Source organism: Pongo pygmaeus, chromosome 13, assembly GCF_028885625.2.
Source record: "Pongo pygmaeus isolate AG05252 chromosome 13, NHGRI_mPonPyg2-v2.0_pri, whole genome shotgun sequence".
Classification (NCBI taxonomy): Eukaryota; Metazoa; Chordata; class Mammalia; order Primates; family Hominidae; genus Pongo; species Pongo pygmaeus.
Window position 1 is genome coordinate 56,583,760 of NC_072386.2, and position 72,089 is coordinate 56,655,848.

At 40.6% G+C, this 72,089-nt stretch overlaps 1 long non-coding RNA gene and 2 pseudogenes across 1 annotated transcript; 1 reads left to right on the plus strand and 2 right to left on the minus strand.

The window, feature by feature from the left end:
- Positions 1–9,345: 9,345 nt before the first annotated feature.
- On the plus strand, positions 9,346–44,319 carry LOC134737897 (uncharacterized). Its single transcript, XR_010123309.1, has 4 exons — positions 9,346–9,482; positions 11,526–11,650; positions 42,769–42,865; positions 44,117–44,319. It is a non-coding gene; the product is annotated as an uncharacterized LOC134737897 (long non-coding RNA).
- LOC129044540 (ATP synthase subunit a-like) lies at positions 23,345–24,809 on the minus strand (annotated as a pseudogene).
- Positions 25,088–27,780, minus strand: LOC129044539 (cytochrome c oxidase subunit 2-like; annotated as a pseudogene).
- Positions 44,320–72,089: the final 27,770 nt, after the last annotated feature.

Here is a 72,089-nt window from a genome sequence, read left to right on the forward strand (position 1 = left end):
TACCATTACGTAATGCCCTTCTTTGTCTTTTTTGATCTTTGTTGGTTTAAAGTCTGTTTTATGAGAGACTAGGATTGCAACCTCTGCTTTGTTTTGCTTTCCATTTGCTTGGTAAATATTACTCTGTTCCTTTATTTCAAGCCTATGTGTTTCTTTGCACGTGAGATGGGTCTCCTGAATACAGCACACCAATGGGTCTTGACTGTTTGTCCAATTTGCCAGTCTGTGTCTTTTAATTGGGTCATTTAGCCCATTTACATTTAAGGTTAATATTGTTATGTGTGAATTTGATCCTGTCATCATGATGCTAGCTGGTTATTTTGCACTTTAGTTGATGCAGTTTCTTCATAGTGTCATTGATCTTTATATTTGGTATGTTTTTGCAGTGGCTGGTACCAGTTTTTCCTTTAAATATTTAGTGCTTCCTTCAGGAGCTCTTGTAAGGCAGGCCTGGTGTTGCCAAATTTCTCAGCATTTGCTTGTCTGTAGAGGATTTTATTTATCTTCATTTATGAAATTCTGGGTTGAACAATCTTTTCTTTAAGAATGTTGAATATTGGCCCCACTCTCTTCTGGCTTGAAGGGTTTCTGCCGAGAGATCTGCTAATAATCTAATGGGCTTCCCTTTGTGGGTAACCTGACCTATCTTTCTGGCTGTTCTTAATATTTTTTCCTTCATTTCAACCTTGGTGAATCTGACGATTATATGTCTTGGGGTTGCTCTTCTCAAGGAATATCTTAGTGGTGTTCTCTGTATTTCCTGAATTTGAGTGTTGGTCTGTCTTGTTAGGTTGGGGAAGTTCTCCTGGATAATATCCTGAAGTGTGTTTTCCAACTGGGTTCCATTCTCCCCGTCACCTTCAGGTACACCAATCAATCATAGGTTTGGTCTTTTCACATAGTCCCATATTTCTTGGAGGCTTTGTTCGTTCCTTTTCATTCTCTTTAATCTTGTCTTCATGCTTTATTTCATTAAGTCGATCTTCAATCTCTGATATCCTTTCTTCCATTTGATCAATTTGGCTCTTGGTACTTGTGTATGTTTCACAAAGTTCTCATGCTGTGTTTTTCAGCTCCATCAGGTCATTTATGTTCTTCTCTAAACTGGATATTCTAGTTAGCAGTTCCTGTAACCTTTTATCAAGGTTCTTAGCTTCTTTGCATTTGGTTAGAAAATGCTCCTTTAGCTCAGAGGGGTTTGTTATTACTCACCTTCTGAAGTCCACTTCTGTCAATTCATCAAACTCATTCCTTGTCCAGTTTTGTGCCTTTGCTGGCGAGGAGTTGCAATCATTTGGAGAAGAGGCATTCTGGTTTTTGGAATTTTCAGCATTTTTATGCTGGTTTTTCCTCACCTTTATGGATTTATCTACCTTTGATCTTTGATGTTGATGACCTTTGGATGGGGTTTTTGCGTGGGTGTCCTCTTTGTTAATGTTGATGTTATTACTTTATGTTTGTTAGTTTTCCTTCTAACAGTCAGGCCCCTCTTCTGCAGGTCTGCTAGAGTTTGCTGGAGGTCCACTCCAGACCCTGTTTGCCTGAGTATCACCAGCGGAGGCTGCAGAACAGCAAAGATTGCTGCCTGCTCCTTCCTCTGGAAGCTTTGTCCCAGAGGGGCACCTGCCAGATGCCAGCCAGAGCTCTCCTGTATGAGGTGTCTGTCAACCCCTGCTGGGAGTTATCTCCCAGTCAGGAGGCACGAGGGTCAGCAACCTACTTGAGGAGGCAGTTTGTCCCTTAGCAGAGCTCAAGAGCTGTGCTGGGGGATCCATTGTTCTCTTCAGAGCCGACAGACAGGAATGTTTAAGTCTGCTGAAGCTGCACCCACAGCTGCTCCATCACCCAGGTGCTCTGTCCCAGGGAGATGGGAGTTTATCTATAAGCCCCTGACTGGGACTGCTGCCTTTCTTTCAGAGATGCCCTGCCCAGTGAGGAGGAATCTAGAGAGGCAGTCTGGCCACAGCCACTTTGCCGTGCTGCAGTGGGTTCCACCCAGTCCAAACTTCCCGGTAGATTCCTTTACACCGTCAGGGAAAAACCACCTTCTCTTCTCAAACCTCAGTAATGGTGGATGCTCCTCCCCACAACAACCTCCAGCATCCCAGGTCAACTTCAGACTGCTGTGCTGGCAGTGAGAATTTCAAGCCAGTGGATCTTAGCCTGCTGGGCTCTGTGGGGGTGGGATCCAATGAGCAAGACCACTTGGCTCCCTGGCTTCAGCCCCGTTTCCAGGGGAGTGAACAGTTCTCTCTCGCTGGGGTTCCAGTTGCCACTGGGGTATGAAAATAAATAAACTCCTGCAACTAGCTTGGTGTCTGCCCAAACAGCCACCCAGTTTTGTGCCTGAAACCCAGGGCCCTGGTTTTGTAGGCACACAATCTGCGGGTTGCAAAAACCATAGGAAAAGCGTAGTATCTGGGCTGGATAACACAGTCCCTCACAGCTTCCCTTGGCTAGGGGAGGGAGGTCCCCGGCCCCTTGCACTTCCTGGGTGAGGTGATGCCCCACCCTGCTTCTGCTAGCCCTCCATGGGCTGCACCCACTGTCTAACCAATACCAGTGAGATGAACCAGGTACCTCAGTTGGAAATGCAGAAATCTCCTGCCTTCTGCGTTGGTCTTTCTGGGAGCTGCAGACTGGAGCTCTTCCTATTCACCCATCTTGCCAGATTCACTGCAAAGCACTTTTGCCTCCTACTATTATTAAGGAGCCTGAAATTAAATGTTAAAATATTTTTAAAGTACAGTACATTTTAATGGTATCCTAATTTTTATGAGGGACTCAAAGGTGAATCCAAATTTCACAATTAGAACATTCATTTTTATTCTGAAAGGAAAGCAAATAAATAGGAATTCAATTTTAGAAAAAGGTGTAGTCAGATCTCATAAATATAATCAAATGTAGCCATTAGATTTTGCATGCCAACAATACCGAAGATCATTAGAAAAGAGTAAAACTTCTCCTTTGCTTTAAGTTTTTCACTTTGTTTTTATGAATCATGTCATGCCTACCTACAAATCTATAAAACGAAAAGAAAAGGAACTGGCTTTCCTCCCATCTGGTTCAGTAAATCCCCTATAAGACAGTCCCCTACTGGATGGGTCTCTCCTCTCTTCCACCAACCCCTTGCTTTTCTGAATTTCCTACTTTAATTTTTGACAGATGCAAACCTGAAGTTCAGGGAGCTATAATCACATTACCTTGTCTCAAGAGATAACTTCCATTGTTTCAAGTGAGAAGTGTTTACACTTGTACCATGACATAAGCAAATCTGTGACATGGCAACCCAAACTATAAGGTGTATAAATTGGAGATGATGATTTTCATCCCACAGTGATTCATAATAAGACTCTCTTTAATAACACCTGAAATTAATATATGTAAAATGTAATTAAACGAACAAGAATTCTGTTTTCATAAAACTTTTAGGACCTCAAGTAATATATCAAGTGAAGTAACATGGTTTGTATTATCATATATACTAATTTGTCCCAACACTGATTGAGAGCCCATAGTGTGCCAAGAACTGTTCGGCACTACGTACACAGGTGAATAAGATGCAGACTTTAGCATAAGAATACTTCATGCAATCACATCTCATAAATAAGTACAACAGAAGTGACGGGAATGAACACTTGTTTGTGGAAAGAAAATACCTTGACAAAAATCCCTAGGGTTTGCTGATGGCTGCATGAGAGTCAGCCTAGTTTTTATCTTTCTCTCCCACTCTCCTGCTTTACTGCACCAAAAGATTCTGAGTCACTGTCCACCTGCATACATAACAGAGAGCCATCTCTGTAGCAGGATTTGGGATTATTGATTCTGAATGATCCAGGAATGTCAAGGAGCTACAAAGCTGAAGAATCTCCAGTTTAGGTGAAGGTAATTATAAATCAGCATATTTTCATTTGTACAGTTCTATAGCTGGACTAGATCCACTTCTATGTGTTACTTTTATCAGGCAAACATTTTCAGGTCATCAATATTTCTCATTCAATTACTCCATCCTTCGTATTCCAAATGTATCCACATTAAAATTAATATTAAATTGATTACCTTGTATGCCTTATCAATTAATAAAAGATATGTTTGTTATTGTTGTGTTGGCTGCAGGCATCAGAAATTAATTCTGATTAATTTAAGCAAAGAGTAGTAATTTGCTGGAACTAAAGGAATTATTGAACAGGGAAGTCTTGAGAAAATAGACACCAAGACATCCCTAAAGTCTCCATGACTGTGCTGTCTCTAAAGAGCTAATTTACTCTTAACTTGGCTTCAAGGAGCCCTAGGTACCTGACCACTTCAGTCCCTGTCTCAGATTTCCAGGTGCAAGAACCCAGTTTGACCAATTTGGATCAAGTGCCTACCCCTAGAATAAGAGCAGGATCAGTGTTCATCATGCCTTTTCAGAGAGGAGTGAATGCTTGTGAACCTAGAAGTTATCTTTTGCATTAAAGTATGTTTTTAAAATATTAAATATTAAGTATCTTTTTTTTCTTTGAGACAGGATCTCACTCTGTCACCTAGGCTGGAGTGCAGTGACATGATCACGGCTCACTGCGGCCTTGACCTCCCAGGCACAAGCAATCCTCCTATCTCAGCCTCCCAAGCAGCTGGGACTACAGGCACACATCACCATGCTGGCTATTTTTTAAAATGTTTTTGTAGAGACTGGGTCTTACTATGTTACCCAAGCTGTTTAGCTCTGTTTAAGGAGTTAAGTTTCTTAGTTTACCACATTGATTCTTTTCTGAGACTTATTCTGGATATAAAAAAACACAACTTACAACCACAATGAGGTTTCATCTCACGCTCTCAGAACGGCTATGTCAAAAAGACAAATAGGCTGGGCATGGTGGCTCATGCCTGTAATCCCAGCACTTTGGGAGGCCGAGGTGGGCGGATCACCTGAGGTTAGGAGTTCAAGACCAGCCTGACCAACATGGAGAAACCCCATCTCTACTAAAAATACAAAATTAGCCAGGCATGGTGGCACATGCCTGTAATCCCAGCTACTTGGGAGGCTGAGGCAGGAGAATTGCTTGAACTCAGGAGGCAGAGTTTGCCGTGAGCCAAGATTGCATCATTGAACTCCAGCCTGGGCAACAAGAGCGAAACTCTGCCTCAAAAAAACAAAACAAAACAAATAATAAGTGTTGGTGAGGATGTAGAGAAAAGGGAACCCTTTTACACTGTTGGCTGAAATGTAAAATAGTATAGCCATTATGCAAAACCATACAGAGGATCCTCAGAAAACTAAGAATGTAACTACTGTATGGTCCAGCAATCCCACTTTTGTGTGCTTACCCAAAAGATTTGAAATCAGTTTGTCAAAGAGATGTCTGCACTCCCATGTTCATTGCAGCATTATTCACAGTAGCCAAGTTATGGGATAACTAAGTGTTCATTAACAGATACACTGATAAAGAAAATGTGGTATATATCCACAATGGAATGCTATTCAACCTTTAAAAAGAAGGAAATTCTGTCATTTACAACATGGATGGAATGGGAGAACATTTTGTTAAGTGAAATAAACAGACACAGAAAGGCAAATACTGCATGTTCTCACTTATCTGTGGAATCTAAAACAATTGAAGTCATAGAAACAGAGTACAATGGTGGTTATAGAGGCTGGGGAATGGGATTGTGGAGAGGGTCAAAGGGTACAAAATCTCAGACAGGAGGAATATAGCTTTTACTTTTTCAGTTCTATTGCACAGCATGGTGAATATAGTTAATAATAGAGTATGGTACATTTTCAAATGGCTAAGATGGTAAATTTCAAATGTTCTCACCACAAAAAAATAATAAATATTTGAGATGGTGGATATGTTAACTAGCCTGATTTAATTATTCCACATTATATTAATAAGTTCCAACATCATTTTGTACCCCATAAATTCATACCATTATAAATTGTCAATTTGCAAAAAAAAATTTTCATTGCAGTATTTACCCAAAGGAATATAAATTGTTCTACCATAAAGCCCCACACATGCATATGTTCATCACAGCACTATTCACAACAGCAAAGACATGGAATCAGCCTAAACTACCTTCAGTGGTAAACAGGATTTTTAAAAAATATGGTACATATACACCATGGAATACTACTCAGCCACAAGAAAGAACGAGATCATGTTCTTTGCAACAACGTGGATGGAGCTGGAAGCTTTTATCCTAAACAAACTAACATGGGAACAGAAAACCAAATACTGCATGCTCTCATTTATAAGAGGGAGCTAAACACTGAGTACACATGGACACAAAGGCAGGAACACCAGATATCAGGGCTTAGTTGAGGGTGGAGGGTGGGAGAAGGGTGAGGATAGAAAAGCTACCTATCAGGAACTATGTGTATCACCTGGGCAATGAAATAATCTGGACACCAAACCCCCATGACACACAATTTACCTCTATAACAAATCTGCCTGAATCTAAAATAAATGTTTAACTTTTTTTTTTTTTTTTTTGAGACAGAGTCTCACTCTGTCGCCAGGCTGGAGTGGAGTGGCGCGATCTCGGCTCACTGCAACCTCCACCTCCCGGGTTCAAGCGATTCTCCTGCCTCAGCTTTCCGATTAGCTGGGACTACAGGCGCATGCCACAACGCCTAGCTAATTTTTGTACTTTTAGTAGAGACAGGGTTTCATCACGTTGGCCAGGATGGTCTCTATCTCCTGACCTCGTGATCCACCCACCTCGGCCTCCCAAAGTGCTGGGGCTACACACGTGAGCCACCACGCCAGGCCAGAAAAACGTTTTAAAAACCCACAGCTATGGGGACTGCTTGGGAGGAAGGTGAGAGGTGCAAAGGTGTGAAAGCAGATGAGCATAGCCAACAACGGGACAGTCTACACTCATCTGAACACTGAGATACTTTGTGATTTATTCTCCAGCCTATGGACACAGAGACTGAAAAGTAAAAGTCACTTAGAGTAATAAACAGATCGGAATTCCAGAGTCAACAGGACAGAATGAGTTTACTCCAAAAGCCCTAACTAGAGCATTCTGTTCCATTAAATTCCCAGCAGAGTGATCCCTCCGAATCCATGCCTCATGCTATTTCCAGTATTGTCTGACGAGGAGACGGTACTTTTCTTTGTGACTGATTAAAAACAAACACAAACAAATAAAATCTTTATTTCAAAAAACAGGATAAGGAGGAAGCAGGGACTCTGGATTGACATATGAAGACTGTCTAAATACAGAAATTTACTTCTTCAAGCAGCAAAAGAGTCTCCTGTTTCTGTTGGAAAGGTTGCTTGATGAGCTAGGTTTTGAATTACATGAAAAGACTTATACACAGAGAAAGCTTTGAGTCTAATGAGAAATGTCAAATGGAAAATGTAACTAAAAGAGTCTTACTCAAAAAATCCCTGCTGATGAAACCTGAAATCAATATTGATGAATTTGGCTTCCCCAATTTTTGCTGAGTGGAATGAACTGGGTTGGTAGGAGAAGTTATTTTAGCTGCATTTTCTCGGCATGCCAATAGAGTTTTTTCCAGCATTCTTCCAGCCACACATGTGGCATACATTTATTATTTACAATACATACACAGGAAGCGCTTGATTGGTGAGATAACCTCTTTTTCAGAAAGATCTTTTCCAAATGGGCCTTTATGCTATATGTGTTAAATGAAGTACCATAAAGTCAATAAGATATACTTTTTCACCCCTAGGTTTTATTCCTGATAAAAATATTACAAGGGTGATTTTTTGCAGACAGTATGTGATGTAAAATATGGTCACAGATAAATATACATTGTGCGTCTTTTTTTTTTTTTGCTTTACATGTTAATATGTAAATATTACATATTTACATATTGCTTTCCATGCTAATATGTTATATACAGTGTGTATAGAGACATGTAAATATGGGGGGGAGACAGCGAACGAGGGGGAGAGATTGAGATTGAGATTATTTCTGGATAAAATGCACTCATATAGAGTAGATAACTATATTCATGGAGATTTTAATCCATACTTAGATATTTATATTGTACTATTATATTGAATGAGAACTATGAAAAACATTTGAAGTGGCATCTGTGGAGTTTTGTAAATGTTTTAAATTTAATTTTGAAACATTAGTATTGCCATAATAGGAATGTTCCCATTTAGTGTTGGAAAGTAAATTTTGCCTTTAAAGGAGGGAATAGCATTTAGGACAATGTCGAATTTACATCGTTTGGTTAGATATGGTTTTGAATCTGACCATGTCCAAATATAGTTCTGTTTTGCTTTAAGACTTTTTAAGATATATATATAATATATAATATTACATATATTATATATAATATTACATATATAGAGAAAGAGAGAGAGAGCTGGGAATTTTCACTTTAAAAAAAAAAACCTGTTTCCTTCTCAAATCTTTATATTACAGTCTTCCTTCTAATAGTATTCTCCAGGAGTACATTTCATGGGAAATTATATTTACAAAAATATAATATGCATATACTTGTATATACGTGTGTATATGAATATATATTTATTCATTTGTGATATATACTCATTTATACATAAATATGTATGGGATATTATATATATGAACATGTTCTATATATAAACATCAGGGATTATATATGATTGGACATAATATTTAACATTCATAACTACTATCAGCCGTTATTACAGATTACTTACATGTATTTATTTATGCTGCATGACTTTCATAAAATAAGCACTATTTTATTATTCTTATTTTACAAATGATAAAATAGAGGCACAGATAGGTTTTACAGCTTGCCTTAGTTCTCCCTCTAGATGGCTGAGCCAGGATTAATACCCAGGGAACCACATGCAGAGACTGAATGCTCATCCACCTGCTGTAGAGCAAGGGTCAGCAAAGTTGTTCTGTAAAGGCCCAGATAATATGCACTTTAGGCTTTGTGGGCAACAGATAATTTCTGCTGCATAGTTGTCATTTTTTTTTTTTTTTACATTTTAAAATGTCACCTATGGACTATTACAAAAACAGGCCATGGAACACATTTGGCCCATAGATGATTATTGCCAAAATATCTCACACAATAATTTTTAAAATGTATATGTAATACATGTAGACAAAGTGGCATTATTTTTTTGACAGCATAGTTTCTTCCAAAGACCCTCCAGCCACCTTTTCTTGGGATTAAACACTAGGGAACTGACTTCCCCATTCTTTAACTACCCACATGGTTGGGCTCCTAACATTCCAGTTCTTCTAATGTGACCCCGCCCATCCAGCCTCAGCTCATTGGTCCAGGGTGATCACGTGGCCCAACCTGGGTCAGAGAATTGGGAATTCTTATGTTGAGGGATATTTTCCATCCATACTGGTGGAGGTTCTTGTGTTGAATGAAACCGGAGGCTTCTCAATTGCCATGGTTTCCACCACAGGAACTGGAGAAACAGGAAAAGCCAGTCTGCAAAGAGAACAAACGCGGAGAGGGAAGAGCAGAGATGACAGATGGAGAAAGAAGCCTGACAGTGAGTCCTTCCTTCAGTTTACTGCTGATACCCAGCTGCATGCTCATTTTTGGATTTCCTGAGAAAACTCATATTTCCTGGTAATACATTTCCTTTTTCTCCCCAGCTATCTGGCATTAGTCTGTTGATTACAACCAAAACTAATACTTTTTACACATTCTTATCATATTTAATTAGCTAACATATTTTAGACAGGGAAATTTGTTCTAAGGGAATTGGCTCAATAAGAGTTTAAGGAGGTGCATGCTTTAAGATTACTCAAGATGTTTTTAGTTCATGCAGCTCCATTTAAACATTTAAGATACCTCTTTAAAGTAAGGCACCAATGAAACTAAACACTTTAACCAAATGTTGTAGTTCACCAACAGCCCTCATCTTTCCCATCACTTCCCACAGCAGTGGCAGTCACTCAAAGACCAGAACTTGATGTACAGGGAAGTTCAACAAATGTTAAAATTCCTACCATGTTTTCAACACTTTTCTCACCTTAGGCTGACACCCATTACCTGGAGCAGTGCCTGGGCCAGAGTAGTAACCCGACACATATTGAGTTTTTTAAAAAGGTAAACTGAGGCACAATAAAAATTTTTTTAAAGAGAGTTATTTGAGCAAATGACAATTCATTCATCAGGCAGCTTCAGACCAGAAGTGGTTTGGGAGATCCACCAAGAGAACACAGTGGGAGGCTTTCACAGAGGTAAAGCAAAGAATGTATTTGATTGGTTATAGTTATATAGTTGTCTTGTTTGGTCTCTCCCACTGGAAATTTCCTAGTGATGTAATTATAAGTTAGTTGGCAGCCTCTGATTGGTTGAGCTTACGTTTCTTTAATATAGGCACTTATGAGAAATAACTCGTTTTGTTTCTGTTTGCAAATCAAGCAAGGTTGAGCTTACTCTGGGATTCTTCAAGCCTGGTCTCCGTTTTAATTTACTTTAACAAGTTGAAAGAATCAATAAATGTGTATTTTAATAATTTTTAAATGTTTAACCACACTCAAAAGATGCCTGTTTATTTGAAAGGGATTTTAAGTTTAGGTAACTAGTCATTAAAAAGTGATGTATTTAAACTTAAAACTTTGCAAAAAGAAAATAAAATCCTAGGTGGAAGTAAGGAAAAGGGGGAAATCAGGCTGAAGCGAATCTTTTTAAGATGCTATGCTTAAGTGAAAATGTAATGAATGAGGCAACCAATGAAAAGGGTTTTGTTTTTATGTTTTTGGTGCTGTTTAAAGTAAATTCAGTTGCAACAATGCATATAGAATTTTCAAATGCTTTGGAAACATTCATGTGTGGAATTAATGGGAGCTATTTCTTCATCCTCTCTTCTCCTGGAAGCCATATAAAATCGTCACACTTTCAGGGCAAATGGCAAAAATGTCTCCTTTTTTAAATGTGTTTTGAAGAAAAGCCAAGGAATTGGCCATCGTGGTGAGATCAGTCTCAGCAGCTGCTTTCGTGAGTTTAGCTCCACCAGACAAATGAATTGACTTACACAGATGAAATGCTGTATGGCAAAGTGATTTCTTTCTTTAAACAATTCATAGGTGTGGAGATTTTCTAAGTGAATAATCACATGGACTTTTTGGAGTTTTGCCATGTATCACCTTCCAAAGAGGCCAGCTTCATTATGAGTCCTATCGAGTCCTCTACACTGAACCAATGAAATTGATGATAATTTGCCATCAAACATCAGTTGGATACAACACATTTACTATTACATATTCCTACTTGCTTGCGGATTTTTTGTTTCAAGTACAAAACACCAGAAGATGTATTCTGCCATTTCCACAGCTAGTCTTCTTTCATTTCCTCCCACCACTCAAGTGCCTTCAATTTCTCTTTAACTCTACCCCCTTCAAGTCAGGAGGTCATTGGGAAACAGTCCCATTTGAAAAGTAAGAATCTATATTTAAAACACAGAAATCCACTCTTCAGGGTTTGAAGGTATTTTTATTTGAGCACTCAGTCTGTAATGACCATTGAACATCAGTTGCCAAACTACTTCTCTTGGGATCCTTTTTGTTTCTTTCTTATTACACAGAATAACAGCTCTTTGGTGCTCATTTCCTGAAGAAGATTACTTTTCAGTATCAGACTTCGCCAACAAGACTTTTCCCAGCCAAGGACTGCACATTTACATCATAGTTAAACTGGGTGACTTTCCAGGTAATACTGACTATGGAAGAAAACAAACAAACAAAGTCTTTGGTGAGCTTTTCCACTGCATATTTATTGCTCCTCATAAATAAGTATTTCACTGGACATTCTCATCTAAGAGAGAGAAATTTAGCCAAGAGTGGTGATGCAACTCCCAGCCAGGACTTAGGGACTCGCCAAAACTGGGGGAAACATCCATGACTTAGAGTGAATTCATGCCAGTTAGTAAGGGACATGGAGTGTTCCAAAAGCTTTCAAGATATCCCACTTCATTGCAGGTGATTGCTTAATATACAGAGTCACTCAGGCATGGTCCACAACCAGATACAAATCAACACACATGGAGAGACTATGTTATTAAGGTAAGAAAGGAGAAGGCAATACTAGACTTGGGGTCACCATCTGACTTTGAATCTGGACGATTAAGACTTGCTAGCTACTTGTATTGATAAGATATTTGACCTCAGTGAGGGTCAGTTTTCCTTATCTGTTAATTGAGCATCATATCTAGTTCACAATCTTACTTTAAGAGCTAAATAAAACAATCTGTGTGGAAATGTCGAGCCAGTACAACAAGCACACAATAATGAATCAAATTTTTCTCTAACAGCATCCAGAGGGCAAAATAACAGCTGGCATGGCCACTGTAACTAAGCTCATAGAAAAATGCAAATCCACATGTTTTCCAGAGTGGGCACTTTTCCTGTAGCTGAGAATTTATAGAATTTCTGTGTCGCTAATTAATGCAATAAGGGGATAGAGGACTCCTAGAATGCATGTACGGTACACTTAAAATCCAACAACAATGTTAGGAAAAGGCCCTGCTGTAAAAACATTGAAATTAATTAAACTTCCTGCAGGACTAGAAGTGTAGGCATCTCTTATATTTTCCAGTTTAAAGATTGCTTATCTGGTGTAGTTTGGGTTCCTCAGGAAACAGACTTTGGAATGAAGATTTGCATGAAGGGAATTAATTGGGGAATAACTTCAGTGAGGAAGCAGGGAAATCAGAATTGGATAAAGGAAGAGTTAAACTGTAGAGTAGTAGTAACAGCCTCAGCCAATTCCACAGAAGGTTCTAAAGCTGGAATGGCCCATCAATGGTGTTCCAAATTGAAGCAATGGAGGCCAGACATTTGTCCCCATCCCTTGGCCAGTCATTGAGTGCAACCTGCATCGAGAGAGAGGTGTAAACCTGGGAGAGGCAGCTTTACTCAGCTGAGGGCATTTCTCCAAAACGAGCTCAGCCACAAAGGGTCAGCAGCCATCACTTGTGGCAGCTGGGGAAATAAGTACCTCATTCCTAAAGTCAAACCTGGGTACATCACAGATTTACTAGGGACCACACCTTGTCACTCAAAACCAATAGCTTCCTATAGTGAGTCTACTCCATCAGAAAACAACTCCCATGGGATCTTTCTGGTTTGTGTCTATTCCTGTGGACACTTTCAGGTGGGCAGTTATTGAGACAAATTAGAAGTTCTGCAATTGTAGATGGTCATGGGGTGTACACCTGGTACTCACTGTATCCTTTCTGCACCATCCATTCTAGATTCCCCTTACCTTCTGCTAGCACCTCTGCAGGGTTTGATGGTTTACCAATCGGAGACACAGGCCCTCATCCCTAAGGGGTCTGAACCCCTGGTCCACATGTCCTTTTCAGGCTGTAGCTGCTGCACTTGTCCATTTGCTATTAAAATTGTGTAGGAGAGAACTAAGAAACATCCCATTAGAGCACCTGGATGCCAAAGGCACTCTGACGTGCCTCCATTGTATAAGAGCAGCCCTGTCTTATCCTAAGGTTCAGGATCAATTACTCTTGCTAGGATGATGACTCATTTTCTCACCTTCTGATCTCTTAGCACAAGGAGCCCAAAGTGACTGGGTGGCAGCCTAGTTTAAAATCTAGTAGGATCCTTGTCGTGTCCTCAGTGCACATATTCTGCCTTTGAGAGCCTCTAAGATCAAACTGAAGAGATTAGAGTTGCAAAACCATGAAGCATAAATTCCCCTAGGTGAATCTCAAATAAGACAGGCTACCTTTAACATGCAATCCTTGCTTGGTTCCTAGACCCTAGAGCCTTGTAAATTAATATGGGGCATATTCCAACTTGTAGGATGGTATTCCTTCCCTGCAGGGTACCACCTCCAAACTGGCACCTCAACTATACCTTCGAAAGGGTGATTCTGCTTCTCTAGCAGGTTGATGGCTTATGAGTGGTATGGCATATGATAGGACCAGTGGACCCTGTAGTCATGTGCCACTGCCTCTTTTGATATGAGTGAGCCTCATGTCTGAGGCAATATTATGTGATACCTTGTTTCAGTGAATAAAACACTATATAAGGCATCAGATAGTGATGGTGTTCATGGTCCTTTCATTAAGAAAGGCAGTCTCCAAACCTAAAATTATGTCAATTCCTTCCCCCTCTGAGTGAAAGAGGTCCACAGTGGTGGCTGCTTGGTTTTGAAACATAGTGCTGTATCAGGTACTCAGGTTGGACAGGTTGGTAGTTTGGACATTCGGCAACAGTAATAGCTAGAACAACATTGGTGAGTGGGAGCCCATGCTGTTGGACCCTTCAGGACTTCCCATCCCTGTCATCATGGATACTCTATTTGAGTCCATTGTGCCAGTGATGGAGTGGCCAGTGACAGTCTGGCTGACATCAGCTATTTGACTCATTCTGCATAGTGCCTCTTCCTCAAAGGATACTCTTGGTGGTAAATAACAAGTGATGCAAAGACCTTCAAATTTCATGCCCATTCTCATAGGTCATTCACATGCCTGTTATTCCCCAAACCTCCTTGACTCTAATATTCTTCCAAGCTCTTTGGAAACCACCAACCATCTGCCACTACCCATAAATCCATATATATTCTTACGTTAGGTCACATCTTTCTTCACACTATTTGGATGCCAGATGCACCTGCCAATCCTCTGCCCACTGGGAGGATTTCTCTTACTGCTTTCTCTCTAGGACACAGATAAATAGGGCTGCCGTCCAACCATAAACTATTCTCAGCTCCTATATATGGAGCCACCCCATGCATGAACCAAACTCAGGCTCTTGTCTTTCCTGTCAGCTAGATATTGGGACCCTCCCCACACAGATAGGATCTGAGATAGAGAAGCGGGGGCAGTGGTAGGTTACATGGCAGTCTGGGTATGTGATTCAGCAACTTCACTCCCGACCATGTTCATGATATCTTGGATGTACAACTTTTACCTTATAATAGATTACTGTTGGGCCTGCCTGACCCTAAGACATGGTGGGTCTGAGAACCGAGCTCATGGTGGCCACATCATGACTCATGTTCAGGTGGTCCATCTCTACGGACACTGATAGAGTGTCCAGTAGTATACAGGAGCTGTTTTTCAAAAGTTTATTGTATTCTGCTACAGATGGAATTGAATGAGTTCCTGCAGCTTTCTATAAACTCCGCATGGCCTCTTTTTTCCTACACAATTACCTTTAATACCACAGGATGTAGCAGGTTGTATGACCTAAAGGCACTCTCAGCTTACTGCATAACTCTTTCTGGTCTTGGCCCCACTTAAAGCTGGCAGTCAGTTGGTGAACTGGTCAGAGTAGTATTCTCAAATGTGACATATACTACACCCAAAACCCAACCAGACTTACCAGACGTTATGCTTCCTTCTTCGTGATGCAAGGAGAAAGATGCAATATTTTTTCCTTTTATTGAAGTGGATGCCCTGGCATGTACCAGATCATGAGACCCCTGAAATTTCACTAATATTGCAGGACCTCGAATCGTTTCTCCAATTCTTTCACCTCCAACATATTTTCCACATTTTTCTCATTTGGTCCAATTAACAGGATGTCTTCGATACTGTGGACCAATGTGAGGTTCTATGGAATAAGCAAACGGTGTTGTTCCTTTAGACCGTATTATGACAGAGGGTTGGAGAGTGAAGATAGCCTTGGGACAAGATGATAGATGTATATTATTGACTATTCCATGTGAATGCAAACTGCATCTGGCCTTCCTTCTTCATAGGGATATAAAAGGAACTATTTGCCAAATCAATCGACACATACAATGTACATGAGGTCATATTAATTGTAAAGATTACCTCATTTGACAAAGCCTATGCAATCAGGCCTACTACTTGGTTAAGTTTGTGGAAATCCATTACCATACTCGAGGGTCATTTGTTTATCAAGTGCCAGAGTAGTTAGTTAATCAGGAATATTATGGAGACCACCAGCTCTACATTAGTTAAGGCTTGAAGGGTGGCTCTAATCTCTGTAATTCTGCTGCAAAGTGCTATTATTTTTGTTGTTCTCCTAGACAGCAGGCATAGGGCAGATTTAGAGGCCTCCAGTTAGTCTTCCTCATTATGAAATCTCTTACCACATAGCCCATGGAACTAATATGGGAGGTCTTTCAATTACCAAAGGTATCTATTCCAATTATACAATCAGGGATGAAAAAAATGACCACTGGATGGGTCCCTGGGCCCAGTGGACCTAACATGAGCAAAACCTGGCCAGTATCTCACTTATAACCTGGCCCCCATATATACTACTTTAATAGCAGGGCAGTAATAATGCTTCGGGGCCCTGGAAATCAATGTCAGGTTGGAATCTGTGTCCAACAGTCCTCAAAATATTTGATTCACACCCTGTTCCCAGTGTAAGGTTTCCCAAGTAAATGACCACAGGTCCCTTTGCCAAATGAGTGGGAGCATAATTAATGTATATACTTGTCTTTGTAAGTCTTTCTTCCTGAATACTTAGTCTTATCTTGAATCTTTAGATGTCAGGTGTGAAGAGTAGCTCAGGTTTTTTATTTTTTATTTTTGGTTTTTTAAAAGATGGGGTCTCACTGTATTTCTGAGGCTGGTCCCAAACTCCAGGGCTTTCAAGCAATCCTCCTGCCTCAGCCTCCTAAGTAGTAGGAATACAGGTGTGAGCTACTGCTCCAGTCTAGCTCAGGTCTTGAAGCAGGGCTAGAAACTGCAACTTTCTACTGAGGAAGCTGCCCTCAAATTTCTAATCATCTATTCTTAATTTTATTTAAGTAATACTATCCTTGGCCTCCCATCTGTCTTACCTCAGGGACTCCGTATTCTATTAACCATCTCCCTAGCTTTCTGTGAATCAGGCACACCTGCTGCCATTTCAATCTTGCTGTAAATTATAAGAAGTGCTCCTACCTTGCTCTGATGGGCAAGTGCCACCACTTGGCCTATATATCAGGCTCTTATCAACCCAATTTATTAGAGCCCTATTCTATAACAGTGTCCCTTCTATCAGCCCTGGCCCCAGAGGATAGCCACCACTGAGCCTCTCAACAATGCCAGCACCCCTCTCACCAGTGCATTATCACTTTGGTAAGTACAGTGTCCTTTAAACTCTCACACTGAATATAGTTGACTGATGGGTTCTTCAGACTTATATAGTATTCCCACCATAGCATGATCTCTTCTCTGAGCATTTTAATTTCTCTGTCCACCATCTGTCATGGCAGTTCTGGCACCTCTGCTTTACTTAGTGTGGACCATCACCTCCTCCAATCTTTAAGAGCAATTCTAGCTGCATGTTAGCATCATATTCTTACGTCCTTCCCAGGTGCTAAATCCTCTATTATAGGAGAATGCTCCCATGTTAATAAACTTCTTTATATTCTCCTATATTCCCCCCTGCCCAACACATACGCACTTGATTCAGCACCCATAGGAGCCATACTTTCCCAGCTCCTGCTGGTATAAGTTAGGTTAGTCTTGCAGCTTCTTAGAGGTATAATTCCTTTCCTCTCTTAGCATAAAAGCACTTTCCCCGCTGGGTTATGTTGTAATATGACCCTAATCATTGGTCTGATGGCCAGGAAGGTGGTGAGGGTAGATCCTAAAAGGGCTACAAGTTGTCATCCAAGACAAATACTTCTGAATCTTCTGCAAAAAGGAGGGAGAGCTAGCCTATAACAGAGAGGAGCAGGCCGTCTGCAGGCCCAGAGGGCTCAGGGAGAAAGCAAAGCACACAAAATTTTGTAGTGTATTGTCACCACGCTGAATCTCAAGGTCTCACTTTTTCCAAAGAGGGTCCTAATCTTGGCAGAGCAGACTTACTGGCGTGGAGACTTTGGCCTTCCCTGGTGCTCTGCTACCCTTAACAATCTAGAACAAAGCCCTAGGTCATCCACTGTTTTTGTTCTCTAACTGCAAGAGATGAGTCTCTTTATATGCTACCATGGGCTCTCTGGCTTTTACACTTAGGCCTAAATTGGTAATTAGTCACCCTCAGCCTCTCATTGTCTTTTTCCAGTATTTCCATAGGCACTAGCAAGAACTATCCAGTTTTATAGTTCTTATAAATACTACATGACCCTCTCAAAAGCTTGAAATACTGCAATCAGCAGTGTAGTCCTTTCCACCTGTGTCTCATCCAAGTTCAACACCAATGAAAGTTTTAACAATTGCTCTGCAACCACATGCCAGGAGTTGGCAATCCTCCATCTACCACCACTAAATGGAGATTCGTTCACAGCCAGCTGACAGAATCCAGCTCCAAAATTCCATTTTGAAATCTGCTTCTGAGGTTGGTTCCTGGTACAAACTGTCACAGGTCAGAAACAAACTCTAATATGAAGATTTGCATGCAGTAAATTTACTGGGGAGTTGTTTTGGGCACGACACCTGTGTGGGACCAAGGACAATAGGATTGAGTACAGAAAGAAGTTGAACTGTGATACGTTTGCAGCTACTGCCTCAGCTGGTCTTATGGGAAGATCTAAAGCTGAAATGGTTCTTCAAAGATGTCCCTAATTGAAGCATGGGGCTATGCCCTCCTAAACCCATTTAGACCAGCTATTAGATGTGGGCTTCCCTCAGGAAAGGATGTAACCTTGTATGAGACAGCTCCCTTTGGCCGAGGGCAATTCCCAGAGAGGAAATTGGACATGAGTCTTTGGCAGCCTAAATTTCTGGGAGTTGGAAGAAGGAGTGTCTCTGTTTTGAAAAGGTATCTGGATTTATACCACAGCATACATTACATTATCCAAGAAAGTAAAGTTCCTAGAATTTAACAGGAATTATAATCTGATGAGTTATAAAATGTTATTCAGGAGGTAAAGGACTTGCAGAAGATTTAATGAAGTAATAAATAATGAAAGGAAAAAGAAGAAAGAAGTGTGAATTTTTCAATGTGCTTCAAGCACTGTAGCAGTAAATGGGTGCCTTGAACCACAAAAGCTAACTTTTATTCAACAAGTACTCTTCTAGAGCTTTACAAATACTAAGTCATTTAATTTATATATAACCTTATGAGGTCTTTACTATTGTCCTTATTTTTATATGATAAAACCAAGATCTGGAGAGATTGAATTATTTGCCAAGCTACACTACCCAGTAAGTAGCAGAGCTGGTATTTGAATCCCAGTAATTTGTGTTCTTAACCACTATAGGAAGCTGCTTCCCTTAATGTATCAGGTCTTGTTTTACGTACTTTTCCTACATGAATCATTTATCCATTAACCAGCTGGTTCTGTTATTAACCTCACTTTACAGAGAAAGAAACTAATGCCAAACATTTATTAATATTTTGTTCAGTAAGATACCTCCTGTTCATCACTTAACTTATGAAATAATCACATTTAGAACGAAGAATTCTGCCTCTATCACTTGCTAGCTGTGTGACCTTAGAAAAGTTATTTAACCTTTCCGTGCCTGTTTCCTCTATGTAAAATACAGACTTACCCATTGGTTGTTGATATGTGAAACTCTCCTCTACCCATAGTAAGGACTCCAGAACTGTTGACCTTCATCAGCATCAACATCATTATCTATATCATCACCACTTCTTTACTGTAATGATGTTAGAGACATTCAAACCAGAGCAACTCCATCTTGAATAGGGGCTTGGTAAAATAAGTATGAGACCTACTGGGCTGCATTCCCAGGAAGTTAAGGCATTCTTAGTCACAGGATGAGATAGGATGTCAGCACAAGATACAGGTCACAAAGACCTTGCTGATAAAACTGCATGCAGTAAAGAAGCTGGCCAAATCCTACCAAAACCAAGATGATGATGAAAGTGACCTCTGATCATCCTCACTGCTCATTATACACTAATTATAATGCATTAGCATGCTAAAAAGACACTCCCACCAGTGCCATGACAGTTAACAAATGCCAGGGCAACATCAGGAAGTTACTATATATGGTCTAAAAAGGGGGAGGAACCCTTAGTTCTGGGAATTGCCCACCCTTTTCCTGGGAAACTCATGAATAATCTACCCTTTATTTAGCATATAATCAAGAAGTAGCAACAAGTATAAGCAGCTGAGCAGCCCATGCCACTGCTCTGCCTGTAGAATAGTCATTCTCTATTCCTTAACTTTCTTAGTAAACTTCTTTTCACTTTACTTTATGGACTTGCCCTGAATTCTTTCTTGCATGAAGTCCAAGAACCCCCTCTTGGGGTCTGGATAGGGACGCCTTTCCGGTAACAATGAGAATCCATCAAATGTTCAACTAAGAATTCCTGTTCATTTGACAGTTGTATTTCTTAGTGTATATGAGTTATTTGTTATTCTGCTTTATTCATTAGAGTCTTATAAGGCCAATTACTTGTTAATAAGTCTCAATACCCCACGGTGAGCTCATAAAATGTTTTACTAAACTCACAAACAGTGAGGGAAGATTTAGCCTTATATTGCAGAAAATGGTTCTAGGGGAACAAGTGCTCCTGCTTCCACTAAATTCCATGCACGTTCAAAATTAAGTAGTCTCATATTCCTGTACACCTGGAAACCACAGTGGTTTTCATGGGTCAGGACTAAAGGTAAGGAGACTGGGTCATCACAGTAGACTTTGTCATGTGACTAATATATTCCGTTCAGTCAAGAGAGCTGAATTTTTTTTTAAAGCATATAAGGTCAAGTGAGGCTTTTCCATTTATCAACCCACCTAAGAAAGCCATCTTACCATGTTAAGTTAAAGGACAGTGGCACACAGTAAAAATAATCATGGAAGCATGATAAGGAACACTCCCAGAATTGACTTTTTTCCATCATTTCCAAAGCCTGGTAATTTTGTGTAACATTAGCATAAGTTACTCTCTTAAAAAATTGTTTTTCAATATCTTAGTTCTTTTGGTCTGCTATTGCAAATTACCATAGACTGGGTAGCTTGTAAATGACAGAAATTTGTTTCTCAGTCTGGAGGCTGGGAAGTCCAAGATCAAGACAGATTTGATGCCTGGTGAGGACCTGTTCCTTACTTCATAGATGGTGCTTGCTTGCTTCATTCTCATCTGGTGGAAGAGGCAAATAAGCTCTCAGGGCCTCTTTTAAAGGACCTTCACTGATCCCATTTATGAGGGCACCTCATGACTTAGTCACCTCTGAAAGCCTCACCTATTAATACTATCAATTTGGAATTCAGGTTATGAATTTTGGGCAGACTTAGCATTCAGACCACAGCACTCAAGAAACAGGTCTGGAGGGAGGAGCCAAGATGGCAGAATAGGAACAGCTCCGGTCTACAGCTCCCAGCATCAGCGACGCAGAAGACGGGTGATTTCTGCATTTCCATCTGAGGTACCGTGTTCATCTCACTAGGGAGTGCCAGACAGTGGGCGCAGGTCAGTGGGTGAGTGCACCGTGTGCCAGCCGAAGCAGGGGCAAGGCATTGCCTCACTCGGGAAGCGCAAGGGGTCAGGGAGTTCCCTTTCCAGGGGTGACAGACGGCACCTGGAAAATCGGGCCACTCCCACCTGAATTCTGTGCTTTTCCGACGGGCTTAGGAAACGGTGCACCAGGAGATTATATCCCGCACCTGGCTCAGAGGGTCCTACGCCCACGGAGTCTCGCTTATTGCTAGCACAGCAGTCTGAGATCAAACAGCAAGGCGGCAGCGAGGCTGGGGGAGGGGCGCCCGCCATTGCCCAGGCTCCCTTAGATAAACAAAGCACCCTGGAAGCTTGAACTGGGTGGAGCCCACCACAGCTCAAGGAGGCCTGCCTGCCTCTGTAGGCTCCACCTCCGGGGGCAAGGCACAGACAAAAAGACAGCAGTAACCTCTGCAGACTTAAATGTCCCTGTCTGACAGCTGTGAGGAGAGCAGTGGTTCTCCCAGCACGCAGCTGGAGATCTGAGAACGGGCAGACTGCCTCCTCAAGTGGGTCCCTGACCCCTGACCCCCGAGCAGCCTAACTGGGAGGCACCCCCAGCAGGGGCAGACTGACACCTCACACGGCCGGCCAGGTACTCCAACAGACCTACAGCTGAGGGTCCTGTCTGTTAGAAGGAAAACTAACAGAAAGGACATCCACACCAAAAACCCATCTGTATATCACCATCATCAAGGACCAAAAGTAGATAAAACCACAAAGATGGGGAAAAAACAGAGCAGAAAAACTGGAAACTCTAAAAAACAGAGTACCTCTCCTCCTCCAAAGGAACGCAGTTCCTCACCAGCAACGGAACAAAGCTGGACGGAGAATGACTTTGACGAGCTGAGAGAAGAAGGCTTCAGACGATCAAATTACTCCGAGCTACGGGAGGATATTCAAACCAAAGGCAAAGAAGTTGAAAACTTTGAAAAAGATTTAGAAGAATGTATAACTAGAATAACCAATACAGAGAAGTGCTTAAAGGAGCTGATGGAGCTGAAAACCAAGGCTCGAGAACTACGTGAAGAATGCAGAAGCCTCAGGAGCCAATGCGATCAAATGGAAGAAAGGGTATCAGCCCTGGAAGATGAAATGAATGAAATGAAGCGAGAAGGGAAGTTTAGAGAAAAAAGAATAAAAAGAAATGAGCAAAGCCTCCAAGAAATGTGGGACTATGTGAAAAGACCAAATCTACGTCTGATTGGTGTACCTGAAAGTGACGGGGAGAATGGAAACAAGTTGGAAAACACTCTGCAGGATATTATCCAGGAGAACTTCCCCAATCTAGCAAGGCAGGCCAACATTCAGATTCAGGAAATACAGAGAACGCCACAAAGATACTCCTCGAGAAGAGCAACTCCAAGACACATAATTGTCAGATTCACCAAAGTTGAAAGGAAGGAAAAAATGTTAAGGGCAGCCAGAGAGAAAGGTCGGGTTACCATCAAAGGGAAGCCCATCAGACTAACAGCGGATCTCTCGGCAGAAACCCTACAAGCCAGAAGAGAGTGGGAGCCAATATTCAACATTCTTAAAGAAAAGAATTTTCAACCCAGAATTTCATATCCAGCCAAACTAAGCTTCATAAGTGAAGGAGAAATAAAATACTTTACAGACAAGCAAATGCTGAGAGATTTGGTCACAACCAGGCCTGCCCTAAAAGAGCTCCTGAAGGAAGTGCTAAACATGGAAAGGCAAAACCAGTACCAGCCACTGCAAAATCATGCCAAAATGTAAAGACCATCGAGACTAGGAAGAGACTGCATCAACTAACAAGCAAAATAACCAGCTAACATCATAATGACAGGATCAAATTCACACATAACAATATTAACTTATATATAACATCCCCCCTGCGGGGCATGCAGGGTCAAATCCACATTCGTATGGGTCGGATTTTTCTATGTAGAGGTTAAGTTGTGGTAATCAGAATGTGATAGTTATTAGTAACAGGGCTAGGAGGGTGTTAACTATTAGGACCAAGGCGAAGTTAATTACTCTTTTTTGAGTGTTGTCAAAACTGGTTAATTGGAAGTTAACGGTACTGCTTATACTAAAAGAGTAGGACCCTCATCAGTAGATGGAGACGTACAGAAATAGTCAGACTACGTCTACGAAGTGTCAATATCAGGCGGCGGCTTCGAAGCCAAAGTGATGTTTGGATGTGAAGTGGAATAGTAGTTGGCGGGCTAGGCAAACAGTGAGGAAAGTTGATCCGATAATAACGTGGAGGCCGTGGAATCCTGTGGCTACGAAGAATGTTGAGCCATAGATGCCGTCAGAGATGGTGAAGGGAGCTTCAATATATTCTGAGGCTTGGAGGAGGGTGAAGTAGATGCCCAGTAAGATTGTGATAAGTAGTGCTTTAATTATTTGGGTTCGATTGTTTTCCATGAGGCTGTGATGGGCTCAGGTAATTGAGACTCCTGATGCGAGCAATACGGATGTGTTTAGGAGTGGGACTTCTAGGGGGTTGAGGGGGATAATGCCTGTTGGGGGTCAGTGCCCTCCAAGTTGAGGGGTGGGGGCTAGGCTGGAGTGGTAGAATGCTCAGAAAAATCCGGCGAAGAAAAAGACTTCTGAGGTGATGAATAGGATTATTCCGCATCGGAGACCTTTTTGGACGGGTAGTGTGTGGTGGCCTTGGTACGTGCTCTCTCGCACTACATCCCGTCATCATTGATATATGGTCAGTGCGTTGATTAGCAGACCTATTGATAGTAGGGTTGTGGAGTAGAAGTGGAATCATATGGTCAGGCCAGACGTTATTAGGAGGGCTGAGAGAGCCCCTGTCAGGGGTCATGGGCTGGGCTTTACTATGTGGTAAGCGTGTGATTGATGGACCATTATGAGTTGTCGTGCAAGTAGAGGCTTACTAGGAGTGTGAAGACATAGGCTTGAATTAGGGCAACGGCAATTTCCAGGATGGTTAATAGGGTTAAAGTTGTAAAGGTGATGAGGGTTAGGGGGAGGTTGATGGCTAGTATTGCTAGTGCGGCGCTTCCGATTAGGTGCATGAGTAGGTGGCCTGCAGTGATATTGGCAGTTAGGAGTACGGCTAAAGCTAGTGGTTGAATAAAAAGGCTGATGGTTTCAATAATAATTAGTATGGGGATAAGGGGTGTGGGCGTACCTTGTGGTAAGAGGTGGGTTAGGGTGATTTTGGCTTTGAAGCGGAGGCCTATAGCTACCGTGCTTGCTCATAGGGGGACTGCTATAGCTAGGTTTATAGATAGTTGGGTAGTTGGTGTAAATGAGTAGGGGAGGAGTCCCAGGAGGTTGGTTGAGGCGATGAAAATGATTAGGGATGTTAGTATGAGGGATCAAGTTCGTCCTTTAGTGTTATGGGTAGTTATTATCTGCTTTAGGGTGAGTCGGATTAGTCATTGTTGAATGGCAATTAGTCGGTTGTTGATGAAATATTTGGAGGTGGGGACCAGTAAGGGGGGAAATAGGATGATTGGTACTGCGGCGGGGAGGCCTAGCACCGTGGGGTTAATGAATGAGGCGAATAAACTTTCGTTCATTTTAGTTCTCAGGGTTTGGCGTGGTTTTTTGTTTCAGTAAACTTTGGTGGAGTGGGTGGGTGGAGGTGTGTATTTAATAGTTTTAGTTGAGTGATGAGGAATAGTGCGAGAAGTATTGGGGTGATGATGGTGGGTCATGTGGTGGTATTTAGTTGTGGCATTTCACTGCAAAGAGAGGTTGATTCTCTTAGTCTTTAACTTAAAAGGTTAATGCTAGGTTAGCTTTGCAGTGAGTCTCAGGAAGGGAAGTGGAACGGGCTGTGGGGTGGGTGGAAGGGCTATAAAGTGAATACAGGTCCTATTTCGAAGATTTTTAGGGGAATTAGTTCTAGAACGATAGGTATAAAGCTGTGGTTAGCTCCACAGATCTCTGAACATTGGCCATAATATACTCCTGGTCGTGTGGCAGTGAATGTGGTTTGGTTTAGGCGTCCGGGGATTGCATCTGTTTTCAGGCCTAGTGAGGGGACGGTTCATGAGCGTAAGACGTCTTGGGATGTAATTATTATGCGAACGGGGGCTTCGACTGGGAGGACTACTCGATTGTCGACGTCAAGGAGTCGAAGGTCTCCTGGTTCTAGGAATAGTGGTGGGAGCATGTAAGAGTTGAAGATCAATCCGCCATAGTCAGTATATTCATAGGTTCAGTATCATTGATGGCCAATTGATTTGATGGTAAAGGAGGGGTCGTTGATTTCGTCTGTTAGGTAGAGAATGCGTAGAGATGGGAGGGCGATTAGAACTAGGATGATGGCTGGTAAGATAGTTCAAATAATTTCTATCTCTTGGGCGTCTGAGATGCTAGTGTTGGTGAGTTTTGTTGTGAGTGTTAGGAAAAGGGCGTACAGGACTAGGAAGCAGATTAGGAAAATGATTATGAGGGCGTGGTCATGAAAGATGACCAATTCTTCTATGATAGGAGAGGTAGCATCTTGTAGACCTACCTGTGCTGCGTGCGCCATTAAGATACACAGGGTCTGACCTGTAACTTAACTTTGACAAAGTTACGAAATGTTTTTTCTAGTACCTTTTGAAAAAGTCATGGAGGTTATGGGGTTGGCTTGAAACCAGCTTTAGGAGGTTCGATTCCTTCCTTTTTTGTTCGGGTTTTATATAGACGGGTTCTTCAAACGTATGGTAGGGTGGGGGGCATCCGTATAATCACTCTAGGCTTGTGGAGGGTTGTTCAATTATTGGGATTTTTCGTTTTGAGGCGAAGGCTTCTCAGATTATGAAGATTATTAGTATTACTGCTGTTAGGGAGATAAATGAGCCCGCGGATGATAGAATATTTCATGTGGTGTATGCATCGGGGTAGTCGGAGTAACGTCGGGGTATACCTGATAGGCCGAGGAAGTGCTGTGGGAAGAAGGTTAAATTTACGCGGACAAATATGGTAATGAAGTGAATTTTAGCATAGGTCTGGTCTAAGGTGTAGCCCGAGAATAGTGGGAACCAGTGGATGAAGCCTCCTATGATGGCGAATACAGCTCCTATTGACAGGACGTAATGAAAATGGGCTACAACGTAGTATGTATCGTGTAATACAATATCTAGTGATGAGTTTGCTAGTACGATGCCTGTTAGGCCGCCTACGGTGAAGAGGAAGATGAATCCTAGGGCTCAGAGGATTGCAGCAGATCATTTAGTGTTGCTTCCGTGGAGTGTAGCGAGTCAGCTAAACACTTTGACGCCGGTGGGGATGGCAATAATTATAGTAGCGGAGGTGAAGTAGGCTCGTGTGTCTACGTCTATTCCTACTGTGAATATGTGGTGGGCTCATACGATAAAACCTAGGAAACCAGTTGAGACCATGGCCCAGACTATGCCTATGTATCCGAATGGTTCTTCTTTTCCGGAATAGTGTGTTACGATGTGGGAGATTATACCGAAGCCTGGTAGGATGAGAATATAAACTTCAGGGTGGCCAAAAAATCAGAATAAATGCTGATATAGGATAGGATCTCCCCCTCCAGCCAGGTCAAAGAATGTAGTATTTAGGTTGCGGTCTGTTAGTAGTATGGTGATGCCAGCAGCTAGGACTGGGAGGGAAAGGAGTAGTAAGACTGCTGTGATCAGGACCGATCAGACGAAGAGGGGGGTTTGGTATTGGGATATTGCAGGGGGTTTTATATTAATGATTGTTGTGATGAAGTTGATAGCCCCTAAGATGGAGGAAATGCCTGCTAGGTGTAGAGAGAAGATTGTCAAGTCTACAGAGGCTCCTGGGTGAGAGTAGTTTCCTGCTAGGGGAGGATAGACTGTTCAGCCCGTTCCTGCGCCAGCCTCTACTATAGCAGAAGCGAGCAGTAGAAGAAAGGAGGGGGGGAGGAGTCAGAAGCTTATATTATTTATGCGCGGGAATGCTATGTCGGGAGCGCCAATTATTAGGGGTACTAGTCAGTTGCCAAAGCCCCCAATTATAATGGGCATGACTATAAAAAAAATTATTACGAATGCATGGGCCGTGACGATAACATTATAGATATGGTCATTGCCTAGGAGGTTGCTGGGCTGGCCTAGTTCAGCCCGAATGAGGAGGCTTAGGGCAGTGCCTAGGACTCCAGCTCATGCGCCGAATAACAAGTATAATGTTCCAATGTCTTTGTGGTTTGTGGAGAACAGCCAGCGGTCGGCGAACATTAGTGGAGAAAAAGAAGGGGGTAAAATGGCCGAGCAAGGCATTAGGCTGTAAATCTAAGAACAGGGGTTAGACCTCTTTTTACCAGTCCCGAGGTGATTGTCATGTTGAATTGCAAATTCGAAGGAGCAGCTTTAAGCCTGCCGGGGCTTCTCTCGCCTTTTTTTCCTGCGGCGGGAGAAGTGGACTGAAGCCAATTGATTAGGGTGTTTAGCTGTTAACTAAATGTTTGTGGGTTTAAGTCCCATCGGTCTAGTGAGGGCTTAGCTTAATTAAAGTGGCTGATTTGCGTTCAGTTGATGCAAAGCGGGGCTTTGCAGTCCTTAGTGTTACAGAAATTAAGTGCTGTAACTTACTGAGGGCTTTGAAGGCTCTTGGTCTGTGTTAACCTAAATTTCTATGAGATAGATAGGATGAGAGGAGAGATGGGTAGAAGTAGGGTAGTGAGAATAGTGAGTGTGGGGAGGAGGGGAGTGGGCTTTGTGTTTTCGAATTGTCATTTTATTTTTATGTTGTTAGATATGGGGAGTAGCGTGATTGAGGTGGAGTAGATTAGGCGTATGTAGAAGTAGAGGTTGAGGAGGGTAATAATAGCTATGATTGTGGGGGTAATGAGACTGCCATTTTTTGTAAATTCTTCAATGATAGCCCATTTGGGTAGGAAGCCGGTTAGTGGTGGCAGGCCCCCTAGGGATAGTAAGGTTGATGGAATTAGGGGTATTAGTCATGTCAGCTTGTTTCAGGTGCGGGATAATAGTAGGATTGTGGTACTAGAGTTTAAGTCGAGAATTAGGAATGCGGTAGTTGTCAGGGTGATGTAGATGATCAGGTTGAGGATAGTGATGTTTGGGTTATATGGTAGTACTGCTATTATTCAGCCCATATGGGTGATTGAGGAGTATGCCAGGATTTTGCGTAGTTGGGTTTGGTTTAGTCCGCCTCAGCTGCCCACTAGGATAGATAAAATTGAGAGGGTGAGGAGGATGTTTACGTCTACTGATGGAGATATTTGGTATATAATTGAAATGGAAGCTAATTTTTGTCATGTAAGGAGGAGTAGGCCGGATGTCAGGGGGACTCCCTGGGTGACTTCTGGGACTCAGAAGTGAAAGGGGGCTATTCCTAGCTTCATCGCCAGGGCGGTCACAATTATCAGTGATGAGTATTGGTTGGTGGTGTTGACTGTGGTTCATTGCCCAGAAAATACGTTGTTGGAGAGGATGGCTATTAGGAGAATCATGGACGCGGTTGCCTGTGTGAGGAAATATTTAATAGCGGCCTCTGTGGAGCGGGGGCTTGTCTTTTTGGTCAGGACCGGGATGAAAGCGAGTATGTTTATTTCTAAGCCCAGTCAGGCAAAGAATCAGTGAGAGCTTAGTGCTGTAATAAGTGTGCCTGTGAAGATGGTGAGGTAGCTGATGGGTTGGGCTAAGGGGTTAATTAGTACGGGAAGGATATAACCAACATTTTCGGGGTATGGGCCCGATAGCTTATTTAGCTGACCTTACTTTAGGATAGGGTGTGATGGGTGGCACGGAGAATTTTGGATTCTCAGGGGTGGGTTCAATTCCCATAGTCCTAGAAATAAGGGGATTTAGACCTCTATCTTTTACTCTATCAAAGTAACTCTTTTGTCAGACATATTTCTTAGGTTTGGGGGGGAATGCCGGAGGTTGTAATGGGCACGGAGATGTGTCATATGAGTAGTGCTAGGGTGAGTGGCAGGAAATTTTTTCATAGGAGGTGCATGAGTTGGTCGTAGCGGAATCGGGGGTATAATAATCAATTTGTGATCAGCCATTCTCTAAGTAAGATTGAAAACATTCCCTTCTCCCTGCAGAAAGTAGTATTACAAAAGTAGGGCCACAGGAAAAGGAAAACCAAAAGACGCAGACAACCAATGTAGGAGGAAAAAATATCAGAGAGGTGTACCAGGAAATAAATGAATACAAGGGGCCGGGGACCTCCCTCCCCTAGCCAAGGGAAGCTGTGAGGGACTGTGTTATCCAGCCCAGATACTACGCTTTTCCTATGGTTTTTGCAACCCGCAGATTGTGTGCCTACAAAACCAGGGCCCTGGGTTTCAGGCACAAAACTGGGTGGCTGTTTGGGCAGACACCAAGCTAGTTGCAGGAGTTTATTTATTTTCATACCCCAGTGGCAACTGGAACCCCAGCGAGAGAGAACTGTTCACTCCCCTGGAAACGGGGCTGAAGCCAGGGAGCCAAGTGGTCTTGCTCATTGGATCCCACCCCCACAGAGCCCAGCAGGCTAAGATCCACTGGCTTGAAATTCTCACTGCCAGCACAGCAGTCTGAAGTTGACCTGGGATCTTTCTGCCGAGAGATCTGCTAATAATCTAATGGGCTTCCCTTTGTGGGTAACCTGACCTATCTTTCTGGCTGTTCTTAATATTTTTTCCTTCATTTCAACCTTGGTGAATCTGACGATTATATGTCTTGGGGTTGCTCTTCTCAAGGAATATCTTAGTGGTGTTCTCTGTATTTCCTGAATTTGAGTGTTGGTCTGTCTTGTTAGGTTGGGGAAGTTCTCCTGGATAATATCCTGAAGTGTGTTTTCCAACTGGGTTCCATTCTCCCCGTCACCTTCAGGTACACCAATCAATCATAGGTTTGGTCTTTTCACATAGTCCCATATTTCTTGGAGGCTTTGTTCGTTCCTTTTCATTCTCTTTAATCTTGTCTTCATGCTTTATTTCATTAAGTCGATCTTCAATCTCTGATATCCTTTCTTCCATTTGATCAATTTGGCTCTTGGTACTTGTGTATGTTTCACGAAGTTCTCATGCTGTGTTTTTCAGCTCCATCAGGTCATTTATGTTCTTCTCTAAACTGGATATTCTAGTTAGCAGTTCCTGTAACCTTTTATCAAGGTTCTTAGCTTCTTTGCATTTGGTTAGAAAATGCTCCTTTAGCTCAGAGGGGTTTGTTATTACTCACCTTCTGAAGTCCACTTCTGTCAATTCATCAAACTCATTCCTTGTCCAGTTGCTCTTGGGTTTCTCCATGTTGGTCAGGCTGGTCTTGAACTCCTAACCTCAGGTGATCCACCCACCTCGGCCTCCCAAAGTGCTGGGATTACAGGCATGAGCCACCATGCCCAGCCTCTTTGTCTTTTTGACATAGCCGTTCTGAGAGCGTGAGATATTTGCGGCATTATTCACAATAGCAAAGACTTGGAACCAACCCAAATGTCCAACAATGATAGACTGGATTAAGAAAATGTGGCACATATACACCATGGAATACTATGCAGCCATAAAAAATGATGAGTTCATGTCGTTTGTAGGGACATGGATGAAATTGGAAATCATCATTCTCAGTAAACTATCGCAAGAACAAAAAACCAAACCCCGCATATTCTCACTCATAGGTGTGAACTGAACAATGAGAACACATGGACACAGGAAGGGGAACATCACACTTCGGGGACTGTTGCGGGGTAGGGGGAGGGGGGAGGGATAGCATTGGGAGATATACCTAATGCTAGATGACGAGTTAGTGGGTGCAGCGCACCAGCATGGCACATGTATACATATGTAACTTACCTGCACATTGTGCACATGTACCATAAAACCTAAAGTATAATAATAATAATAATAAAAAGGAAAAAAAAAAGTCTATCCAGATAGTAAATCAATATCCAGTTTACGGGAAATGTGTCATAATCATTCAAGCCCCCTATGTTGGATATCCTGCACTTGCCACTTCTAATTCACTTTCTTCCCTGCTCTTCCCTAGGAGGCTGACCCATGGAGACTCTATCAATGAACCCCAATGCCTTCCAGTTTCTTGTAGGGTTTGATAAAGAGACATAGCGGTATGAGATCAGAGCACCGGAGAAAAGTGAAATGAGGGTGGTGGTTGTTGTTTCCCTCTGATTCCTTTCCCACCAGATCACCATAATTTGGCTACATCCTTACATCAAAATATCCTGCCAGTAACACTTTCCTAGAGCTGCAGCTGCTGTCTCCAGGCTCTAAAGCCTGTTTGACCCGCTTGTCTCTTCTGGCCTTGAGTATTAAGGGCTCCACTGCTGCCAGCCCTAAAGAGTGGAAATATCAGTGTTGCTTTCCCTAAATCTTGGCCACACCTTTGAAAATCATTCCTTCATTAAATTCTCTATTACCCAGTTTGAGTGTGCCATCTATTTCCAGCTGGGACTCTGATACAACAACCAAACAAATGTTGGTTCTTTTTATTCCAAGTGTGCCTGACTCCTCTCCATCACTGGACCCTGACACTGCCCTAAGCCCAATGCCTTCTCCCAATCCCTTTCTACATGCTTTGCCATCAGCCAGTCTTAACACTCTCAGTCAATTATTGAAAGCCACCTCTTATCTTCTATACTGTGGTTATTTCTGAGATATAAAAAGCAATTAGAAAAATTTCTATCAATCCATTTTGTCTCAAGCTCCCACTTGGTATGGATTCACACATAAAACATGCATTCAAGATGAACCTCTTTTCATCTTCAGTCATCTCTAACCTGTTTAGCCTCTTAGCCTGAATTCTGGCAGATGACAGGTCATTTCTGTTGCAGTCGATGCTTAACCTTTTCACCCTTTTTCCATGTGAATTCTAACCATCCTATGGTCACAAGAAAGCCTGACCATGACCTCTGACTCTTGTCACGACTTGACCACGCAAGGAACAGAATAAATTGCAAAGCACACTGGGCCCAGTGTCATGGTCTAGTTTTAACTCTGTTACTGGCTAACCGTGTGACCTGAATATGTCAGTTCCTTCTCCCAGGGCAACATTTCCTTGTTTATAAGCAGAAGGGAGTTGCAAAAAAACCCTTCCAGCCCTACAAAATGGCTTTACTTTCACCTTTCAGCATGAATCCTCTAACTTCTAATCTCCTTCCCTTACCACAATCCCAAGTTCCTGTCCTTGGTTTACTCCACTGATCTTATGCCATTTTCTTCTTAACTATGGCTTTATCTTTGCCATAAATGCATACATATTTACTCTAAACATATGTGTGTATGAGTATGCACACACTTCTACATACTCACACGGAGATCACCACATTGCCCCATTTACCACATTTTTTAACTATAATTTATATTGAAATGGGGTCATCAGTATAGACGGTATACTAATCAGACTCACCACTGTCCTATTGATTATATCCACACTTGGCATCACAGTTTGGGTCCTCAGTCTACAAATGATGTTAGCTTTTTACTCCTTATCAGACATATACAAGGTGTCCAGAAATACACTGTGGAGCCCCTTGTAAAAACTGAGTATAACACCTAGCAAAGAACAGACCTGTTAAAAGAATAAAGTTTCTTCTCCTCAAATGATATCACATGTAATATATATATTTTTAATGGACGTTTTGATTTAAAAGGAACACAAGAGTTAAGAATGCTCACTCAGGTTGTGAGTTTAACAGGGCTCTGGTTTCCATTTATGTCCTACATCATTAGAGCAGTTTTCTTCTCTCCTAGTTGAGAGATAAATCACTATTCCAATAAGCCAATCATCTCGTTACCTCGCAGACCCCTGAAGATGAAGGTGCACCTTTTTTGTTTGAAGTCAGTAAGAGTGTACAGGGGATTGAGGCCCAAGTATGTGGGTCAAGTCAGAGTAGAGACAAGATTGTAAATAAATTCCCCTTGACCTCCCTGCAAACAGTTAGCTCTGGTTTTCCCATCCAGATTATAACATCTTTAAATGCTAAGGACGTGATTTGAGAGGGACTTTTGTATGTGTTTAAATCCAGGCCGAAGGTTTGACTTACAAAGGATAAAAAATCATATTTGGTATCATGCTACTCAAGTGAAAATATCCTGCAGACCTTCTGGTGAGTGTGGGGATGTACATTACTCCCAAGAGAGGAGGATACACGTCATTGTTTAACCTGGTGGGCTCAATCAGGAGTCAACTCCTGTAATCAGATGCACTGACCCAGGGGAAACTAGCTGCTAATTCCCTTTCTTTTCCTGCACTCACATCCCAAGGTAGAGATGCCATGAGCCTCTGCTCTGTGTCTCAGTCACTCACTCACTCATTTTCAATTTTCCCGAAGTCGATGCTTACTTATTTGTCATAAATATACATAGTTTTAAAAAGTAATCATGGTATAAGGTATATAACAAAAAACAACAGCTCCTTGACTCACTCCTCCCTTCCTCACCACCATCCTCTTTCCCAGAAACACCGACTCTCAACATTATTAGCAGTTTTTCAGTTTTTCTAAATATTTTTAAATATTGTGCTTATGTCATTCTTTCCCGATTTCAATTTTAACCACTATATGTTGACTTCTCATTGTGGTAGAGGAGACTTTAGCTCTTTTACAGCACTCTTCCTCATACCTTCACTAACCCTTTCCACAAATTCCTGATATAATGCACTGTTCAGGCTCATCATCATTTCACATACACATTATTGTGAGTGTTGAATGTTGCTCACCTGTGTGACAAGTATTAAGCATGATTACCTTTATAGAAGCAAAAGTTATAGAAACTTTTGCTTTTCGAGGGATTTGTTTAGATGTCTAGGCACTTATGACCAGATACTCCTACCCTCTCTTAGAGGCCCTCAGTATAATTTTTCATATCTTCAAATATTAGGTAAATCTGTTAATCACATTTTTTTTCTTGTCTTCTCTTGCTCCAGACTGGACTGTTGTTCTCCAGTCCTGCCACAGAGCTGATGTCCCAAGGTTTTCCCTCCTGCCATCCTGGAAGTTCCCCTCACCACTTTACCATATTGCAATTTCTATTCGCCAGACTCCACAACTTCCTCCAGCAGCTTCTAAGAAGCATGGAAAGTAGATTTATTGAAAACTTGCATATCTGAAATTTTCTGTCTTTATTTTCATACTTAATTATGAATCTCCCCAGGTATATAATTCTATGTTGGAAATCACTTTCTCTCCAAATATAGAAGGCTTTGCTCTATTATGGTCTGTATTTATTCCATCATTGCTATTGAACAATGTTATCTTAGTTTCTCATCTTTGTAAGTGAGCTGTGTTTTGCTCTTTGCCAGGTTTTAGGATTTCCCCTTCTTTCTTTCTTTTTTATGTATTTTTTTTATTATTATTATGCTTTAAGTTTCAGGGTACATGTGCACAATGTGCAGGTTAGTTACATATGTATACATGTGCCATGATGGTGCGCTGCACCCACTAACTCGTCATCTAGCATTAGGTATATCTCCCAGTGCTATCCCTCCCCCCTCCCCCCACCATGCAACAGTCCCCAGAGTGTGATGTTCCCCTTCGTGTGTCCATGTGTTCTCATTGTTCAATTCCCACCTATGAGTGAGAATATGCGGTGTTTGGTTTTTTGTTCTTGCGATAGTTTACTGAGAATGATGATTTCCAATTTCATCCATGTCCCTACAAGGGACATGAACTCATCCTTTTTTATGGCTGCATAGTATTCCATGGTGTATATGTGCCACATTTGCTTAATCCAGTCTATCATTGTTGGACATTTGGGTTGGTTCCAAGTCTTTGCTATTGTGAATAGTGCCACAACAAACATACGTGTGCATGTGTCTTTGTAGCAGCATGATTTATAGTCCTTTGGGTATATACCCAGTAATGGGATGGCTGGGTCAAATGGTATTTCCAGTTCTAGATCCCTGAGGAATCGCCACACTGACTTCCACAATGTTTGAACTAGTTTACAGTCCCACCAACAGTGTAAAAGTGTTCCTATTTCTCCACATCCTCTCCAGCACCTGCTGTTTCCTGACTTTTTAATGATTGCCATTCTAACTGGTATGAGATGGTATCTCATTGTGGTTTTGATTTGCATTTCTCTGATGGCCAGTGATGGTGAGCATTTTTTCATGTGTTTTTTGGCTGCATAAATGTCTTCTTTTGAGAAGTGTCTGTTCATGTCCTTCGCCCACTTTTTGATGGGGTTGTTTATTTTTTTCTTGTAAATTTGTTGGAGTTCATTGTAGATTCTGGATATTAGCCCTTTGTCAGATGAGTAGGTTGTGAAAATTTTCTCCCATTTTATAGGTTGCCTGTTCACTCTGATGGTAGTTTCTTTTGCTGTGCAGAAGCTCTTTAGTTTAATTAGATCCCATTTGTCAATTTTGGCTTTTGTTGCCATTGCTTTTGGTGTTTTAGACATGAAGTCCTTGCCCATGCCTATGTTCTGAATGGTAATGCCTAGGTTTTCTTCTAGGGTTTTTATGGTTTTAGGTCTAACATTTAATAAATGGTGCTGGGAAAACTGGCTAGCCATATGTCGAAAGCTGAAACTGGATCCCTTCCTTACACCTTATAGAAAAATCAATTCAAGATGGATTAAAGACTTAAACGTTAGATTTCCCCTTCTTTCTTGTCATGAGTATGTATCCTGGCTCTGGTCATGATTTTAGGAACTAAGTGGGTTTTTGCAGTATGGAGATTCCTGTTCCTTTCATTATGAAAAATTTTTTCTTGTATTATTTCTTGGAAAGAAAAATCTCCCCCACTTCTCTTTCTGGAAATCCTACTATCTTAGGTCATTTTGATTTCTGTACCAATTCTCTAATTTGCTTAAGTATTCTCTCCTATGAGTATCTTTTAATCTTTCTGTCTACTTTCTAGGAGCAATTTGACTTCATCTTCCATGCCTATCCCTTCTACTAGTTTTAATGTTGCCTGTCATGGGATTACTTACTAATCTTTTTCTCTGGTTCTTTTTTGGAGTACCATTTTCTCATTTCATAAATGCAGTATCTTCCCTTCCCTCTTCTAGTCTCTGAATCATCTCTTTCTTCCACATTTATTCTTTTTGTATTCTCAGCATATAGTATATTTTTATAGTCTCAGTATTTCATGTTATCCATTGCTCTTTGACCATCCATTTATAATGAAAAGTAAAGGTGGGTGCAGCGCACCAGCATGGCACATGTATACATATGTAACTTACCTGCACATTGCGCACATGTACCATAAAACCTAAAGTATAATAATGATAATAATAATAATAATAATAAAAGAAAAAAAATGAAAAAAAAAAAAAGAATAAAAGCTCTGTTTGAGAAAATCAAATACCCGCATGTTCTCACTTATAAGTGGGAGCTAAACAATACATACACATAGACATAAAGATGGAAATAATAGACACTGGGGACTCCAAAAGAAGGGAGAGTGGGAAGGCAGTGAGGGTTGAAAAATTATCTATTGGGTTCAATGTTCATTATCTGGGTAATGAGTTCACTAGAAGCCCAAACCTCACCATTATGCAATATATCCATGTAACAAACCTGTACATGTACTCCCTGAATCTAAAATAAAATAACAAAAAATAGTCATTTAAATGCCTTTTTAAAAAAAATTTAAAGCTCTGTTCGCTTGAGCTAGGTTTGTAAGCTGTTGGGCTTTATTTTAGGATGATGGGGCTTTTGTTTTGGTCCTCTTCCCCTATGACAATATCTGTATATATGTTTCTTCTAGACCTGTTTCTCCACAGAAGAATCTTCTAACTCCTACCCAAAAGGGCATAAGCCTGGCATCTAACATTCTAGAAACTTTTCATGATTTGTTAGGGAGGAATGGCTAACTTCTTGTCAATATCCTCCTCTATAAAGAGGTATTTTCAACTTCCTCTCTTCCACTAAATCAGTTACCTATCTTCCATCTGTTTCTCATCTTCCAAAAATTTATCTGTTATCCACTGTTTTCACTTCCCTTGTTCTTTGTTCTTATGCTTTTATATTTTTATTCCTTTATTTTCATTTTAGTGGGGTTTTAGAAAACAGTGGGAAAATATGGTTTAATCTGCCCTCTTGACATGGAAGCCCCCATTTTTTATAACATAGATATTTTTGAGTACCTACTATGATCTTGGTTCTGTGCTAGATTGAGCTATATAACAGTGAACAAGACAAAACTTAAAGTCATGGAAAAGATACAGAAAATACACATATGCATTATAAAAGAAGAAGGTAGATGAGAGAGATTGACAGGAGAAACCATTGGGCAGGCAGGGAGGGCCTTCTTGCAGAAGTGAAATTTAAGATGAGAGCTGAAGGATAAGTAGATGTTGGCCATGTTTTAAGGGGAGAGAGTGGGGGATGAAAAAGGCAAGCATTTTAGGACAGGAAATTGAGATAAGGAAGATAATTAAGAGTTCATGGAAATGGAAGAAGACAGTGTAAGTGAACTGCAGTAGGTGAGAAGGAGAATGGAGGAGTTAGTGAGTAAGGCTGGAGACAGATCACAAGTGAAATTTTGAGTGGAGTTAAGATATTTGTATATTATTCTAGGTGCAGTGAGAAACATGGAGGGATATTAAGCCAAATCCTGCATCTGTTTTATTCATTCAGTCAGCAACTGATTACTTTCCATGTGCCGAGAGAGCAATTAAAAAAACTCACAACTATGAAGAGATTAATATGTATGAAGGGCTTCACTAAAGTCCACCAAATAAACACTACTCAAGTACAGACTGCAAACCAAAATGTATCTGTGTTATGACATTAATTGCAAATAACAAGTATGGTGCTAAAGTCTACACCAATGGAATTAGATGAGTGCTATGCACTTAATTTTAAAATAAAACTAGTTTTCAGTAAAACACACATACACACACACACACACACACACACACAAAACCTCTGTCCTCAGGATGGTTACTTTCTAGTGCTTTCCTGTCTTCCTCTCCATGCGCATATCAAAGGCAAACCCCTCCAATTGTTCCACAAGTCTCAGCCCCTCTCCTCTACTCACTCCAACAATTTTCCCCTTCAGTCCATATGAATCCTTCCCTTTCTACTTCATCATTATCATTGTCATCAAATATGGTGTAGTATCTCCTATCTTAACAAATAAACTCAAAAATAAATAAACAACAAACATAAAAAACCTCCCTTGACCGCAAAATCTCTCTCCAATTAAGGTCTAAATTTTCATCTTCCATTTTCATTGAGATCTTACAAAGAGTTTTACACCACCAATATGTCTCCTTCCATTTTCTCCAGTCAGGATTTTGCACAGTCATGGTCACTAATAACCACTACGTTGATAAATGCAATGACCAGTTTCTTAGTCTCCATCTTACTTGAATCATCAGCAACATTTGAAGCAGTTGATCATACTTTTCACTTGGCTTTGGGCACCTTTCTCTCTTGGTTATTTCACTACATCACTGGCTACTACTTCTCATCTGCCTTTGCAGGTTCCTTCTTCTCTCACATACTCTAAATGTTGAGATATCCCATGACTTGGTCCTCAGACTTCTCTCCTCTCTCTGCACATACTTCTTTGGTGACATTAGCCAGTCTTGTGGCTTTAAATAGCATATATAAAATGATATACTCCAAAATTATATCCTCATTTTGACTTCTTCCATAAACTTTATATTTTTATATCAAATTCCTAGTTGACATCTTGGATGTCTAATAGGAATCTCCAACAACATGCTCAAAACCAATTTCTGATATTTCCCCACACTCTGAAGCCTATTCCTTCTGTGATATCTCAGCAAACAGTACATTTACTCTTCTAGCTGCTCAGGTTAAAAACCATGTTATTGTCCTTGACATCTTTCTTCCTCTCACTTATCCCATCCAAACCATCAGCAACTACTGTTGTCTCAACCTTCAAGGTATATCCAGAATCTAACCCCCATTTCTTCCCACCTCTGCCACTACCACCCTTGTCTAAGACACCATCGACTTGCTCCTAGAAAAAACCTTCAATCTGCTTTCTTTCTTGCTTTCTAATCATTTTTTCTCAATACAGTAGTCAAAATAATACCCTAAAAATATAAATTGTATCATTTCTTATCACTGAACCAAACCCTTCAGTCCCTTCCCATCTTTCTTAGAGCAAAAGCTAAAAAGTGTTACACTTGCCCACAAGATCTGACAGCCTCCATTCCCCATGCTGCCATCATCTCCAACTATTCTCTTCCTTTTGCTTATCCCACTCCAGCCATGCAGATATTCTTGCTAAACCTCAAACAGTCTAAATAGACTCTCAGGCAACTTGTCTTTGCTGTTCCTTCTGCCTGGAATGTTCTTCTTCAAGGTCTCTATGTGGCAACTGATTACATGTTACCTTATCAGTGAATTCCCTGGCTACTCTTTACAAACCGTAATGTTCTCCCCTACTGCCACATCTTACCCATTTACACTTTCATCTTTCTCTGTAAAACTTATTACCATGTGATATAGTTTGGATATTTGTCCCTGCCCAAACCTCATGTTGAATTGTAATCCCCAATGCTGGAGGCGGGGCCTGGTAAGAGGGGTTTGGATTATGGGGATGGATCCCTCATGGCTTGGTGCTGTCTTCGTAACAGTGAATTCTCATAAGATCTGGTCATTTAAGTGTGTGGCACCACCCCCACCCCCTATCCCCACTCCCACCACCCTGCTTGTTCCTGCTTTCTCCATGTGATGTGCCTGCTCCCACCTCACCTTCTGTCATAAATGAAAACTTCCTGAGGCTTTACCAGAAGCCAGCCAGATGCCAGGACCATGTTTCCTATAAAGCCTGCAGACTCATAAGCCAATTAAACCTCTTTTCTTTATAAGTTACCCAGTCCTGGGTGCTTCTTTACAGCAATGCAAGAATGGCCTAATACACCATTTGATGTACTCTATGCACCATTCGCTTGCTTATTGAGTTGTCATATGGCCTCCTTTGAAGATATGCATTTTGTCTGCTTTTTTCCCTACCATATTCCCAGACACTAGGACAGTGTCTGAGACTAGTAGGTAGTCAATATATATTTGCTAAATTAACAAATGAATGAACAAAATTGAGTCACAGGGTCAGATCTCAAATGGCAACAAAAAGACCTTATTTTGAGAAACTTAAGCTAAATCAGTCAAAGACTGCATTGGCTTTAGAGCCTAGAAAAAGACTAAGACTTTAGGTAGGGACCAAGTCATTAGATAGGTAAAATTTGGTTAAAATAAGCATCAAAAAGAGGCCTTAGGCCACAGAGTCCAAAGAAGTACTGTTAGCTACATAAGACAAAAGCAAACAGCTTCAAGAAGTTCTAAGAGATGGGTAGGGGGCTTGCACAAAGATTGAAATGACACTTAAATCATCATCTCCTCTTCCTCTTGCATTTTCCAGAAAGGATTCCAAAAACGCAGGGCTAAGGAGATTGCTGCCATGTGAAATACCAAAAAAGGTGGTTCACAGGCTGACTCCAGGTCCTGAAAAACAAAGAAATATAAGGCAAGAGGTTTTTAAGATATTTCGCAAAGATGGCCCAGAGAGAGAAAGAGAAAGAGAGAATACAAACCACATACCTTATTTGGCTAGCAAAAACAACCATGCATTCTGAGAAATCAGAAGGGAACTTCAGATCTGCAAGGAGCCCCACCCACTTTATGCTCTTTCCTGACCACTTTCTTTCTCAGATCCAATAAACCTTTTCATCTCTTTTCAAGCTGTCTAGCGGGAGTCATAAAAAAGCAGCCCTGACAGATGCTCATGTCAGCTCAACACTGCCAAAAGAATAAGCACACATCAGGGCCTGCTGCTCTTTGGCATATCACTTGAAGGTTTCACTTGGGTGTCCCTCCAGGAAAAGTGAAATGGGCCCTTTTGAACTCACTGGGACAACATAAAGGAGTTCCCTGGACTTTCCCCACTCAGAGAAGCAGTCCTATGTTTTTGAGTTTGCTAGATGTTCAGAAGCGTATCATGGAAGTTTCAAGAAAAATGAAACAAAGCAGAACATGGGAAAAGCCTCAGAGACTACAAGAGTAGATGTTTTCAGGGGAAAGAGTGTAGTTTGACATTTACAAGGCATGAGTGGTCCCTTTTCTTTTTTTATGGGACACTTAGGGATTCTGATGATAATATGATGGCAAGTATTAAGAAACAGTTTGTTTCCCAGTTTCTTCTGATACCCAATCCAAATATCAGAGATAGGAAGAAAGAAGAGCAAAGAGAAATTTGAAAAATTATCATCTTCTTAGTGAAAGAGTTGGGAAAACTGTTGACAGGGGTAGCAACAGTAGAGGAGCACCCCAGTCATTCTCTTCTTCAAGACCCCAGCTTCTAAAGATGAGAATGAAATAAAGACAAAAGAAGTGCCCTTACTCACATAGCCTCCACCATCTAGATGCCTCTTCTCCCTCTTCCACAACCAAATCTGACCCAGCTAAGTCCCAGATCAAAAACATCAGCTGTAAAACCAAACTCCTATTATCATTTTTGACTAAACACTTCTTCTAAAAAAATACTATTACATTTTCAACCCTACTAAGAAGTCTGTTTCTTGAGTTTGGGGTTTATATCCATTTTATATGTTGCCCCTATAGGATCCATCATAGTGCCTTACCTAAAATAATTCCTCAATAAAGCTCTCTCCAATAAACAAATTAATGAATAAATAAATGAGAACGAATTAAGAGGTCATAAGTAACTCTATGGGTGTACTGGCGTATTGATGGCAGTAGGGGGGACCCAGGTACCACTTTATAAAAGTGGAGACAATAGCTTTCCAGAGGAAAATTAATAAATTCCTGTGTGGCCAAACCATTGAGAAGGACTTACAGCAAGAGTATCATTATGGCATCTCTTTACCTAACAATAAGAAAAATGTTCCAACTGTGATCTTCAGCGAAGACCACTAGACAAATGCAAGGTAGTTGATCATCAGAGGGAGAGCAGTGGCCCAGGAACCTGGGACTTGAGGGGTCTTAACACATTCATGAGGCTAGTGCTCCATAAGAGCAGAACATATTTAAGAAAAGACCCCTGAATTGGCTCACGAATATGGGTCTCTGGGTTGCCTCTAACACAAATCCTATAATCTTGGGCAGGTCCAATATCCCATTTGTCACACAAGGCCTTCAAGAGGGATTCGCCTGTCAATGAAGATTGGGACTAGAATGACTCTAAAGTCCCTTCCAGCTCTAGAATTCAATCTGTTCCACATCAGAAAAGGATTTTCACTGTGTCCAAAATGCAATCAGCCTCAAAACAATTTTTTTTAAATTTGTGTCTTCAAAATTATTTGAATTCTGAAGATTCAGCATTGCCAAGCAACATATGACCATTTAGGTGGCCCAACCTCAAGTCTGAGTACCCCCTCCTAGGTCCCTTGGGTTCCTCCTCTTGGTCCCCAGCAGCCCCGCTAGGTCCCTCAGCAACACTGCCACGTCCCTCCCAACCCCTCGTTAACATATGGTCTCCTTAACTCACAGAATTGTCTGCCTCAGTTTTTGTAAAGCTACTAGTAAAAAGTTCTGAAATAGAAACCAGATGCACACATGCACCTTGGGATGTATGTATTATGAAGATGAAACTGACACATCTCTTCCCAGTTGGCTTCACTTCTTTCTTCCCCACCAGGTCATGTGGTGTGCACCTGCAATACGTTGACAAGGCTTTAGATTACAACAGGAATGGTTATATCAGGTTCCAGGATGGTCTTGGGTTTTAATCCCAGGTGAGTTGTGCATGCATCAGGGGTTTTTATTCCCACCTCATCTTTATGGTTCTCGTGGCTTCCTCTTGTGTTCAAGCTAATATTTCATGTGGACGAGCAAGCCCCTTATTTCCCTCTTCCACTCTCCAAACTTTCTTGTTTTTGGAAAACTGGTTTTCCACCCTCTTAATTGTCAGAATCTGTGGTGTGAGGCAAACATGTGCTATGGTTGGGGATAACACTCACATGGTGATATTGTTCACCTCTTGTGGCAGATTGTCTCACACTGGAAAACTGCCTTTGAGCCTATGGGCTAGAGGAGACCTCGCCATAGAGACCATCTTTCCCATCACCATCCACAAAAGCTAATGGAGCAAAGAAAAGTAAAAAAAGAAAGCAAAGCGGGCTGTAAATTATCCCACAAAACCCAAATCTCATAGATCTATAGGATCAAGACCACAGAAAAATGATCTGTAACTACGGTGATCAGATATTCTAAGCAAAATGGAGGATTTTATTTGATGGATGCTGTGAGACTAGCACAGAATATTTGTTCTGTTTTTGTTTCCGTTTTTGTAGAGGTAGGATCTCTCTCTATCACCCAGGCTGGAGTACATTGGCACAATCATAGCTCACTGCAACCTCAAACTCCTGGGCTCAAGCAATCCTACCACCTCAGCCTCCTGGGTAGCTGGGGCTACAGGCATGTGCCACCACACCTAGCTAATTTTTTTTTTTTCTTGTAGAAATGGAGTCTGGCTATATTGTAAGGCTGGTCCTGAACTCCTGGACTCAAGCAATCCTTCTGCATCAGTCTCCCAAAAGTGCTGGGATTATAGGCATGAGCTACTTTGCTCAGCCTAGAACAGAATATTTGAAAATATAAACATTTTCAAGAAATGAAAATGTAAGATCACGTACATTAAAAGTTGTAGGCCCATAAATTGTAAATCAATGAACAAGTTTTAAGCATTTACTATGTGTTAGGCATTGTCTTCTTATCTTTGTTTATTTCTATTTTTATAATCCAGATGTAAGTGATGACCCTATATGAATGCAAACCTTTGGATCCCTTTATCTCCTCTGGTGGCCACAAATTTGTTACCACTCATCCCCCCAACAAGAGGAGTCTGTTCCTCCCCTCCTTGAATCTAGGTTGGAGTATGACTTCCTTTGATCGATAAGATGTTTTGGAAATATGCTATATAACTTTCTAAAACTGGGCCCTAAAAGAACTACACTTTCCATTTTTGTTCCAACACACTCTCTTAGAACCTCTGAAAACCGTGGTGTAAGAACCTTATCCAATGCAGACGAGCTACATGGAAGAAGGCCAAGACACTATGGCCAACAGCCCCAGCTGAGTTCCCTTCTGGGAGCATCAACTGGCCACCGTGTGAGTGAACCAAGCTGGATGTGCTGGCACCGTTGTGCTTCCAGATGACACAGCCCTTGCTGACCTCACATGGAGCAGAACTTCCAAGATGAGTTCAGTCAACCCACAGAATCACAAAAGAGAATAAATGACTTTGTATTCTAAGCCACCATTTTGGGATGGTTTGTTCCACAGTAATAATGTAAATGCTTCCCTCTTTATTATGCAGGATAGCTTGTTTCTTTGCTTCCACACTCAGTCCCTCCTGTTTATTGTCTAAATATGCATATGTATTCTTAGCTAAAACATAGTTTCTTACCTCCAAGTCTACCTTTTAGTAGCATAGAATTAAAAAAATGCTTTAAAATTTATAATTTGCTCTGGCTGTCTACCCACAGGTGTATCTGTGAGAAGATAGCAGGACAGAAATTTATCTTTCCACTGACATTAATTAGGTCACTACCCCCAAAAGCAGACATGTCTAAAGTCAGTGCAAGTTTTTAGCAAAGGCAGATTTACCCGGAAGCTAACAAAGCTTACACTCAATTGCACAGTTGCCTTCCAATGCCCCAGGAGGGGGTCTGCCTTGGTGTCAACATGTCATAAGTCACAATAAAATTTGCATCCTATGTTCACTGTAGTAGGGTAAGGGCCCGATCTGTTTCCTCTCTAGCTATGCCTCTGTCACACTTCCCCTCCTGTTGGGTGAGTCTGTGTGGCCACTGACATTTTGGGGATCTGATGAAAGGGAAGTTAACATAGGCATGGATGTTCTTTGGGTCATATAGACATATTTATGTGATTTGCAGTCACTTCCACATCTAGATATTTTAGCCATCCTGGTATAGGTGCAACTGTCAGGAATTCTCCCACAGCCCACAATACCACCTGACCCAACATAGGAGCACAGAGATGCAGGGCCCAAGGCTGTGTCACAATACAAACATGCCCCGCAATGTCCAGAACGGATGAACAGGAAAGTGAAGAGACACACTGTTTGAAAATATCGATTGCCAGAAGTTGGTTCATGCAATATTCCACTGGTCATCAAATGTGTAAAATTATAAGCAGAGGTTTAGAAGATTAGATACTTACTGGCACAGTCAAAATGGAAGTTTTGAGGAATGAGCTTTCAGGAATGAATTTTATAATATACTGATGCTATCATAAACACAACATGAATTTTTGGTTCTTTTTTAACGGTAGTCACATGAAGTTGAATCCAACAGAATTCCTGGGTATGTGGGACACAATCTTGATCAGTACTGCAAAGAAGGAGCCTATCTCTGTATGCAGTCACAGAAGTCTGTATTTATGGTTACAATTTACCTATAATAATCAATTTGTGATCAGCCATTCTCTAAGTAAGACTGAAAACATTCCCTTCTCCCTGCAGAAAGTAGTATTACAAAAGTAGGGCCACAGGAAAAGGAAAACCAAAAGATGCAGACAACCAATGTAGGAGGAAAAAATATCAGAGAGGTGTACCAGGAAATAAATGAATACAAATATTATATCACTATCATGTCCAGGTTCCAGAGAGAAAGCAGAAGACAGATGAGAGACAAAGGGCACGTGTCAGGTGAATCTGTCTCCTTTTAAAAACATTTTCTACAAGCCTCATCCAGCAATTTCTTCTGACTTCTTATTGGCCAGAGCAAGTCAAATGACCACTTGAGAGGCAAGAAGTAGAAGTACAGTGTTTCTTTTATTTGGTGGTTGTTCATTTTCTGGACACATTACTATCCTCCTACCCCAAATCCCCATTCTGATACTAATGAAGAATGGGAAAAAGCACATTGGGTAGGCAACCAGCAGGGTCTACAACAGCGTAAATCTCTAATCCAGCCTCAGGCAATAGAGTTATCTCTATTTACTAATGATTAGTGGCTTGAGAAAAACAGCCTTTTGCCTCAGCTAGTAACCTTAACTATAAAAGATCACAAGCAAATGTCTTACTATATTTTTAGTTAACTAGATGGATCCACCATCTATTTACCTGATTAAGTGTTGAACTATTTAGAGAAGACAGCTCATAAGCTATATGGGTCAAAATGGAGCTTTTAAAGAAAATGCCATGATCAGGGCTATTACTTGGCTTATTCCTTCTCTCCCGCTTCCCAGTCATAATTACACATATTAGGATGATTGAGAAATTAACAGAGACACCCCTGATAATATAGTAATCACCTTTGCTAGGTATTTACTTAGTTCCTATGGTTCATGAATATCATTTAGATACTCTTAAGTTTGCTTTTCATTAGAAAAGGGTCACTCCCTTGCTCTGCTCCAAATTTTTAATTTGCCTACTGTATTAGTCCGTTTTCAGGTTGCTGATAAAGACATACCCAAGACTGGGTAATTATAAAGAAGTTTAATTGACTCACAGTTCCACATGGCTGGGGAGGCCTCTTAATCATGGCAGAAGGCAAGAAAGAGCAAGTCACATCTTACGTGGTGGCAGGGGAGAGAGAGAATGCAAACCAAGCAAAAGGGGTTTCCCTTTATAAAACCATCAGATCTCGTGAGACTTGTTCACTACCATGAGAACAGTATGGAGGAAACTGCCCCCATGATTCAATTATCTCCCACTGGACCTCTCCCACAACACATGGGAATCATGGGAGCTACAATTCAAGATGAGATTTGGGTAGGGACACAGTCAAACCGTATCACTTCCTAAATTGAAAATTAAGTTGATGTACAACCATACCCACCAAAGGTCACAATATAGAGGCCCACAGTACCCCACAGACATATCTTGGTTGGTCCATACAGTGTTTTTAAAAATAATTGAAGTAAACATCAAATTTAAGTTCCAGGCACTTTGAGTCAAAATTCTTGATTCCTACCTTTTCTTAAACAATCAAAATGTCCAGCAACCCTGGCTTGCATTTGTGCATAACAACTATCTGTGACTGGTAGTGGCTCATCCATTGGGCAGAGTTAAGAATCCCATACAGTTAAAAATATCAGAATAGGTAGAAATTAAGGTCCATAACTGAGGCCAGGTTTGTGTGGATTTATGAACTCTAAGCTCCACCTATGCACATATTTTAAACTATAATAGAAAAGGGTTTTTTTTGTTATACTTATTTCAGGAATTCACATGAATCAATCAATGGCTTATTTATTTATGAAAGAAAAAATAGCATAAGACATAGCTAATGCCTTGAAAAACTTATAAAATCTAATAATATTGGCAATATAAAACAAAACTTCAAAAAAATAGTTATAGATGAGTATGAAGGCATACACACTTAATGGTGTGTAAGTAGCATGTAATAATCCATGCTGGGTAAGGATGAACACATATTTCTTTTGTAATAAAGAAATGTAACAAAAAAGTATACCTGAAGAGATATCATGTTTCTTCACCCAATCTTACACAGAATCTTTCTTTACTGTTGGCCGAATTCTGAAGAATTCAATTATCTAAGCACATTGGAGCATCCTTATCCTGCCAACAGGGCAGGCTTTCCAATGCTAAGCTAGAGAAGGGGCCCTGAGCAAATAGGGCCATAGTGTGGGTAAAAAGAAAATTGTCCAATTCTATATTGGAAACTGTTCTAAGTCAACAGCTCGTTTCCTGCTAAAACATTACCCTTTCTTTAGAGAAATGCATGCAGAAGAGAGGTAACACGTTTCTCCAACTTTTTGTCTTCATTTGCCAAGCTGAACAATGACTTATATATTTAACTGTCATAATGACAATTAATGATGTTTGAGTACTTTCAATGTGCCAGGTACTAGGCTAAGAAAATAACAGATTCCATCTCATTTATTATTCATAAAGACCCCCATCATAGAAATTTTTTCAAAGGGGAGTCAAAGAAGGTAAAGTAACTTGCCCCCAAAGCTTTTAGTGCCTGCATATGACACCTAGGAAATGATAATCAGAATGAACATGAGTCTGTCTATCAAGAGTATCCATGGTTTACCATCGTGCAATAATTAGAGCAAAAAATACTATTTGAAATATACTGTGAAGGTTATAAAATGTCTTAATACACATTAGGTCACTTGATCCCAACCATCCTGAGAAAGGTGTAACATATTAATATGTGATTTTTTTCTGTTTTCCTTAGGAAAAAAGATTAATGAGTAATGGTTGCTTTGCAACAATTTGCATAGCATTATGACATAAAGGTAGAAGATAGAAGAGAAGAATAAGGCAATCCTGATTCAATATAGATCATCACTAATGTGAAAATGAAGAGCTCCTTATAATCCCTGGGAGAATTAAATCAATCCTTTAACCAAAACACAAGTAAAATCCAATGGGAGCACAGAGAACTGAGTGATCCTGTCTGATTGGAAGAATTCAAAGAAGCATCACAGAAGTGAAGGGCAGGATTTCTACAGGCAGAAATGTGGCAGATTTCTAGGCTGAGAGAATAGCTTTGGTTAGCAATGACACATAGACATATGAAAAAAGGCAGGGCATGTTTGTGGAATCATTCTGTGTAGCTGGAGCAGGTCAGCAAAGGAGGAAAGTGGGAGAAAACTGGATAAGCAGGACAAACCTGCATAATGGAGACACTGAACACAGCAATGAGAAATTGAAGCACTATTAATGGTTTTTGCAGTGGACATTAGCACATTCCAACCTGTGTTTAAGGGTGATGTCCAAGTCAGCAGTGTGATGAATGGACCAGATGAGTAGTAAGTAACCTGGACCCTGGGGCCACACTGAGGTGCCCTAGCTTGGTGATAAAACCTGTGATCTCATTTGAGGATGAAAGGATAGTAAGCCACTTTCATGTCACTATTCTTGTTTAAACAATATTCAGCCATTACCTGGAGGCTAAATAACAGTTTTCTCATTGATGTTCTTTAATTTCATAAAGCAATTAATCTAAACTGTAAGAACCCATATATTACTCCCTTGAGTCCCAATAAAGCTATTTATTTTTTTGAGTAAGAAAACTTTGACCAATAACTTTTTTTAGGTTTCTTTCAATTACTCTTTATTTTTTAAAGTATGCATACCTTCCCTAGATTATTCTAAGGAAAGAGGCAGAGAGGCCAGTCAAGAAACTTTTGCAATAGTCTTGGTTTGAAAATGACTAACATCTGAGCTAATAAAATGGTGCTCAGTGTTCACATGTCATGCATGAGGCGTTATCTCATCCCAACCCTGTGGGTTCTGTAACTATCTTGATTTTAGGAATGAGAAACAGAGAGGTTACAGAACTTGTCCAAAGTCATAGATCTAGTCAACAGAGGAGCCAGGACTTGGCCCCCAGGTCAATTTCAAAGTTGTGGTTCTTTATCATAATGGGGAAGCACTGCCTAGCTAGGATGCTAGAGGGGAAGGAGACACAAGACAAAGGCAGAACTCACTCATCTGGAGGCTGAATTCAGTCTGGTGGAGTGAATGGAGAACACTCTGGCATGCTAAGGAATCTGGACTATACACAGTAAGGGACATAAAGCCATTAAAAGATTTTAAGCAGAAGTATGATGTAATCAGATCACTAAAAATAGAAAGTTACTGATAATGTCTACTTAAGACATAGGTAGTAGATCTGGCCTAAGTCAATAGCTATTGGGGGCTTGCTTTTTTTTGTTTTGTTTTGTTTTGGAAACAAAGATTGCCAGGTTGCCAATGCCCTCACTCTAAATCAAGGTGTCGTATTTTTTTTTTCTGATTTGGTCTTGAGGTCTCTCTCAGGCCTGTGAACTCTAGCCCTGCCCTGGCAGGGCTCCAGGAAAGGTGCTTGTGGATGTTTTTCAGTGTGCCTTTCAGGGGATGGATGCTTCTTTATCCTGGTGGATGATTTTGTCCTTCGTGTCTGACCTGTGCCAAGTTGTCCCTCTCACTGGAAACTTGTTTACATTGGCAGATGCTCTTGTGGCTCTTGTCTGACCTGTGTCCAGTTTACTTCTACCAGAATAGCCACTCTCTCAGAGAGCCCTGACTGGGAAAGAAGTTAGGTTTAGGTGTGTCGCTCAAGTGAGACACAGAGGAGGCAAATCAACAAAACATGAATTAACAAGCTGTGTATTACTCACAGATCCCGAGAGGAGTGGGCAGCATGCCTCACAGGGCCAACTATTATAGAAGGCGGCAGCAGGGAGGGGTCCATAAAGAACACACAGCCTCAACCAGCAGGTGGGGAGCAGGACAGATGGGGGTCAAAGCCTTTGTTAGATTCCAGGGCATTACCCAAGCAGGTTTCTCTCAGGAGATTTGACTGGTGGGTTTATAGCAAGCAGGCATGAGTTCTGTGGAGTCACACTGTGACTGGAGGGCTAGGGGTGTGTCGCTGCTGCATATCTGTTCATGTGGGTTGTGAGGGCCAATGGGTGGAGTCAAGAAGGTTGTATCTAAGCTGGCCCATAAGGAGGTGGTCACCAGGAGGCAGTTGTATAAGGCAAATATCTGGATTGACCTTACTGAGAAACTGGGAGGAAACAGAGAACTGGAAACTGTGTTGGGGTGACTGCGCCCTGCTTCTGGTATGAGACAGCCCAACTTAGATTCCAAATGGATGTTGAGGCAACATAAAATTATAGAAATTTGCTACCCAGGGTTTCTCCACCTTGGCACTATTAATATTTGAGTCTGAATAATTCTTCACTGGTGGGGGTTCTGTGCTATGCACTGTAGCTTCCCAGGCCTCTACCCACCAGATGCCAGTAGTGCCCCTGCCCCTGCATTTGTGACAACCAAAAATGTCTCCAATCGCCCCAGGTTGAGAGCCACTGTATGGAAAACGTTTGTGATAAAAATTGCTAAATTTTTGAAATGAAATTTTATCAAAGCATTTTGAAAAATAAAATGCTTGATTAAAACCTAAACATAGAAATACTTTTAAATAAAAAACAGTAAGTAAAAGACATGGAAAATGATCCTAATAATAATTGTAAACTGTTTGATCCAAACCTAAACATAGAAATACTTTTAAATGAAAAACAGTAAGAGACAAATTGCAACAATACTAAAAGTCAGGATCCCATTCCATGGAGACTATTTGACTGATACCTGTGAAAATGGAGCTGAAGTCAGCCTTGAGAGCAGCTTTTGACGATCAGGGCAACATGAGCATCTCAGATGAGTGACTTTGATATGTCACAGAGCACTCTCTATCTATTTCTGTCTGAGCCTGCATGAAGTTCTAATCTGCTTAGATCTGATTGGATGGCCCTTTGATTGCTCTATTCATCTGTTCATTTAAAATCTCTTTCATGCCAGGGTTTTCTGACTACACTCATAACCCCGCAATCATCCCAGCTATATCAAGCAGGATAATGTGGCTTTGCTTTAAGCTGAGATACTCCACAAAGCATAAGCAGGAGAATTAGATTCAGCTGAGGTTTTCTGAAAGTTAAGAACGCAGCAGGAGTTACCATTTAGGCAACAAACACCACAAGGCTCTAGTTTAGCTTTTTCTCTAGTTGCAAACATAATACTTTCATGTTTTCTTAGATTCTTTTCATTAAGTTAGAGCTTTCATGCCAAGCTTCCCTCAGATTCACCCCTAGCTTCTGAACATAGTAGCACTTGGTGGCTGACAGATGAAATACTTTAATGCATGTCATCTGTATTCACAGCACCCCAGTAATTAACCCCCTGTTAGGGCTCCCTGTAGCACCATTCTATGCACCTCTAAGAATCAGCTGGTTTCCAGAAGGAGAGCATATCCTCATGTCATAAACAATGGAGGAGAGATCATATCACTCAGTTTCGCTGCTGCCAGACAAAAGCAACTCGTGGAATGTGCCATTTAACCCATTCCCAGTAAAGAATTCTGATATTTTAATCCCATCAGTATCCCAGTCACTCTCACACCCTTACAGAAGCCCAAGACACCTCAGCTGGCTTCCACCCCCACCCAGGCATGGAGTGATGGCAGAAGCATATGAGGAAGTCATTTGACTTCTTGACCCTACCCAATCATTTGGTGGCTGTCACAAGGATACCAAACGTGAAGCAGAAGGTTTTCAGAGATGAGCTGGGCTCTGAGAGAAGTTCTGAGGGCAACGAAAAGCCTAAAGAGCCTCCAGGGATCCATCCATCTTCCAAAGAGCCTTGTGAACTGTGATTTAGAATCAGGTGTGCCATCTTGAGAAACCATCCCACATTCCAAGCAAAATTAGTTTAATGTTCCCACATAAAAAGGTCCCGAGCCAGGTGGAGGATCATTATATGAGCATACACCGTGGAACTAAAAAGGTTTGCATGCTGCTGGAAGGAATTCATGGGGAAATTTATTACAGATCCATTTCTTATGTAAATTGTGTCCTCCTGTGATGAGCTCAGTGGAAGTGGCAAGGCCAAGAAAGGTTATTTGGGCCAAATATCATTATCGTTTCCCCTTTGAGAAATAAGATATTCTTCATCTAGATATTCTTCTACTCCCAGTAAGAGGAAGGAGGGCAGGAAAAAAAACCCTCAAACTTTCTACAAGGACAATTCTTTGCCTTTAGGAGAAGTCTATTTCTCAATTCTTCCTGCAAACTGGGCGAAACTGAAGAACAGTAGAGATAAACAGAAGCTAAAAAAACTCACAGGTTGGCAAATACCACAGTCCTGAGGGGTAAGAGGGTCTTTAGAATCTCAGGTTCTTTATCTTCCACGGTAAACTCTTGCAGAGTGGGAGTCCTTTTATACCACAAAGACTCTGAGACCACAGACATAACAAGTAACAAGACAGCACTGTGGAATGTCAAAGCACGGACTGGGAAGCTAAATGGACTCATAGCCTAATTCTAGACCTATCATCTGCTAACAGGAATTCTAATAATGAAAGATAACAACTACCACATATATGACTCATGTACTCCATGCCTCCATCAGTACCCATTTCACCCAGAGGGAGAGCCACTGCAGTAACCACAAGACCGTGGATGACTTAGTCCCTGCTCTCTCTCCAAACAAACTACTGTGACTCTCCCCTGTTTGCACTCCACTCCAACCACGATGGTCTCCATATTGTCCTGGCACATGCAAAGCTCACTCCTGCCCCAGGGCCTTTGCACTAGCTATCCCCTCAGTCGGGAATGTTTTTCTCCAGACCGTCATAATTTCTACAGATCCTTGCTCACATGTCATCTTATCAGAAAAAAATTGCTTGTTCCAAAATGACAAGGGCCCTCCACCTGCCCCTCTCAAAACTTCCCCAAGATTCTAGTCCCCTTGTCCAGCTTCAGTATTCTCCACAACACTTATTTCCAACTGAAATAACATATAGTCCTTTGTTCATATATTGTCTGCATCCCACAGAAAGATGTAGGGTACTAGGTACTAGGGATATGGCAGTGAACTGCATGCCAGGTACTACAATATCTGGCATGAGGCAGTGCCTATGTGGATGGACACAATTGACCACCTATGTGTCAGGCACTCTACAGAGACAAGTGTCTCTGAGTCTCACAATGATCTTGCCAGTAGACATGAACAGTGAACCAATGACACCTAGGTCTTGACTGAGGGATAAACCATTTTAAGTCACATAACACAGAAAATGAACTTCTAGCAATTGTTTGTTTTCAGGAGTTCTTTTCCACTTACTCACTCCTGCATAATAAATTTCCCTAAAGCTTACTGGCTTATACCAACAACATTTTACTGTAATTCTCACTTTTGTGGGTCAAGAATTCTGGCAAGTTTCTGCTTGGTGATTCTTCTGTTCTACATGGTGTGAGTTGAAGTTGCTTATTCATATTCACAGTTAAAATGGGCTGGTCTGGAAGCCAATCTGCTTCACTCACACATGTGATGCTCTAGTAGGGAAAGCTACAAGGGATTGTCAAGCAAGTGTCTACAAAAATTTATCCCTTGTTTTTAAGGTTAGTAAGTCAGACCAGAAAGCAATATAAGAAAGGAATCTGAAAGTCTTTTGAACAATTATAGTATTACTGAAATGGCACCTGACTTCCAGAGAATATGACATTTTCATGTTCAAATTCAGCTTACCTCTTGAAACAGTAATCTCATAATTTGATGTCACACTTCACATACTTATTATTCAGTCCTTAAAAATAACTGACAGGTGGAGAAGAAAAACAGTGTCTAGGCATAAACATAATGAAAACTTAATTTTGTGAACTTGGAATCAAATCCAGCAGAAGGTACTTTTGAATTTAGCCACCGTTTAAACCAAAGCATTAAGGCTTTATGACCACAAAACAACAACATAATGAAAGATAAAAGGGGAAAACAGTAAATGCACATCTGGGCCATTTTGTACATTTTAAAGATGGGCATACTTTTGGTATAATCTCAGGTTGAAGTGAAAAAGGAATGTGATGGTTTCTTAAGAAACAGAAAGGTATATTTTTCAAGAGAACATCTACAACCTCATTTCTCACACCTTATTTTGCAACAGTGGTGGTGAGGAGGGGACATAATTCAAGAAAGGTTGGAGAAATCCAACTCCCTCAGTCAGTTTTATTTGAAAAACAAAATCCTGACCCATGGTTTTACTTAAAAGTGTCCTCAAAAATGCCTTTTAGAAACTTCCCCCAACAAAAACTCTTCTGTCTTTCAAGGAACATAGAGACATGCTCTTTCCCTATCAGATGAAATAAGGCAAGATAATTCCATGCATGACAATATAATATATTTAATCCAACATTGTGTCTTTGGTTACCATTTGTGCAGGTTGGCAGGTTCACATGAGCCTTGGGGGAGCCTGTGGTCTACCCACCTGTTCTATTCCCCTTTCCTTTGTCTTCATAAGCAGCACTTTTCAACTATCTTTTCTTCCTCCAGTTCTTCTTACATGGGCTTAGGTTTTTGGTAGGATCTGCATCCTTTTTAAAAGTGTATATACTCTCAAAAGTTAGAATAGGAATTCTTCCCTTTCCCATTTGATTTAAAAGCACATCATTTAAGGATTTTTCTTACCTATTGATTCTGAATATTAGCAACAACATTTATAACAATGGAAACTGCAGAACTGGTGTGCCACTGGCCCACAGCAAACCACATGGCTGAGGTCAGAGTGAAGGAGGAATCAAGAACAACACACCAAGGGGAAGGGCTCCATAAAGGGAGTAGATCTAGGGAGTGGTGAAGAATTGGAGCCCTTTTTTGGAATTTACAATAGGTACTCAACAATGCCAGAAGAACTGACTACTTTGCCAGGCTGCACAAAGTGTGGGACCAGTCAAGTCCCTTTTTTACTTATTTATTTTTTTATTAGTCAGGTCACTTGAACTTTTATGCTGATTCTTCCTTTTGGCAAACATTCTTTTTCTCATAAAGATTCATGTGGTCTTGAATGTTAAAAGGGCACTTTAAGTCTTTCCAAGGACTATGGGTAATAAAAAATCAGAGACCTGTTTCTTAGTGCCTGTGAGCTCCAAGAACTCTAGGGTTGGGATCGCAACCATTGCAGAGACGGAAAAATATCTGAGACAATTGAGAGGTGGAATCCATCCAAAATCAAAATAACAGCTTTACAATAACTTGTAAAGGCCTTACAAGTTCAAGCCCTTGGATGCATCCTTCAAACAACCAGGCTTTGGGGCAGGCTCAAAGGGGCAAATGCAGGGAATAAGGAAAACTCAAGCAAATCACTCCACCATTGCACCTAAATCCTGCCCCCGTCATCAGTCAGGTAATAGTCTACAAGTTATACATTAATCTGCTGTCCTAACAGTCTAATACAGTCCATCTCATACTGAACAGGAAGACATTTTAAAGCTAACCTACACCTATGCTACCCCTGGGTCAGCTGAGTGAGGGAATGTGGTATGTTAATGATACACACGGGAAGTGTCATGGCCCAATGCAATAAGGAACTAGCTTCACCTGGGATCTGTCTCACTCTGACAAAAAGGGATTTGAAACATCGTACACTATATCCTCATCCTATAGAACTGCACTGTACACGGAAGCCTCTGAGAAGTCTTGTAGGAAGATTAAACCATTTCACCTTGAATAGCCCAGCATTTCTCCATGTATTTGACTACAGAACCTTCAATTATGCATTATCATCACATGGGAATACTAGATATGGAGGTCATGGTTTGTGACTGTCCTGGCTTCACTGGGAAGCCAGAGGAGAGGTTCCAGGGACCACAGGACAACCAAAGAGCAAGAGGTACAACGAAGTGTTACTGGGAATGTTTCGAAAGCAGCCAGTCAGCCTCCTTGCCTCCAGCTAGGAGAGGCTTGCAAAACAATCCCCAAGTCTCAGGAGCTTGAAACCACAAAGATTAATTTTGCAATCACACTTATGTTCTTTATAAATCAACAAGGAAGTTCTTTTCAACATGGTCACTCAGAGACCCTAGCATGATGGTTAATTTTGCATGTCAACTTGGCAGGACTAAGGGATGCCCAGATAGCTGGTAAAGCGTTATTTCTGGGTATGTCTGTGTGGGTGTTTTGGGAAGAGATTTGCATTTGAATTGGTAGACTGAGTAAAGAAGATCACCCTCACTAAGGTGGGCAGACATCATCCAATTTGTTGAGAGCATAAATGAAATGAAAATGTGGAGAAAGGATGAATTCACTCTCCTCTCTTTGAACTGGGAAATTCTTCTTCTCCTGCCCTGAGAATTCATACTCCTCATCCTCAGGTCTTCTGATTTGGACCAGGAAATTAAATCATCAGCCTCCCCCCACTGCACCCCACAGTTCTCAGGCCTCAGATTCAGACTGAATTACTCTATCAGGTTCCTGGTTCTCCAGCTTGCAGATGGCAGATCATAGGACTTCTGAGCCTCCATAAACACATAGGCCAATTCCTATAATAAATTAATATATGTAACACATAAGATATGTATTTATATATAGCATAATTTTATATAAAAGACCGTTTTCTCCAAATTATACATATATACATATATCTCCTATTGGTTCTCTCTGGAGAACTCTAATCTACCAGGACAACAAGGCAGCCACCATCTCCAAACTTTCCATCACCAAATGGAAAAGAGAGAGTGGAAAAGCAGGCACTTGCCCTGAAGATACACATCACTTCCCCTCACATGACATCAGCCAAAGCAACCGCATGGCTACATCTAACTTGCACAGGGAAGTGCTAGTCCTACTGTGTTAGTTTCTCGAACCTGCTAGAACAAATTACCACAAATTTGATGGCTTGAAACAACACAGTTCTATTTACTTACAGCTCTGGAGGCCAAAAACCCAAAATCAGTATCACTAGGCTGAAACCAAGGTGTTAGCAGGGTCATGCTCTCTTTAAAGGCTTTAGGGGAGAATTCATTCTTTGCCTCTTCCAGTTCCTGGTCACTGTGGGCATTTCTTGGATTGTCCCCTCCTCATTGTAATCAAGACCAGCATCTTCAGACCTTTCTTCACGTGGTCTTCTCCTCTGAGTGTGTCCAGTCTCTCTCTGCCTGTTTTATAAGCATACATGTGATTGCATTAAGGGCCCTTGTGGATAAGCCAGGACAATCCCCCTAACTCAATATCCTTAATGTAATTACATCTGCGAAGACACTTTTTTCCAAATAAAGCAGCATTTGCAGGTTCTAGGGATTAGGACTTGATAACATTGGGGACCATTATTCAGCCTAAGAAAGGAGAACTGGGATCCTGTATTTAACTACAAGCGGAATAACTACCATATTCTATTTTAGTCTCCCCTCTCACCTGATTTCTCAACTAAGTGCACAGGGTTCTGAGCACTTTGTCTACAGCTAAGCATTCATTCAATTTCAGACAGAGCCGAAAATGCACAGCCAGAGAAGGCCTCAAGGACTGACTTACACAACCCTCTCCTTGATAACTGAATAATTCGGGTCTCAGAAAATATTATGTACCCAGGGTCAGACATTGAGTATGAGATGAACATAGAACAGAGGATGCCAGACTTGTAATAGAGCCACAAATACTATATTACATTCTTTGTTAGCTGCCTGGTTAGCCATTTGGTTGGTAATCTGATTTTTGCCCTCTGATATATAACTTCTGCAGCAACATCTTCAGCCCGTATACTCTGTCCCCTAATCTTTAGAAATTATCATCTGATATTTGATATATATTTATTGGTTTGTTTATTGTCTGTTTTTCTCCACCAGAATATAGAGTCAATGACCACAGAATTTTACTTTACTCACTGTAGTGGCTATACTAGTGCCTGGCACATAACTGGCACTCAATACTTGTTAAATGAATGAATAAATGAATCTTCAGAACTGAACCTTTTCTCTGATTCCTTGCCAACATTTACTATCTTTCATTTCTTCTTCAAAATACTCATTCTAACAGATGTGAGGTGACATCTCATTCAGTTTTTTTGTTTGTATAAGGTTAAAAGGTACAAGTGCATTTTGTTACATGGATGTATTACGTAGTGGTGAAGTCTGGGCTTTCAGTGTAATCATTACACAAATAATGTACATTGCACCCATTAAGTATTTATCTTCCTTCATCCACCTCCCCACATCCCACCTTCTCAGCTTCTGTGTCTCCAGTGTCTATTATTCCACACTCTATGTTCATATATACTCATTATTTAGCTTCCACTTACAAACGAGAACATGTGGTATTTGACCTCCTATTTCTGAGTTATTTCACTTAAGGTAATGGCCTCCAGGTTCATCCATGATGCTGCAAAAATATGATTTTATTCTTTTTAAGATATTTCATTGTTTTAATTTGCATTTTCTTTTTTTTTTTTTTTTTTTGGTTTGTCTGTTTGTTTGTTTGTTTGTTTGTTTTTGAGATGGGGTCTTGCTCTATCACCCAGGCTGGAGTGCAGTGGTACAATCTCGGCTTACTGCAACCTCCACCTCCTGGGTTCAAGTGATTCTCCTGCCTCAGCCCCCCAAGTAGCTGGGATTATCCAGGCGCATGCCACCAGGCCCAGCTAATTTTTGTATTTTCAGTAGAGACGGGGTTTTGCCATGTTGGCCCAAACACCTGACCTCAAGTGATCTGCCCACCTTGGCCTCACAAAGTGCTAGGATTACAGGCATGAGCCACTGCATCCGGCCTTGCATTTTCTTCATGATATAACTTATCATCAGGGAAATGATACATATCTATCTACCTGTTGTCCATTTTCTAATAGTTTACATTAAAACTTCGCTATCATGTTAATTTGGTAAATGTCTGATAATGTCTTCTGGAGTATTAAAAAGAATTATGTTTTTAGCTTATAATAAATATGGTTGCAATTTTGTAGACCTTTGGTATTTATTTTGTAATACTTTATATTTTGTCATATTTTTCTAAAGAAATTGCCAACAAAAAATATATACAGATTAATTATCAATTCATCTCATATGGCAAAAAAAACCTTTGCTATAAATAGGCAATACTCTAGAATGATTTTATTTATATAAATAGTATAATTCTTTTATGACTTAAGTTGTGATTTTCTCCAATTCTTCCCTGAACCACTGCTTCAGATATTTGCAATCTGATAAAAATTATTGCCTTTAGTTCTCCTGTTTGATCTTAGAGTGAAGGAATAATCCTAGTAAATACATTGTCATGTAAACTTTTCTGACACTAGGTTCCATTTAATTACTTTGGAGCAGAATCAAGCAGAATAATAACTGAATTCAGTAGCTTTTGTTTATAAAGCAAAAGTGTCTGACAATCACCAAAAACAAAAATATGAACATACTGAGTGGGAAAACACATTGTTTTTTAAAAAGAGAACCTGCTTTTCCCTAGTTTTAAGATGCCCAGAAGAAAATGAATTCTTTACATGAAAACAACGGACAAACTCCCAGTAAAGTGGAGGAAGGACTAAAATGATAGATTAGAATTTCATGGGCTTAAGAGTCTAAAAATTGGTGAAATTTTAACCAAGATATTTATGTAGAAACTTCTAAGCTGATGAACCACAAGCCTTTATAACTATGATTCTTCCATCCTCAACTTGACTCATTTCTCATGCACTCTCCACTTCCACCTTTCTAGATGTCTTCCGGTACTCTCACTTTCCTCTCAACTTTCAAATTTGCTGTACCTTTCACTGGGACATTCTTCTCCCAAACAAACCCCCTTCCCCTCCAATTCTAACTCTTAGTCTCTCAACTGTAAAATGAGTATTATCAGAAATGAGCTAATAATGCACATTATTACTCCAGTGTTTGGCACGTGGTGAACACTGAACAAATGTTCCTCATTATTTTTACCACTGGTGTTCTCAATAAGGCAGTTTCAGTTGGATAAATGTGCTGGAATGACTATTTGGAGCATTTGGCAGGCCCACAGGGAGATGTTTGGGAGTATGTAATTCATTTGGGGGATAGAAATTTCTAAAACACTATGTGTAGGGTTGGTCTTCTACCTAATGGTTATTTAGTTGAGTTATTCCAAAGTGGAGCATAACGCAGAACAGAAAAGCATGAAATGAAAAGGATTTGATGGGGAAATTCCAGCTCTACCATATCCCCAGGGACTCCCCCTCTTTGCCACAGGAAGAAAATTCATTTATTCAACAGATATTTGTTGAATACCTGTGCCAGGCCCTACCTAGAATCTAGACATGGAAACCACATTGAGCCAAAAGACTAATATTTCTTCCCTGATAGAGCTTTTGTTCTAAAGGGGCTAGGCAGACAATAAAGAAAATAAATAAGGATTTGTTTGTAAGACTCTGGTAAGTCCTATGGAGAAAAATAAAGCAGGGTGACTAGTTTGAGCAGACCAGTAAGCAGGCAGGCAACAATTTTATTTTAAGTAGGGTATTTCACACCTAGCCTAGGTGTGAAAGTGATATTTGATCAAATACTTGAAGGAGAAAGAGAGCAAGACTTGTGTACATCTGAGTGCTCCAGGAAGAACAAGCAACCAGTGCAAAGGCTCTGAGATGCTAGGGAGGTGCCTGATTGTTTAAAGGACAGGAGAGAGGGCAGGATGGCTGCAGAAGAATGAATGACAGGGAGCATTTCAGGAGCCAGATCACCAAAGGTCTTGCAAGCTATGTAAGAACATTGGCTTTTACCCTCGGCGAGATGGGAAGACACTTCAGGGGTCTGAGTAGAGATGAAAGGAGATCTGACTTAGGTTTTTAAAAGATAAGAGAATTGTCTTGCCTTTTAAGAAAAACATTTGTTATCTTTCATATTTATTTATAAATATAAGATCACGTTATGATGACATGACCTTATATTTAGAAAACCCTAAGGAATCTACCAAAAAACTGCTAGAACTGAAAAACTCAGTAAAGTTGCAGGATACAAAATCATCATATACAAATCAATAGTGTTTCTATGCACTAACAACTATCCAAAAAAGAAACCAATAAAAAGTTTAATTTATGATAGCTACCAGAAAAAACAAAATACTTAAGAATATATTTAACCAAGGAGGTGAAAGACCTGTACATTGAAAATTATAAAACATTGATTACAGAAATTGAAGAAGACACAAATAAATGGAAAGATATCCCAAGTTCATGGATTGGTAGAATAAATATTGTTAAAACGTCCATACTACCGAAAGTAATCTACAGATTCAATGCAACCCTACCAAAATTCCAAAGACATTTTTACCAGAAATAGAAAAAAATCCTAAAATTTGCATGGAACCACAAAAGACCCTAGATAGCCAAACAATCTTGAACAAAAACAAGAAAACTGGAAGCACCACACTACCTGACTTCAAAATATACTACAAAGGTATAATAATCAAAACAGCAAGGCACTGGCAAAAATCAGATACACAGACCAGTGGAACAAGATAGAGATCCCAGAAATAAGTCCACACAATTACAGTCAATTGATTTTTGACAAAGGTGTCAAGAACACACAATAGGAAAATGATAGTCTTTTCAATAAATGGTGTTAAGGAAACTGGATATCCACATACAGAAGAATACAATTATATCTTTAACTAATATCAGATAAAAAAATCAATTCAAAATGAACTAATGACTTAAAACCTGAAACTGTAAAGTAACTAGAGAAAAGCATCCAGGAAAGCTCCATGATGTTGGTCTAGGCAATGATTATTTGGATATTATTCCAAAAGCACATGCAGTAAAAGCAAGAATAAACAAAAGGGATTATATCAAACTAAAAAGCTTCAGCACAGCAAAGGAAACAATCAATCAACAGAGAAAGAGATAAACTATGAAGTGGGATAACACATTTGCAAACCACATATCTGATAAAGAGTCAATGTCCAAAATATATAAGGAACTCAAACATCCCAACAGCAAAAAAAATAAATAAGTCAATTATAAAACTGATAAAGGAACTGAATTGACATTTCTCTAAAGAAGACATAAAAAATTGCCACCAGCTATATGAAAAAACATATTTAAGATCACCAATCATCAAGAAAATGCAAATTAAAACCACAATGAGTTGTCATCTCACCCCAGTTAGAAAGCCTATTTTCAAAAATGTGAAAGATAACAAGTGCTGGCAAGGATGTAGAGAAAAGAAAACCCTTGCACACTGTTGGTAGAAATGTAAATTAGCATAGCCACTATAAAAAACAGTATGGATTTTCACTAAAAAATTAAAAATAGAACCACCATATGATACAGCAATCCCACTGCTGAGTATAAACCCAAAGGAAATGAATCAGTATGTCAAAGAGCTATCTGGACTCCCATGTTTATTTCAGCACTATTCACAATAGCCAAGATGTGGAATTAACTTAAGTGTCCATTAAAGGATGAATAAAGAAAATGTGGCATATATATATACAATGGAGTACTATTCAGCCATAAAAAAGAAGGAAATACTATCATTTGCAACAACTTGGTTGAACCTGGAGGACATTATGTTAATTAAAATAAGCAAGGCACAAAAAGATAAATATTGCATGATCTCACTTACGTGTGGAATCTAAAAACTGAACTCATAGATGCAGAGAGTAGAATGGTGGGCACCAGAGGCTGGGGTGGGAAAGGGGAAAAGATATTGGTCAAAGGATACAAAATTTCAGTTAGACAGGAGGAATAAGTTCAAAAGACCTATAGTACAATGTGGTGACTATAGTTAATAACACTGTATTGTATTATTGAAAATTGCTAAGAAAGTAGATTTTAAGTGCTCTCATCACAAAAGATAAGTATGTGAGGTAATACATATGTTAATTAGCTGATTTAGCCATTCCACAGTATACACATACTTCAAAACATGTCATACAAGATAAATATAAACAATTTTTGCCAATCAAAAAAATAAAAAAGTAAATACATTGGAAAGAGCGTGGTATGAAATAAGCCTAGTAAATCCAGCTATCCAGGAAACCCAGAAGTTTATGAATGTGCAGCCAACCTGCTATGGACTGAATCGTGTCCCCCCAAATTCATATGTTGAAGCCCTAACCCGAAAGTGAAGGTGTTTGGAGATGGGGCTTTTGGAAGGTGATTAGGGAGAGATGAGGCCATGAGGGTGGAGCACTCATAATAGGATTAGGGTCCTTAGAAGAACAGGAAGGGAGACAGTTCTCTCTTCATTATGTAAGGACACTGCTAGAAGATGACTGTCTGCAAATCAGAAAGAGGAACCTTACCAAAACTCAGACATGGTATCATCCTTATCTCAGATTTTCAGCCTCCAGAACAGTGAGAAAAAATTACCTGCACTTAACCTGCCCAGTCTATTATATTTTGTTATAGCAGCCAAAGATGACTGAGAAACAACCTTTCCATTTGCATGCCCTTCCCGGCCCAAGAGTGAAAAGACCAGTGGACAGAGACAGAATACTCCAAGCCCAAGAAAGCCCGGAGCTGCAGCTTTTCTGAGCACAGATGGAAAGAATAAGTTTGGCCTGTGCTGCCAGAGCAAGTGGCTCACCTTGCCATGTCTGTATCTCAACTCCTTTCAACCAGGGATTTAAAATAAGCTGAAACATTCCTTGAATGCCTGCCACATGCTTCCAAGACACTATAGGCCACTGAGAGGGGAACAAGTAGCCAAAACATCTCCTCACAGTTCTCAAGACTTCACTACCAGTCATGATCAGGGAGAAGGTAAATCTCAGTTTTTAAGGCTGATGGTTTGTTTTCCTATAGTCAACCCTAGGTAAACAAACAACTACCAAGAAGTACTATAGTTTTCATATGAAATGATAGAATATTAGACATTTCTATTTCTCCTCTGGGCAACATAACCCATTGGTTTATTTCAGATACCAAGTTAATTGATTTAACAAGAACAAAGAGGAAAATCTTCTGTTGTACCTTAATCAGAAGGAAAACAAATCAGTTTAACATATTATTATGTGGTCTTCCCTCCAAGTTGCTTCAATATAATTATTCATTGAGGAAGAAAATATTAAGATGAGGCTAGGAAACACATAACTCCATGGCTAAAACCAAGTAAAAGTACTTCATTCAACAGTGCCACAGATCAAAACTATTCTTAAGTCTTGCCTCCCTTAAGAATTAACTCGACCCCAGATAAAATTGCCAAGTGAGCAAAATCTGTCTTTCACTTACTCATCTACATTCTACATCCCTTTTTAACCCTCTATCACTTTTCATTTTCCATATCCCATTGATTTTAGGATACTGCCTGAGGCCATAATCCTTGAGAAAGATATCTGAAATCATGCTAATGCTTTTTTGTAAATTAATTTAATATTATTCTCACGTGTATTGACACTTTTAAAAAAGACTTCTGAGTTAATAGCCCTCTCCTTGAATGATGTCCATGGCTTAAATGGAAAAATCTATATTCTAGAGTAAAATATACCAAACCTATATTTCCAGCTCTAAAATATCTTGCAAGCCCCAGACATACACTCCTGTCTAAGAACCATAGCCAGTGTGGGGTAACGTGGTGAATAACACCGGTTTAAAGTCTTATATGCACCTTGTAGTTATTAACTTCCTGTGTACTTCCACTTGAATGTTGTACCTGCATCTCAAAACACAACCCAAACTGAAATTATCATCTTCCACCCTAAGGATGTTCTGTGTCCTTTGAGGTCAGTTTCATTTAATTGTATAAACATGCCCCTAAGCCTTCCAATAGAGAAAGAGTTATTCCTGACTTTCTCTTTAAGCCTCAACGTTTAAGCTGCCACTCATCATGTTTATTCTATTTCTTTTCCTCTTCTCTGACAAAGATGATAAACAAGTTTCATCATTAAAAACATTATTATTATGTTTATATATGTTTATATGTTGTATGTTAATAAACAGTGGCTTCCTGATGTGCTGTATGGAGAAAAATTCTAGGATAACCAGGGAACAGAAAAGATTGACTAGTAATGTCTGTTATGGTGCAGAAAGGAGTAGTAGGACACATGGCAGATATGTGAAATCCTTAGCCTATGGCCTCATCATCTCTTGCCTGAAATATTGTAAAAAGCTTCACTTCTCATAACCAGCCTCTTTCTAGTTTAAACTATCTCTCATACTGTAAGAGTTATATTCTTTCACAAAATTCATAAACATGTAGCTCCATCCCCAGCTTAGACGTCTCAATTTGTTTTCTAATACCTTCAGGATAGAGGCCCACCCTCCCTGTGTAGTATATAAGATGCTCCTGAATTTGATCCAGCCTCATTATCCACACTCATTTCCATCCATATATGGTCCAGGCACACACATACTTTTACTTTCTCTGATCAACATTTGGGGACCCTAGGCTTTCATGCACATCCTTCGCTCAGTGATGTTTCATTCAAAGAATAAACATCCTAGTCCTTCTTCACTTACAAAATAATTTTTCATCTCTTAAAACCCAATTTAAAATGCCCTTTCCCACAAAAAAAGGCCTTTCTAACCTGACTCCTACAGTACTCCATACATGCATACTTGAAGGTGCTCGCCTTATTTTGCTCCAAAATGTACTTGTTTGTCTCTCTCCATCACTATACTGTGAATCTCCCAGTAGGAGAGATCAGGTCTTATTCATCTTTATGTCCCAGGTGCCTGGCACAAAATCTGGTACATAGTAGGGGTATTTGGTAAATGTTTCTTGGATAAATGAACTCAAAGGAAAGCTCTCTAATTGTGTCCATTGAAACACTGTAACATCTACCACCAAAGAGTTATTTTTGGTTGGAGAGGCTATTGTCAATCCTTCAATTCACATCATCATATATAGTGGCCTAAGATGTGGCTCTTCTAGCAAGAAACATAGCCCTAAATATTGCACCCACCAATTGCTATAACATGAATATCATTTTCTGGTACAATTAGGCCAATTAAATTGCTTTCCTGGAAGCTTTTAGCCCTGCCCAATGAGAAAGACTGGCTGGAAATGCACACTCAGGACCCCTATGGACTCTTGGCTATGTCCAAAGACAAGCAGTAGTATGAACTGCAGTGCTCTCCAAATCCTATATCTCCCTCACGAATTTCTAATCACTCAACTTCTCATCACAGGTAACAAAAACCTCTTTTCTCTAAAGAATTAAATTAAATTAAAAGTACACATGAATTTGAACTACCTCATTCCCCAGTTTCTACCTCCCCCAACTCCCTAAAACTGAACATAGCAAGAGGAACATAAAGCAAACTACAGAATAATGTAAATAATTTGAGCTTCAAAGAGTCAGATGTTTAAATTCAGAGTACTCACTGAAGTGCCTGACAATACAAGTCCTGGCAGGCTTGGGACTGCATTTCTGGAACATGGGAATTGTTCCATGAAACAACAACCAAGAAAACTGTTTCAAAAAATCAGCAATTGAGAAAGCATGAAAATCTGTGAAAAGCAACAAGGGGTAAAATAAGGCATAAGAAGTCTACAGGAGGTGGCCTTACAAGAGACTGAGCAACCATGTCTCTTACAGACCAAGTCTCAAAATGTGTCGTATGAACAACAGATTCTCCATACTTTCAAATTAGGACTGAGAGATACTTCAAAATTGGACTAGGGGCCATTGTCAGAAAGGAGTTAGAAGGGCTACAGAGGACAAGGTTGGCATCTATAGGACATGGGAGCTTGCCAGTGCCTGGCACAAGGCCCAGTAATGAGTTGCGAGGACCCAAATGTGCCCACCTGCAAGCAGTGTTTACTCTAGGCAATTCCTCAGCTAGGAAGAGTGCTATTTTTTTTCTCTTTTAAAATAGAATAGACCCTAAAGAGTGAAATACAGAAGCAGTTCTCAACTGTGATGTTTACCAGAATCACCTGGACAGTTAATAAAGCTCCTAGAAGCCCCAGCTTTACCAAGTTCTCCAGGTGATTTTGATATACGCAGATGTCTAAGGACCGCTGATATAGCACTCTGGTTCTCAAATTTGTCTGCCCATTGAAATCATCTGGGGAGCTTTGAGAATTACTGATGCCAGGATCCCACCCAGGGCTTCTGATTTAATTGGCCTAGATGTAGCTTGGGCATTAGGATTTGTTAAAGATCCCAAAGGAAGCCAACATTGAAACCGCAGATTGAGAAGAATGGTTGCCCTCATCAAAGGAGAATAACGGATTCCTATATATTCAAAACTCCATTCAAATATAATCTGAAATCCTTATTCAGATTATATATTATTCTCTGTTGGCACTTGATATTACCATAGTTTTTTTGATTATCACCAGTAATGTTTTCACTAGTACCTGGAGCTCTGCCCTGACCCTATCCATAGGAGCTATTTTATGAATTACCTGAAAAGGATAGAAAAAGGCCACTTGTTTGAACTATCCTTTACTGCTCTCTGACAACTCAGGCTGATGGCAAGATTTACCCCCAGTCTTTTCTCCAGTTTACCAGATACCAAACATCTACCCACAGAGCACAATGCTTTTTATAAAATAGCAGGGCTGTCTCCTGCCTTCTTGGCATTCATTTCACTCTCGCTTAACTCTCCATTGCAAATTTCTAATAATGACCATATTGAGTAAGAATCTAGAGAAGCAGAAAGTGCTCCTGGTTTGTCTTTTAAAGCAAGCAGATGCCTCAACAACTGTGCAACTTCAGGCAAGGTCCCCACCCTCTCTGAATTTCATTTTCCTCATTTTTGTAAAATTGAAGCAATCATACTAACCAGCCATGCTATGACGATAAAATGAGATCTTGCAGTCACCGCACTATGGCAAGGGTTGGCACACAGTAGGTGTTCAAATGTCTGGCACCCAGTAGGCACTGTCCATTGTTTACTTATTGCTGTTAACATTGCTGTTATTCTACGTGATACAAAAAAAAACACTGTCACAGATAAATCTTATCTGCTCATTAAAGGAACAAGGTTAAAAATTATTTGCCTCCTCCGCTTTAGGAAATCTCAGATTATCTGGAGAGCAAAGATTCAGATCAGTGATCTACATGAGCGCCAAAAAAAAAAAATACTGAAATTAGCAACTATTGGTTTTGTCAACTTTGGGCCAAAGTACCATATAATGCTTTTCTCACGTACGTTATCAGAGCCAGAAATGTTCTTGGAGATCGTTGAAGCCTAATAAGTTTTCACAATAAAGAAATGGAGTCCCAGAGTTTAAACAGTGCTTTGGGCAGTTGGGTACTAAGTAGTTACAGTCATAATTAGCACGCATGCCTGAGAGATGCTATAGTAACACTTGATATTTATACATCTCTGAACAATTCACAGAGCACCTGATGCGAACATTTCTCCATAACCACGACCTGTAAAGCAGGATTTGTCAACCTTGGCACTATTGACATGCAGTGCTAGATATTCCTTTGTTGTGGGAGAGTCTTTGTCCATTTGTAGGATGTTTAACAGCATCTGGGACCTCTACCCACTAGATGCCAGTAGCACACCTCTACACAGTTGTGATAGCCAAAAATATCTCCAGGCACAGTCAAACATCCCCTGAGGGGCAAAGTTGATTCCTACTTAAGAGCCACGGCTCTCAATGTTAGCACAACTGGCACAAAACCAAGTTCAGAGAGGTGAGCTTGCCCAAGGACACACAAGCTAGTAATTGGCAGGATTGGGGAGGGGATAGGTAGGAGAAAAACAAACAAGCAACCCCAAACATATACATGGCCTAACCATCAGTCATGATTTTTCCATATTCCCATCTGCTGAGTGAAGTTGTTTGATGTCATTCTTATCCCTTACTTGGAAGAAAAAAATAAATGTAAACAATAACTTGAAAAGCCTGTTGAGGCCAACTGTTTTAAACACGCTGTATGTGAAATATCAATATTTTTTATCACAAGATACAGAAAGTGTGAGTTTACTGTAATTATTTTTAGATGAGGCTATTTGAAGGTAAATAACCCACAAGATATTTTGTACACATACTTGAGTTATTTTTGCCACAATGTCAGCGAGAAATAATTCAATTTTAGCACTGGAGTTATAAAAGTTCTTTCTAATATAAATGGCCCATGATTTCCCTGAGAAGTGATTACAAATATTTAGCTCAACTATTCAAATTAAAGTAGTCGGAAACTAACATCCAGTAGATTAAGGAACTAGTAATAATGTGGATAAGAATGTTAAGGCTGAGGGAAAGTAGAAATAAGAGACCTGACTTTGTCAAGGTGAATGATGTTATCTTAAGTAAAAGCTAATACAGTCTGCCCACTAGAGATGGAAGAGGGTTCGGGTCACTTGCAGAGTGGCTTTGGATGTGACCCTTGGAATAGGGAGATATTTTTCCTCTGGGTTCCCTCCAGAAAGAGACATTTCCATACGGGTCACAGCCTTGTATTGTTAAGAAACTTTTCCTATCTTGTTTCTCACATTTCTCATCTATGCCTTATTATAGCAATTTCTGAAAAAGCAAAAAAGATGCCTGATAAGCAAGGCAGCAACTCTGCAGGCTTCTGAGTGTTCTTCCAGCAGGCAAAAGACAAAAAAAATAAAATTTAAAATAGAAAAGAGTAACCAACCTTTGACATAAGCAGGCCCAAAGAGAAGGGCAAATGAAATATCTCACCTCTCAAGCTTTGTAGGAAAGTAAAGACAAATTTGCATGTAAAGCCAGGGAAGGTATCAAAATGGAGCACATCAGCTTGGGAGAAACAAGTGCAGCAATGAAATCATGTCAGGCTGAGGGGTGGTCAACAGTGCACCAGAAACCTCAGAGGTCCAAATCAGGGGGCAAGTGGGAAAAAGTTGGGGCAGCCTTAACCTTTGGTCCAAAGCAAGATCCTCGGCCAGCTCTAAATGTTCCAGGTAGTGGCACCTTTGCTGATATTTACCTTTTTAGAACAAGGTTAGACTTCATAACCTCAGTGGCTTCATCATTTGCAATAAGAAAATTGACATCCAGAAATTTGCGATTTGCCCAAAGTCACACAATTAGAAATCTATCTTAAAAACCTGGATTCCAAAATAGAGCTCTTTTACTAAACCACAACTTTCTCTACTAAGCCGTGCTCTTCATAGGGTCCTGATAAAATAGCAATCATCCCCCCTGCATTGAAGAGTAAGGAGATAGCCAAGTACTTGCAGACATTGTGTTTTTATGTTGAATTTCGTGATTTCACTCGTTAGAATAAGAATTATACTTACAAAGGTGAGAATTATAAAAGATATCCCCAGTTACCTTTTGGTTCTAGCAAAGAACCCAAAATCTGTAAGGACCTAAAAAGGCACAGAATTCATCCTATGTCAAATCTGTACGGACCCAAATGACACAGAATTCATCCCATGTTATTCAATTGAAGAGGCATTAATGAAGAGCCCACACATAAAGGTGTGGGCAGGGTTATGGGAATATATAACGGATGGGAAAATACCTAGAGCCTAGCAGCCATGTGCATCCCCAGGGACTAAAGGGGCTAGGGGAGGAGGCAGAACGACTGGAGCCCCTTGAGAGGTGGGCCCTGTCATGGAGGGCCATAGCTACTGCTTCCTCTCTATCTGCTACTGGTGCCTCCCATTGGCCAAACCCACTCGGAAGCCAGAAGGCACAAGATCCCAGGTAATGCAGTCCACAGGGGGTCAGCCTCTGAAAGCACACAGCCTGGCAAAGAACAGAGGAGAGAGGATCGTGGAGGGTGCAGGCTCAGTTGTAAGTGAAAATTAACCAGGAGAGACCCTCCCCAAGGTAGTCAAACCGAGAGAGATCCCAGGCATGGGACTTGGGAAGGACCCTTCCCTAGTGGATTCTCAGATTCTGCAGGGGCTGCTGGGTGCAGAGCTAGAGCAGTGTTTTTGCTCTAGTTAGGCAGACCTCAGTTTGAATATTAGAAGTGAAAAAGAGTCAACAGAGAAGGTCAGGAAAGACATTTTCACTGAAAGAGAAATTAGCAGAAAGCCACACACAGAGAGATGGCCCTTCCCAGAAGTAATCTACCCCCCAGTGTGATGTAGTGAATAACTGAAGAGATTAAGGTGCCTTATAGACATGGCCAGGAAGCAGCTTGCTAGAAATGATTTCGTGTAAAATAAGCCTCACCCTCAGAAATCATAATGAGTTATGAACAAGGGTAGAAATGACGAAGATGGAGCTGCAGGTATGAGTATAAACAAAAGGGTGGCTGGCACCAGAGACAAAGGAAAGGAGAGCTGGACATACAAGAGATATTCCAGCTTCATTCCAAAAAGGAGGTGTTCCTGTATATCATGAGAAAGGAAGGCAGGAATGCAGCTGCTAGTAATTGGGTACTCAGTATGTCCCAACTTCATATATTGATATCCTATGTAGTTTCATCTTCACAATATTGAGGTAGCTACTTTTATCCTTGTTTTGCAGATAAAGACACAGAAATGGGAGAGAGTGGTTAAGTGCATGGGCACTGAAGGCACATTCCCTGCGTTCCAATCTTGGCTGTCTGACCTCGGGCAAGTTACTTAACCCTCTATGCCTAAGTTTCCTCATCTGTGAAATGACATTAATAACAGCATGTACCCCACAGCCTACTTGTGTATACTGAAAAATACGTGTAAGTTAATACTTTGCAAGGTGTCTAAACCTGATCAGTGTCTGATATATGGTAGAAATTCAATAATGCTAGTTTTGGGTGTTATCTGCTGCCTAAATATATGCTGCTAATAAATGCACGAGCTGGGATTTGATTCAGGATTGTCCTAACGCCAAAACTCGCATGCGTTCTTACCACTCTACCAGGCTGGCACCCTGTTC